A 72,089-nucleotide genomic window follows, 5' to 3' on the forward strand; every position below is an offset into this window, starting at 1 on the left:
GTTTGATATGCTTGCTAGTGCTTAAATTTTTTCTAAGATTGATCTTCGAAACAGTTATTATTAAATCCATATTAAACTAAAAGATGAATGCAAAACTACTTTCAAGACCCAAGAAGGTTTATATAAATAGGTAATTATACCATTTGAACTTTTAAATGCTTCGAGCACCATTATACGGGTAATGAATCAAATTTGAAGTCCTTATATTAGGAAGTTTATTATTATTTATTTTGATGATATTCTTATTTATAGTCACAACAAACTTGATTATATTAAATATTTGAGAACTATCCTATTAACATTGAAGACAGAAAAGCTATATGTAAATATTCTTCTCTAACCGATTGCATAAAGAACAAAGTGTTTCAATGATGAACAACAGTTTTTAATGACTAAAGGTGAAATTATCCGCTACTCCTTCTCTTATATTATCATATTTTTTAAAAAATATTTGAAGTTAATTGTAATGCCTCTTATATTGGTATCGGTGGAGTACCTAGTAAAGAAAGATATCCACTTACATTTTTTAATGAAAAGTTTAACAATACAATAAAGAACTATTTAACCTATGGTATTGAATTTTATGCTAATATTCAAGCATTATGATATTGGAGACCTTATTTGATCTAAAGAGAATTTATCTTAAATTATGATCATAAAGTTCTTAAACACATAAATTCTCAAACAAATCTCAATAGGTGACATGTAAGATGAGCGACATTTTTACGAGAGTATACTTTTGTCTTGAAGTATAAGGATAAAATATGTAATGTTGCACATGCACTCAATTGATGATTAGCACTTCTTAATACTATGGGAAGCCAACTAAAGGATTTGATAAAATAAAAAAATATTTACTTTAATGATAAAAAATTTGAAGAAATATAAAAGTTATGCACGAAGAGTCATCATGAAGTTTGTATTATTGAAGATTATTTTCTCTTTCGTGGAACTCCATTTTATATTTCTAAATATTCTGTAAGAGAGTAATTATCTAAGAACTTCACTTTGGTGGATTAGGAGGTTATTTTTAAAGAGACAAAATAGTACTTATTATCAAAGCAAAATATTTTTGGCAAACAATCTACTGAGATGTTATACATCATATGGAAATATGTAAAATATGCTAAATTTCAAAGTGGCGAACTCAAAATGCTAATGCTCCTTGGGATCATATTAGTAATGGATTTCATGATGGCGAACTCAAAATGCTAATGCTCCTTGCGAACTCAGAATTTAATAAATTCCAATCCTAATGCTCCTTGGGATCATATTAGTATGGATTTCATGATTGATCTACTAAAATCTCAAAGAGGTGTAGATTTTATTTTTGTTGTTGTTGATCAATTTTCTAAAATAGTACATTTTATTCCTTGCAAAAAGACCATGGATGCTTATTATATTACTAACTTTTATTTCAATGAAGTGATCAAACTTCATAGAATTCCTAAATCTATCGCATTAGATATAGTTATTAAATTTCTTAGTCAAAAGTTTATAGAAGAAATTTGATACAAACATATTATATAGTAGTGCTTATCATCCTTAGACAAATGGACAAATTGAGATTGTTAATAGAATCTTGGATAATCTACTACGATGCTCTGCTACAAAAAGACTAAAATAATAGGATATCATTTGCTTATAACTTTGTGGTTAAGCAAGAGTTCATTTCAGATTATTTATGATTGCATTTCACCTCATTATCTAGATATTGTTATTACCATGATAAAAATTCATGAAGTAAAGAAGAAGAAGCTTAAAGCTAGCAACCAAGTTTACAAAAAAAAGAGCCAAAAAGCAGCATCATGTGATGGATCTTTAAACTAAGAAAATTCATGAGATCTTGTTTGGGTATTTATGAAAAAAAGAGTTTTCCAGTATAAACTAAGAAAATTAACAATGCTTATAAGGTTGGACTTCCTCCTAATATTTATTTGTACTCACTCCACATTTAATATTCAAAATTTATCAGTTTATCATGACAATAATGATGATAACTTGCGGACAAATTTTCTATGAGAATAACAAAATGCATAACGAGTATTGAATATTCCTAAGTTTCAAGATAACAAATTTCAAAATAATAAATGCATACTATGCATCGTATCACTGAGTCGACTCTAATATTAATACTTTAATATCTAATAAAATAATTTATTTATTAGTTATATTAAATTTAAATTATCGATCTAAAATATTGAAGTTAAAGTCTTATAAATCAGTCTAAATTTTAGCTGTGTTTCCATGTGAAGGTAAATCGATGGTACAACGTCGAGGCTTAAAAAGCCCCCGTCTTCACTGCAATGTGTATTTAGTTCCTCGCGGAAGAAGCCACATTGCAGTGATTCAATAGCCAGTCAGTCCACCACCATTGTAGGTGGCAAGCTCTTCTTGCTCAGGATGTAGCAGCAGCTTTTCCCCTTCTCAACTAGCCTGAAGCCAGTCAGCACTTCTCCAAGCTTCTTCATGTGTCTAAATTACTCACACCACCGGCAGAATGGACCAACTCAAAGACCAGTAGTCAAAATTGACGTGGTCAAAATTATCTGCTGCATCATTCTCTTTTCAACATCCATCTTTAAAGAGACTTATCCTTTTATTGAATAGTTCATCATCACCATAACTTTTGTTGTCATGTGAAGTTTTGCACGACGTTTGATAATGCTAAATTTGTGAGGTTAAAGACCTGAGTGAAAAATGAGAAATTAAATACTCGACACAAGTAAAGACAAAGGAAAGTGAGTTAAGACAGTAAGATGGTTTTAGGTATTTATTTAAAGAAATAATGATATTTTGTGTTTGCAAGGCAAAATTGGGAGGAAAATATTAAGAAGTTAAGAATTGGGATAATTTGCATCATCTTAGTGTTACTTCCATTCATGCATAATGTTCAATATCATAAAGATCAGTGGCGGTCAGCATACATTTCTTTTGTCTCGTGTCTCAAGACACACAATTCAATTGTTTTAGGATCTTTAGGAAATCCAGGGATTGCCATCAAATAGAACAGTATGCATGAATGGAAATTCTACCATAATAAGAACAATACATCTCACTCAATAACAAAGAGAAAAAATAAAGAGAGAGAGAAAAAATATGCTACACTTGACAGTTCATTTTGAAGGGCTCTTCTTAGATTAAAATCATATCCATTATGAAACCCCTCCTCTGGGGATAATCTACTTTATTACTATGCAAAAACAAAAAAATTAATCAGCCAAAAACAATTTGATTTACAAATTTAATTAAATATAAAATAATCGTAAGAATTTTTATGTACTCAATAATTCAAATCTAAAATCATACAATAAATAATCAAAATCTTTACCACCTTAACTTCCCAACACCTTCGACTCAAGAAATACTTATCGGAATATATTGCTAACTATGAGAATTTAGTAAAATATTATTTCTATATATTTATTTTTATCTATATTATTTTTCTATTGCATTTAATTTTAAGTTGTGTGTGTGTGTTTATATATATATATATATATATATATATATATATATATATATATATATATATATATATATATATATATATAATTGCAGTGACAGAAACTGAAGACGAAAAATTGCAATCAGATTGAAATCAGAGGAAATAGATTAGAATCCAAATCTTTTCTTAGTGTCGAGATCAGATGGAGGAGACAGCAATGGGAGGGGCAAAGATTTGGTGTATATGTTTAAAGCTACCGTTGCTGTGCCAACTGTCTTCCCCGGGATTCCCGTTATCTAAGACTGAGACCGTTACTGGTTTCTCCCTCCTCCAACCAAAAGCTGCTCACCCCATCGGACAGTGAAGATAATAAAGGCGACATGGAAGCGGATCGATCGCGTTACAGCTCCCGGGGGTCGACGAATATGGACGCACCCGGCGCCGACTTGGTCCAGTCGCCGACCCCGCCGTCGCTGTACTCCTCACCCAGCCGCTTCACGCACCACACGTCCTCCGCGCACGACAGCCACCGCCAGCGCGGTATGCCCCGCAGTACCGGGTCTCCCGCCGCCACCTCTGCGGCCAACACAGTCGCCGACCCCCGCGCCACGTTGTGCGCCTCCCTCCACGCCGCCGCTGCCATCTCCGCCGCGCCGGGCCCCTCCCCTCCCACCCCGTACAGGAACCACGCCACGAACGGTCGGAACAGATCCGGCACCGCCGGGATCCGCAGCCACGGCATCGCCCGGTCCGCCGCCCGCGTCGCTGCCGCCGCCCCCCGCCGCAGCCGCGACGCCCCCCGCACCTCCATCCGGAGCACCCCGCCGCAGTCCCACGCGCTTGCCACCGCCCACGATCCCGGTGGAGCCGCCAGGAACGCCTCCGCCCCTGGCCACTGCCGCGCGGTGTTGCAACCCGCCGGGACCGCGAGGAAGGTCGCGACGGTGAGTGGGTTGCGGAGCACCGCGTCGATGTCGCGGGGGAAGAACTCGGTGGTGGCGAAGCAGCGGCGATAGATGGCCTCTGCGTCAGCGTGGTCGAGCCGGAGGACGGTGACGGAGCGGGGAACCGGGAGACGGTGCGCGAACACCGGGTGGACCAGGATGGTCGGAGCTCGGAACTTAGTGTAGTCGCATCGCTCTGTGAAGAGACGCATCGATGCCTCGTTGTCATTTCCCGTGGCCATGTAAGCGTACTCCGCCCCCTTCTCCCTGAACCATCCCTCCATTTGCCTCACCAGCCTCAACCCTATTCCCTTCCTCCTGTCATTGTTATCATCAATACAAGAGAGAGAGAGAGAGAGAGAGAGAGAGAGAGAGAGAGAGAGAGAGAGAGAGCAGTAACTGGTAGAGATGATATAAGGAGTTTACCGATGAGAAGGAGACACTCGAAGACCAAGGAGATAGCCAACCTTGGTGTAAGTGGGAGTCGCCACCTGACAAGTGTTCTTAGTGCTCCCTCCTTGTCGTGGGAGCTTCTTGCCGCATGTGACCACCTTCACGCAGCCGCGCACCAGCCCGACGATCTCTTTCACTCCACCACACGTCTCCGCCACCTGAGCCGACCACTCATCACCCGAAGCTCGACGACGGAAACAAGAAACAAGGAACGTGAAACAAGACGAAGAAGAAGAAAGAGTACGAGCATGAGATAGGTGGGAGAGTGGCGGATGCGGGAAGCGGGGTCGCCGAGGAGGTCAGTGTGGAGCGACATCTTGCCGCTCGAACCGAGCTCGCACGTCCGTTCGACCTCCTCCGCCTCTGCCCGATCGTTCGCCGCATTGTACTCTCTAACCACGACGACGGACGCCTCCCTCTCCATTCCCTTCTACCAGAGTATTATATTACCTTGGCAGAATACGTTGCGCTGTTCGGCACTGCTACTGTAATGATGTAAAAGAGAAAAAGGAAGAGTACTTCTAAAGGGGAGAATGTGACAAAAATCACAGCCTTTTCATTCGTAACCTGTTTGGATTATTACTGATCTCCTACCCTATCATCACTCCACTTGAAATCTCCTGAATCATGTGTGAGGCAAGCAGTAAAGCATGAGGGAGAGGAAAGGAGCAGTAGTGAAAGAGAAATGAAACAGATCTCCCTTCCTTTCTTGTGATCCTCCTATGTGTGAAGTTGGTAGGAGGTGAGTTTATGAGTGAGCTTCAATTGTGTGAAGGGAAGGGGGTGTGTGTGTGTGTGTTTGTGTCTATATATATATATATATATATATATATATATATATATATATATATGTTTTATTCTTTGTATTGTTCTCTCTCTAGAATCTATCATGTCCTCCCTAATTACAAATCAAATCTCATTGTTGGGAAAAGCCAAATAGTGACCTTAAATCGGAAGAGATTGGTGTTGGGATTAGGTTGAGTAGGATCACGACAACTGCATGGGTCTGAGTTGAGGATGGGGATTGGGTAGAGAACCTAATATGTACCAATTAGATGAGTCTTAATAGCATGCAATTCCGACGAGTTCAGTTGTGTCTTGCAGCTTGATGGATGTGTTCTGAGGATCAAATTGGAAACATGGAGGGAGAACCATGAAAGCATGTTTTCGAGTTTGAACTATTGCAAGGAAACTCTTCATCTTTTAAGAAAATTATAGATTATATTTGACACTAAGCCACAGAAAAGGTGACCTAATCTTATTGAACCTCCTAAATTAATTCAACTTCTCATCTTAGTATTCAAACACTAAACCAATCTTCTCTAATCCATAAACTAAACAAAGTTGTGTTTATTATTTCCCCATGGACCAAAAAGGAGAGGCTGAGCAGAAGCCAGGCTTCATCCCTTACCAACCAAGACACATAGTGATTAATGGAGATAGAGAATGATGCTGCCACAATTCTGGCCAGGCTTGTTACAACAAAGACCATATAATAATCATGGTGTTTAATCAGGGTGGACCGAGGAAGGAAGTTAGCTTGGCTGGGAGGAGTTGACCCTAACATTTAAGAGGGAAGGTTGAGTCCTCCATCCTCCTTAATTCCCCACCTATTAATTGTACTTGTTCTTGGGCAAAATAAGTTCCAGCTAACCATGGCCGACTAAAGTTCTTCCTGTGGAAGTTCTGAGCATTGAGATTTCATTAACAATGAGTTTCTCAAGCCTTTCTTGCTTCCTTACATGTTCATGTGCATTCATCTTTGTCTGGTTCTCCTCCATGCAAGAAAGAACTGCCTGTCAAGTTCACAGGATAACAAAACACTTGTTCACCGGATGACACAAGAAGAAGAAACATTTTATGAGCAGTGAGGTATATGGTGGGAACATTGTTAACCACATCTTCCATGATGGAGACACCATATGGAATCCATGATTGGTGGTTGAAGAAATAACTATAGGCAAGAATGAAAAACATGATGAGGTTTGGCTAATAATTGGAGCAGCTGACAGCTCCATCATGCATGGACTATGCTTTGGCTCATTAAGTTGGATAGAGATCACACCTAATTTGTCCAAATAGAACCTTGACAGGCACATGGATTGATAAGGTGGATTGAGAATAATTAGCTTTAGCAATTCTAGGATGATCGACAAGGCATATGAGTTTGGTTCATCTGTTAAGAACCAATGCAATCGTTGTGAAGTCACACAGTCACCAATCTACATTACATCTGAGATTAATGGTCACTAGGTGTCTCGATATTAGACTTGTATCAACTGAAGAACCATCTCAAGGAATTGATATATAGGAAAATAGTCAATAGGAATTCCTTAAAATAAAAAAAATAAGTTAGAGAAATTGTATATGCATGAAAAAAATTTCACCAAAAGACATGTGAGGATGAACATTTATGGTATGAAGCCTTCCTCTTGTTTCTTGGTTTTCTTTTGATTTTCCATGACATTCATCTTACACAACCTTCATTTTTCAAAATGTCATCGATTTTTTTTTTTTTATCTTGAAGACAAAATATAGAAAAATACCACAGAATTCTCTCTCCCATGATGATACATAATCAATTGTGAACTCCTGCTTATCAATCTCATCAAATGATGGATGAACAAAAGAAGGAAAACAAAATAAAAATAAATAAATATACATCGAAAATGATACACATGACTAGTCATAAGTATATTAGCCAACATGCATGATTGTGCAAATTGTATGATACATAATTGCAAGTATCTCTTCCTATATTAATCCATCTTCTAAAAACCAGCTTAATCAATTGGCAAGATGCTATTCTTTCACTTGTCTAAACCTTGTGATGTCTCAACCATGCTAAATGTAGGCCATTGTATTCCCATCCCTCCTTGTAAAGTTGTGGGCAGATGCAATCAGTCTTCGTCTCATGGCTTTTAATTCAAGCCTGTCAACATCTGAACAGTCCTCCCTAATAATTGTGCAAACTTAAGACCTACTATAGACTTCTCTCAGTTAACTTGATCTGATTAAACTCGCTTTCCACTATTTTTGAGATCACCCACCCACTTCTCTCTTTCTCTAGATATATGTGGTAGCAATAACAAGATCCACATGAAGTGCCTGTGACAATGAACAAATAATAATTGTTATGGATTAGCAAAGAAATAAGATTGGGTGAGTACTTTGTGAAGTGGTGGTGGAGAGCTTGGAGGTGAGAGGGGACAAGAAATGCCATAATTGGAGGTCATTTGCTTCTTGCCTTGGCCAACTCTGCCTGCCATCTCCATTCACATTTCTTTAGTTCTAACTTAGATCATCTCTCACCTAGGGTTTTATATTTTTTCATTGCATGATTTGTGGTATCAAATCAATCACAAGATTAAATTGGAAAATGTAATAGTGTTTGGTGGCAATGCATATTAGTTGTGTGTCATTTGAAGTGTGTGTAACTCCTAAGCTAATAGTATGTGGATACTCCAACAATCTCTTAACATATTTGTACTATGCGCGTGACCTTTGCATTAAGAATTCGGCTACCCCTTAAGATGGAGATATATAGAATGAGAAACATGCTAATGTTAAGTTCCATTTCACGGGTATCATCTTTTTATCGATTTCTCGGAGGATGCTTGTCTTTTGGAGGTACTGTTTAATGCCCGGGGACAGTCCAAGAAGATGGGGCCAACTTGTGTCAATAGAATGAGATCACAACTGTGCATCTGAGAATGTAATTTTTGATGAATAGGGAGGGAGGGTTGTGCCATAATGATCCGATGAACATGATGAATAGAATCAAGCTTAGAGTTTCCACTCTATTCAAATCATGCAACAAAAAGCATAAATTTAGTTAAACCAAAATATTATTTATGCATTCAATTTATATGTTATGCTTTTTTCAATGAAAAAGAATGAGAGCAACATTAGCTAAAATAGATTAGATTGGAAAAAAAAAAATCCAAATTCCTCAAAAGATTTGTGTTCCATAAAGAAAAATGCGAGAAGATGGGTCGGCAATTAGTCTAAATTTAGAGATCTGCTTTTGAGAAATTATATAAATCAAATTCTAAGATCGAACTTTTTTTCGATCAAAACTCATAATCTGGTCTGTGATTTTTATTTCAAGTGCGGTTTGTGATGGGGGGGGGGGGGGAGGAGTCGCTGCAGAAGAGCACAAACTTGTTTTGTTCTCTCTTTGGTAATGGTAGCGACATGATGCACACACACACCGCCCCCACATGATCGATCTCTCGCATCGCTGTAATTGTACTCCGCCCCGTCATTTTACGGACGCCAAGAGCGACGACAAAACGGTGGAGTACAAAGGCATGCAAAAGTTGATTAGTCGGTGATGGATACGTAGAAAGATGCTCTCTCTCTTTCTCTCTCATCTCCTCTCGCAAGAAGTGGAATGATGATGCAGTAGAACTCAAAATTACTTTCACCATGTTTCATGTTTCATGTTTCGTGCACAGATGTCAGATCCAGGAATGCACCGTGTTTGTCTTTCTCGCCATCCTTGGACCTTTGCAGCCACGGAGGATCCATCATCATCCTTTGAGAGGAGATAAATGAGAGAAATTAAAGATGGCACAAGAGGTACAAGGTGTCGTACCAAGACGACAATGGCTGTAGGTTAGCGTCACGGCCACAATAATTGCGCCCATTTCATGCGACACAAGGCAGACCACCCACTCAACTCAACTCGACTCGACTCGGAGCGGGCATGGAGGAGGACAAGTACGAGGCCGCAGCAGCGATCCACATGTACACTGTGTACTCGCTAATCTTGAGAGAGAGAGAGAGAGAGCAAACAAATGGCTGCTTCCCTTCTTCTTGGCCTCCCCATGTGGTCACAAGAGAGGGGTGGGCTCGAGGTCGTCCTGGGTGAAGGTGGAGAGACCCCATGGTCTTTGGCTCCTTGGTTTCAATGCGGTAGACCCACACCAAGGACTCTTTTGTTCGTAGCAGGACAGAATCCAACATGATGAAGCTGCTCAATGTGGTTGATGACATGGTAAAACATTAGTTGTTTTCTTTTTGGGATCCTCCTTACACATGAGATGAGATATATATATATATATATATATATATATATATATATATATATATATATATATATCCTCTCCCACCTTAATGCGAGTTATAAAAGGGGTCACCCATATACAAACTTACAGACGAAAAGATGGTTGAAGGATTGGATTAGCGGTCGCGTTTAGAAAGGGTATCTATCGGGACGCGATTGACATGAAAGGATGCCTTAAACGTTTTGAGGACGTGATGGCATGTTAGACATGTCATGCTGAGATCGACAGCTTAATGAGTTTTATTTGATTTTGGAAAGTGCATTTAGTATGCTACATAATAGGTGTTGATCGTGTCCTTCTGTAGCATAGGCTTGACCGGTGCCATCTTTTTCTTCATTGCTACATCTCATAATTCCTCTTACAGCTGTTATCAGGCCCAAATTTAGATCATTTTGAGTCACATTGATGACTTGATGGAACATACCATTGTTAGCACAATTATTAAAAGTCATTTTTACATGTTCTAAATCACCACACACTCACCAACTCGACTCAACATCAACACATTTATCGCAATCAAAATGTCAGGCCCAAATTTACATCATTTTGGATCACATTACATGATCTGAGGGGGCACGTGATGATTAGCACAATTTTAAAAGCAATTAGAATTGAGTCCATTCTAAGCAATCATTGATCGTTGATTGCCATAGCAACACATTTATCGTTAATATCAATCACTGATTCTGATCACACACATTTATCGTTTACTGCAGTATCAATCAGTTATGCTGAGAATGGGCGGGCACACACACCATTTCAACTCAATATCAACCCATTTATCGTTCATTGCATTCATTGATTCTGATCGTTGCAAACCAATTCATAGCAATATTTTCGCCTATGCAGTCACATGAACCCCAAATCATTCTACACACCAAAGAGTTAACCTATAGCTGCAAGTGTTCCATAGGACAACGATCTAGAGAGAGGTCAAAATTTCCTCGTGCCCATATAATCCTTGCTGATATTTAATGCCATAAGAATGGTTCAATTTTGTCCAGACCAGTTGAGGCATCAATTTCTTTAGGCAGCAGTAGGGACTGCAATTACACAATGATCTCTAATGAATTAGGCACACTTACCAGACACCAACTACTCCAGTACAAACTAGTGCTTGCATCTTGCCAGCAGTCGACAATAGAGATCTCATAATGAAAATGTGCTAAACAGTTGATCATGAGTTGGAAAGGAAGACCTTAAAAAAATACTCTACTTAAGTATATGGGTCAAACAAAATCACAAGATTTAATACGTGAAAAATGTTAAAAGCAAAGCATAGAGGTCCGACTACACGATAAGTAAAAAGCCTTCTGGTGCGTGGTAGTTCATTCAGCAGTCTGCCTCGGGTGAACCCAATATTTTCAACGATACTGCAAAAACAGTATGAATACTAATGAAATAAAGGTCCACATCCTTAACAAAAATACACAAAATTAAGAAACAAATATAGAGATTAGCAATTTGCATCACAAGCATATCTTATTGTATTAAGTTCCCTTAGAACAAAAAAATATAATCATATAAACTCCAGTGCTTATTTAATTTGATAGAACTTCAGTTTCCAAACACAGTGCCAATAAAAACAACATTTCTTTAGAACAATGCTCCATTTTGCAGTGAAATCACACTTCTAGAATTTAATTTCCCTTGTGAATGTAAGATTAGACTTTTTTTAAAAAAAAGCAAATCTGAAATAAATAATTAAATATTTCTTCATTCCACTGGACATAAGGCTTCTACTTTTGTTTATACCATCCGAAGGGCCCTTAAACTTAGATTGGATGACATGGGAACCAAGTACTTGACCAATTTTAACAAAATTAAAATAGCCTCTGGAAGTTTTAGACAGCCATGATATCAGCAGCACAAGAAAAACATGAATTACAGACAGCCATTAAAAGGCTGAACAGGAACGGAAGCTTGCATCCTTGATGTATCACTTATGTTATGCAAGTCAAATGGCATTGCCTAAAATTGTCTTTCACATAGAAGGTAAGCACATAGAACCACATGTTCAATCAGGATCCTATGATACTACAATAAATACACTAACATGTGGCAAACAAACAAATGGAACGAGACAGTAAGTCATCCTTGATATATACAATGACTGACCTACTATTATTTGTGGAGACATATATATTTTAATTGTTCAATGGATACTACAACATATAGAACAAGGATGGAAGGCAGATTTTGAACGTGGAAACCTAGACCCAACTAGGACCAGGGACCAGTCAAAATGCCTCACCATGTCCAAGGCCAAATATTGATGGATTTAATTCAATCAATTAAAACTAATTGTATTATTGTTTCTTATGTCAACACATAATTGACACACAAAACAGTTAACTATAAAAAACAGACGAATTAACACAAACCCAAAATTGTACATCTTACAATAGAAAACAACTCAATTAACACAAAATCCAACATCTTAAGGGATCATCATAAAAATGCTCATCTTAATATTCAGTAAGCTGCTTTTATATAACTTTATTGAACCAGTGGATAAGAAAAGTATTCCAAAACCTTTTGGGTGTCATTAAAGTTATATACATTCAAGAAAGCCCCAGAGCAGAGTGTGCCATAGATAAAAAATGATCTCAGATCAAGATGAGTACAAAAAAAAAAGTACTCAAGAAAAACACAAGATGAATATGTAGGTAAAAAGCAACATGAAGGTAAGATTTAAAAAAAATGTTCCTCCCATAGATTGTTAAGGGGTTACAGCCCAAACCAGGGATTTTCATCTGCAGTTAGCGGAAGGTAACAATGGAGAGTGGAACTTACATGCTTATGTAAGTGCATGCAGGTAAGTTTATTGCAAAGATCAGGAATGGATGATGGTGATGGTAGTGGGGAAAACCATAGAAAAAGGTCCTAAAATCTCTAAATATTTCACATCCAAGGCCTCTTAGAGCAAAAGAGTAAAAAGCTTGACAATAAATTTGGCTGTAATCCTCTTCCATCATAGCCAAGAATGAATGAAAATGTTGGGATCAAACATAGAAGCTTCTATAATTACATATCCATGATGGACTCAATACGACAGCAACATCTTAATTTACGACTGATAATCATGACTGATTCTCTAGTAAACCATCATATGTTCCAAGAAGACAGACATCATCCAAACAAACTTCTTCGTTAAAGAAAGCTAGAATCCACAAGATATTATCAGAATGGAAAAAAAACTGTACATGTACCTTAATAAAGCCAATTTCCTTAGCATTGCTGCGGAAGCACTGTCTGCAACACATTAGACCATACTTCCTAATTAGTCCATGGGGGTTCCCACACACCCGGCTGCAACAAAAAAAAACAATAAAACAACATCAGAGATGATACAAGTCTTGGATAAGAATATACAACACACTAGAACACCCTTGTTGACGATCCTTTACTCCGATAGCATCTAGGGTTCCTTGACCAATGTGATATCTCACACCGGGTAAATCCTTGAACCTTCCTCCTCTTACTAATACTACAGAATGTTCTTGTAAATTATGGTCAATACCAAGTAAATAAGCAATGATTTCAAATCCAGAGGTTAATCATACTTTGACACTTTTCCGTATGCAGAGTTTGATTTTTGGGGGGTGATAGTGGAAAAGTTGACAGATAAGTCACTCTTACAGTCACTCTACGGAACCATGAGATTTTAAGCTAATACAGATCCTCGTTCAATTCTTTTGAAGTAATTGGATCCTTTTCTTCGTTTGAGAATCTCCTCCCTTATTCCACTCCGTCCCAAGAGTAACTAAGACAAATCAAATGACGTTTTCATGTTCCAATTAAACACTTGCCATTTATGATCAAAGGGAAAGATTATTCTTTTTATCAAAAATATTAGGATCAAATCATGATCTTATAATAAAAATAAGAAATCTTTCTCGATCAATCCCTTGACCCACTGTAGAAACAAAAAAAGTTTCAATACATGAAATAACAATACAATGAAGACGTTAAAACACGCCTATCGCGTGAAGAGTTCCCTTGAAACCTCTATGAATCAAAACGTTTTTCATCGCATATCCGGATTTTGATATTAATTAATCTAGCAGATGACATATCGATAAATAACCCGAATGGTCCACAATGAATTTGCCACGGAACGATTGAAAAGTCTTTATCTCTAAATTGAAAACGTTCAAAAGAAGGAGCCGTATCTAGTTTGAGCAACAACAAAAGATTCATGCATTTCAACCAACAAAAGTATCAGATTTGGAGATGATACGAGACGGTCAATCTGAAATCGCTTACCAAACCCGAGATCCAGGGCCATAGTTCTTCGGATGCGAGTTCCAGACGTTAGAGTGCCCCATCTCTCTCCCTTCGCTAGAATCGCAGTCCCCGACGAACCCTAACTCCAAACACCTATGTAACGACGGCTAACGAGGAAGACGGGAACATAGCCAAGCGAGGGGGTCTTTTATAGCAGAGGAACAAACCCTAGTTATGACGTGCACTTAATACTTTTGGTGCCCGTTAAACAGTACGCCCACCGCCCTACCCGCTATCTGGACGGAATAGACTCTCAGGGCCCACCAAGGGCCCCAAGATGCGGGTCCTCCACCGTCTCCAATCGGCAACATTTCGATCCCCACCGTTTGCTTTCATCGTGTTTAGGATCAAACGCTTGTGATCTACCTCAATAAAGTTTAAATCATAAAAATAATATTTTGTGTGTGATCCATATCCTCAGTAGCTGTAGTAGTAAGTATTGAATTATTTATTCATGTGAGGTGAGTTCTTTTTAATGTAGATTTTATCATACCTACGAGGCCTTTATATGGAATTTTTCTGCAAATCTTAAAGATCCCACGTCAAATTAGATATATATAATTCAGTATCCACAAAATTAATTATATATATATATATATATATATATATATATATATACATAATTTTTTAGAAAAAACTCATGGGGTGTTCGTCTACGTCGTCTATTTGGTATCTTTTGATTTCTCACCCAATCTCCATAACTATTTGCTATCAAATAGTCATATATAATTTAGTTATGATTTTCTCATTCTACCGATACACTGATTTCACTATGTTAAGTACTCTCAAACCTGGTATCAAATAGTCATGTAAGGTTTATCTTGTTGCAGATCCATCAAAATAACTTTCTAACAGTAACTAGCATTCAAAATTTTTAATGATCATGCAACCAGTTCTAAGCTATTATCTTAACCCATTTCATACTAAGTTTTAGATATTTCATATACTAATTCCTTTTATTTGTATTCATGTTCAGTGAATTATCAATTCTAATATCTTTTTTGCTTTATATAGTAATTAATCATGTCATCAAGCGATTATTATACTGCAAGAATGTTGATTTAAGCATATCTATATTTTTGTTTATATTCTTTTATAATTTGTTTGGCTTAAATTATCATTGATAATTTTTTAATTTCATCTTTGTAGTTTCGTATGTTAGTAAACCTAAATTAACTAGGGTCATGTAGTTAGTAAAATAGTATCCAAGCATATTGCAGACCTTGTGCACCAACTATACAAATATTTGGTCTACTAACCTTATATGTAGCCCTTATCAAATGAGGAGTCATACGAAGAAGAAAAAGAAGGGGAGTTGCTGTGAAAAGGAGACGATGAAGCATACATCTAAAGGTGTGAACACTTGTTAAAAAAAAGAAATTAAAGGACAGGGACAAGGAGACGGAGTGGAATATTATTTCTCGATATAGGCATGGGGATAAAGCAAAGACAAAGATTAATTGTGAGAAGGAAATGATTCACATTTGATGCACCTTAGCAGCAGGGTTGCGTCCTGCTCAATCAATAAACAACTAATAAAAATTTTGTAAGATTATAATAAACCTCATCTAATCGTCTCTATCCGATAAAAAAAAGTGACTAGGACTTATATTTATACATTTGAGCTTTCTAATCGTCGCCCCCTTTTTATTGGGCTAGTCGACTAGAGTTGAGGCCAAAAGGGGTAGCTCACTTAGGAAGCAGCCCTAGGGCTAGGGTTTGAAGCCCTATATATGCATGTAGCCTCCATCTCTTTGATAATAATATTTATTCACAATTGCAACCATTTGACCAACTATTAGGAGGGTGAAACCCCTATATTGTTCTAACAGTCGATCCCCCTCAAAGATCAATCTGCATAGAATTTTTATAGGGTTCTATCATATAGTATTAGAGCAACGATCTCATTGCTTTTTTTGCCACCCCTGCCGCTCACCACCAGCCAATCAATTTCCACAATTGCTCTTGACGTCGCCATCTCCACCGTCATCTTCTACCGTAGATCAAATCAATCTACTACCGTCACCTCCAATTGCATCATAGATATGGTATTCTCTTATCACTAGTACCTTTTGCTACTATAATTTTTCATTCAAATACCAAGAAGAAGTCTTTTTATCTATCCTATGCTGCGAATTCTTTTCGTCGTAAAAGTTATCATCTTTGTGAATGAAGGATTGTTGTAGAAAATTTCAGCCACATATTGTTGCCTTTAACCGATCTATTTGTATTTTTTAAACAAAATTTCTTATTTGCTTCATAGATCATCTTGGCTTCCATCTAATATTGATCTATTGAGGAATTCATCTCTAAAAACATTCTTGTGTTATTGTAAATTTTCATTGTAAACCGTTGGAATTTTTTGACGAGAATTCTGCTACCACAACTTGTACCGATTTCCTTGCTATTATACTGCTGAAATATTCTTAATCAAAATTTTCATCATTGCTCATATATAAACCAAGATTTTGTTGTTAAATTTCCTCCTCAAATCTCTCAATTTTTGCTGAAATTTTCATCGTGAAACCGTTGTTTCTTCAATAACAATTCTGCTCTTACATAAACCAATCTACCAACCCTTTCGGCCACCACTTCTCTCAACTGATATATGCCTTTAATTCGATAACAAAAGAGAGATTTTAACATTATAAATTTAGAGGCATATACTATGACATATGAGGAGATAATCAATGCTAAATTTGAAGCCTTCGAGACACGAATAAAGGATAAGATTCAGACTCTCTTTCCTAACCTCAGTTTGGGGCGACCACCGAGCCCAAAGAAATCACATCAAGGAGAGAGCTCTGACCGAAGAGATGACTTCCAAGAGAGGGGAGGCTCTATGACTGATCCCTACTATCCACGTATGAGGGTGGACTTCCCTATATGGGAAGAAAGAGACCCGATTGGTTGGATCTCACGCGCAGAGCGATATTTTTGGTACCGCAAAACTAGGGATACATCTATGGTGGAAATTACGGCTATACATCTTGAAGGGGATGCCACACCGTGGTTTGACTGGTTTGAATACACTCATGGAGTCCTCTCATGGTGATAATTCAAAGAAGGACCACTAATCCACTTCGGACCAACCGATTACGAGAACATTGATAGACAACTAGCAAAGATCCGACAAACCTCCACCATTCAGGAGTACCAAACTAGGTTTGAAATATTATCTAATCAAACTTGTGATTGGTCTGAAAAATAGCTATTGGGGACCTTTTGTTGAATCTCAGATTTTGATGATAAAATCAATTGGTGATTTGTTTGACTTAATCTATGTATTGAGATAATTATGTAGGATTAACTACGATAGTAGTAAGGCATAAAGCATATGATGGGCCGAAGTTAAAGATTCGAATGATGTACCAGAAGTGTGTCGGGAGCTCGTTGAAAGTTCGTCGAAAGTTCGCCAGAGGCTCATTGGAAGATCGTCGAGAGCTCGTCGGAAGATCACCAAGAGTTCATCGGAAGATCGCCGAGAGTTTGTCGGGAGTTCGTCAGAAGCTCGTTGGAAGTTTCACCGAAAGCTCATCGGAAGTTTTGCCGAAAGAAAATTTGACATATTGGACTAATTGCTTACCTTAATCATAGTTAGAACATTAGTTGAGTTAGGATCGGGAGGTAATCTCATTAACTCAGTTAGGGGCCAACTAGGCCCTTAACAAGGCTAAATTGGGCCAGATTGAATAGCCCATTCAGCACCTGAAATCACGGTCGACGGTGGCACCGCTTTGTCACGGACAAACTTTTAAACAGGATGTTTGATGTAATGCTTATGTATGTCCATCGGAAGTTTTGCCGAAAGAAAATTTGACATATTGGACTAATTGCTTACCTTAATCATAGTTAGAACATTAGTTGAGTTAGGATCGGGAGGTAATCTCATTAACTCAGTTAGGGGCCAACTAGGCCCTTAACAAGGCTAAATTGGGCCAGATTGAATAGCCCATTCAGCACCTGAAATCACGGTCGACGGTGGCACCGCTTTGTCACGGACAAACTTTTAAACAGGATGTTTGATGTAATGCTTATGTATGTCCATGTCTTTTGATATGTTCATGCTTTGTACAGCATGTAGAGGGATGACCGAAGGCTTAATAGTCCCATTTTAGTTGGGTCGGTGGCCGCTTTAGGCTTGTAAATAAAGGTTGTGTCATGTGGACACGTGTGAGAGATTTTCTATCTATAATGGATCATTTTACCCTTTGTTATGCAACTGTTCAGAGCTTGTAAAGTCTGTTTGTAATTTGCATTATCTATGAAGTGTTTTCGGAGATGTTTGCTTGTGGATCCCGAATGAGGCGTTTTCTCTAACCCGTTCTCTCTTTTGTGGGTCCTATGGGAGGTTTCGGGGAGGCTGACCTTTGCGGACGGACATGCATGGGTGCCGCACGACTTAGGCAAAACTAGCTAAGTCCGTGACAGATGGTATCAGAGCGGGACAAGCACTCATAGAAACACTTAACATGCAAATGTGGGGGACCTAGCAGGGCTGCGTTGAGGACTGTCAGCACACACGTGACCGTTTGGGGGAAAACGGGCATGGAGATGTAGGGAAAAGGAGTCGCTCGAAGGAGCGGGCATCTGAGATTGACATTCAGAGGAATGGCCAACCCTTCACGCAAGAGGCACTACGAGAACAGACAAGCTTGGAAGAATGCGGAGTGCACAAAGGTTGGGATGGCTGAGTTTGAGCTACGGCTCAACGTTGACAACCATACTTGATGGAGCTCAAGGCAAGCGAGGCTCTTGGTAAAGGATGAAACCATACAAGGTGGAATGAGTTGCTCAACGACCAAAAGAGTTATGCAAAGCTCATAGAGGTGAGGGGAATTGCTAGCTCGAAGAATTTGGTACTCATACATGGGCTTATATGCGGACGATGGAATGTTCGTGGCCATCCCAAGGCGACCGAAACTCGGCGCCATGGAGCATTGAAACTTTCTCTTCGGCATATGAAGGATACGTCCGTAGGAGGCTGAAGTGTGCAATGAGTTTAGCATGTTACTAGGCCTTAAGTGGTGCGGCGGGGGCTGTATTAATGTGGAGTCACAATCTAGCAAGTGCGTTTGCAGGAGGCAGAACAATGCACAGTGTGTTCAGCAGATCGGAGTAGTCCAAGGGGATGGTAGTCTCCGAAATGAAGAGAGATGTTGCTCCAACGGGACAGTTATCCAGGAGGGATAAGTCCCAGCTCTCCAGAGGGAGAATCATGTGGGACGAACCTCATAAGTTGAGGAGGAGTACCTCAATAAACAATAACTCCACGAAGCTCAATGGATTGAGCAAGCGGCGAGGAGTCGTCGCATGATCTTGCTCGAGAGAATGCATTGGTGGATGCATTGCGAGATCAAGTGGGGGAGCGACCTAAAGCAACACAAATGAAGGCACACTTGGAGTCGATATGGAGATCGGACTCAAGGGAGGGCTGACTCGTGGAATGGTGGGCGCGAGGGCCACCATCAACTCAATGCAAAAACGAGGAGCGGAGCAACTTGGGTGTAACTTGGCGAAGTACCCAAGCCGCATGAAGGGAGCCAGCATAGAAGATAGAACATGGAGCGGAGACATAGTGCTTTCCTTGTACAAAGGTCAAGGACAAGAACTCTTGCAGAGGCAAGAGCAGGATCATGTTGTTTCATGGGTCATTCATTCTGATGGAGCGGACTCATCTTGTATGGTGCCAAAGATGAAGGGAGCTTCTGGGCACATGCACCTTATCTCGGAGGAGTATTTGATGAAGGAACTAAGGCGACTCAATTTGCGGAGGCGAAGTTGCTAGTCATATGTGCCCAGCAAGCCAATCACGTGAGTGATGGCACGTGTGACTTGATACAAAATCTTTTTGCTTATTATATTTTGGCGTATATCACTTTATAACTATTGCATAAATGCATATATATATATATATATATATATATATATATATATATATATATATATATATATATATATATATATATATATATATATATATATTGTGATGTCCTTGGATTTGTGCAATGGGAATCGGATCGTGATGAGATCACGATAATGAGATCGATTCACCTTTAAACACATATCCTAAATAATCCCGGTCATAGGTTACTCGAGAGGGATATCGTGATAACCGGACAGACTGGTGTGCTGTATACCCGTCCATATGATGGATGTAGTTGGTCTCATAGCTGCTCGTGTAGGGACACTAGGGATACAGTACAGGTGCTCATTGGAGAATGAGTTCACTGATTGATCCGCTTACGGAATGCTGGATGGTTGATGATGCCTTATTGTCAGACAGCGATTCCGTAGTCCTAGTGGTGTATCTGGTCCTTAGACTTGAGACACCAAGGATGTCCTGTATAAGTGCTCCACTCTTTGATACCAGACTTATAGGTTTGGCTGTCCCAGATCTAGTACAACTGGTCATTGGGAGTGGTAGTCGACCTTACGAGGGCTATTGAGTGTCGATAGAGGATCATCCACTCTCGGCGTCATGAGAGGAATATCCCATGTGTTCTTACTCAAACAAATCCCTAGCCAGGGTCATTCGGGTTGAGAGAGAAAGAGTTCTCCGGGAGAATCCGATTAGAGCGAGACTCGAGTGGAAACCGTATGGGTCTGACAACACCATGCTCGATATACGGTCTCTGGGATATTAGATGGATGAGGGACTATAGGTACACGGTAACTGAGGACAGACAGGTCCAATGGATTGGATTCCCCTGTATCGTTTGGGGACTACGACGTTGTGGCCTAGTACGTCCGTAGTCGATGAGTCAAGTGAATTATTACAAAGATAATAATTCACTGAGTTAGAAGGAGTTCTGACGGGTATGACTCACGGCCAGCTCGATATTGGGCCTAGAGGTTCACACACATATGGTAGGCATTGCGATGAGTAGAGGTTCGGATATGAGATATCCGACGGAGCCCTTGTCTTATTGGATGCAGATCCAATACCCGCTAGGGGAGGACTCATTAGGGTTTGATATGGGACCTCTATAAATAGGAGGGATTCAGAGCCTCATAGGCTAGAGTCTTTGCTTGCCTTTCCTATTCTCCTCTCCCTCTCCACCTCAGAGCAGGCCTGGAGTTTTGAGGAGCGTTGTCGCAACCCTGGTGTGTGGATCACCGCTAGAGAGGAGGACGCTTGACCTCCTTCACCCTCTCCTAAGGATCTGCAAGGAAATAGAGATATACGATCTCCCTAGGTAACACAATCTACTCTATACGCAGTTTTAAGTTTCGCGGATTTTGCGCACCAATCTTCGCACGAGGACGAACATCTCTTTGGGAATCGGGGATTTTGTTTTCTTGTTCTTCCACTGTGCATATGATGTCGCCCCGAAGATTTCCCAACAGAAGTTGGGTTCAGAAGGCTTTAGCACGGGGCAAGAGGACGCAGAGGCGGGTACTCTTGAAGAATATGCCATAGTGTTGCCATTCAAGTTGCCATGAAGGAAGTGGAGCAAAACCGAGATTGTGCTGGTAGGGGCAGAGGCCCTACTAGGCGACGGACTATCCTAGAGCGGTGCTTCACCTAGGTGTGACCCAAGAGTGGGTGGATGAAGGTCGATTGCCAAAGGAGCGAACAAAATCGAAGGTGGAAGAGACCCTGCGATGTATTGGCAGAGACCACACATGGAGGGTTCACAATTCGAGTTCATCCCACAAGGATCAAAATGCAATAGAGATATCACCAGGAGGCGACATGGTGCAGCGGATCGTGGTGGAACAGTTCATGGCAATGCGATACACACAATATAGTCTCGTGAGGGACTAGATCATATGGAGGTATGATCGGGAGCTCCTGAAAGCTCCACTTCGGTGAACAACACGACGGCAAGAAGGGCTATGGATTCAAGGAGTGAAGGCCATGGTACCGTAGAGGCGGGTCTTCCGTGCGTGCATCGAATTTTGCATCGGATAAAAACCTTGGTCATCAGCATATGGGGGCTGGGTTCCACCAAGGGAAAAGTTTAAATGCAAGTACCAGTGAGTCCTATGGGAGGGACTTGATCATGCAGAGGTATGATCGAAGCAGTTGGAGAGTTGGATTGCTCCAGAGCCCATATTCGCTTAAGGGTGCCCGACAAGTCAGAGGACAAGGTCGAGTAAGCGAACGTTGCTACTAAGGAAGCTAAGGAGAACAGAATCGGTGCAAACCCTATAATGCGATGGCAGAGGCCATACATGGGAGTTGCAGTCTGTCTTTCCATCGACTAAAGGGAGCTGCTTGAAGAACACAAAGATGTTGAAGCAAGGGGTCGAAAGGCGCGAGGAAGCGACGACGAGTCCAGAGGGACTTAGCTACCCAAAATCAAGCATCAGTTAGAATGGAGGTGGACTCAGAGGAGTGCCACGGAGACATATCTACTGATCGTGAAGAAAAGGGATGCAGATGCAAGACGATGGATAGTAGGGCCATGGGCATGGCAGCGCCATGGTATCGCAGAGGCGAGACTTCCGTGAAAGTCATTGATCCCTTGCTCTCATGGAGGGAGAGCGCTTGGTCGTGAAAGGGGCCGAGAAGGTGGAGCATGCAGAGGCAATCTCCAAGTACCGAGACAAGGCTGAAGGGCAGAGGCCAAGGAACTTCGTAAGCCCGGTGTCAATGAGCTTCTCATCAAGATACCCGAAAGTGAAGGACTTCAGGTCATGCAAGAGTGCATAACCAAGGAACGAAGCAGGCAGTACGTGGTGCTGTACCTTTGCTACTCAGTGGAGAAGGCAGCAGGGTTGATGGAGAAGACGGTACAATCCCAGAGGCGACCAAACCTATGAGAGAATTACTCCAAGTTGGGGTGAAAACTTCCTGCATTCCAGAAGTTCGATGGCATTGAGAAGGTGAATCACAGTAACTAACTCAACGCAAGGAGTGCAAACACTTCAAGTGCTTCAGAAGTGTGAGCAAAGAGCAGGCGAAGGCTAGTAACCAGCTCGATGCATGAAGTACAACCTCGAGGAGGCGGGCAAAGTCAAGTAACCTTTGCCTTCTCAACCCTTAAGAGAATGGGCAAAACCGAGTATCCCAATTCTCTTATCTATCCAACAGAGGAGCTTTGCACAAGTTCAAAGACCCTTCGAAGATAATGGAAGATAATAGTTGTCAAATCCTCACCAACGGTGATCACTACTATTGAGAGTAGATTGTCCGTTTTATTTCCCAACGAAATGCCAATCGAAAGTGGAAGTGATGCGAACCTACTTGGATGTGACAACTAAGTGAAAGAAGAGTCAATGAGCAAATTTTGTGGAGGAAGGACCCAAAATTTTAGAAGTTTGCGAGATGATGCTCGTTAAAGCTCCAACAAGCATCCACCTAGTTCAAGCAGCATGAGGCATTTGAGAGACTGGCGCAGTAAGGATGGTCTTTTCCTTCATTTGAAGGATCCACAGGAATCAACAAGGATCAACACAACTCAGCCAACCCCACACCAGAGTCAGAGTCATTGGTGAGTTGTAGCAGCATGGTCGATCAAATGTTCGACTACTCAAAAACAGCAGCGGAGAGCAGTTGGGAGCCAAGAGGCGCATTGTAGCTGGAGCAGAAGATTGAAGACTCAGCAAAGGTGAGGAGTTGCAGTGTCGGCAAAGGCTTCAACGAGGACATCGAAGGAATAAGTGGGGGAGAATGTCACGGACAAACTTCGAAATAGGATGTTTAATGTAATGCTTATGTATGTCTGTGTCTTTTGGTATGTTCATGCTTTGCACAACATGTAAAGGGACGACCGAATGCTTAATAGTCCCATTTTAGTTGGGTTGGTGGCCGCTTTAGGCTTGTAAATAAAGGTTGTGTCATGTGGACACTTGTGAGAGATTTTTGGTCTGTAATGGACTATTTTGACCCTTTATTGTGCAACTATTCAGAGCTTGTAAAGTTTGTTTGTAATTTGCATTGTCTATGAAGTGTTTCTTGGAATGTTTGCTTGTGGATCCCGAGTGAGGTATTCTCTCTAACCCATTTTCTCTTTTGTGGGTCCTAAGAGACTAAGGGAGGCTTCGGGGAGGCTGACCTTTACGGACGGACACGTAAGGGTGCCGCACGACTTAGGCAAAACCAGCTAAGTCCGTGATAAACTGATTATGAGAACATTGATAGACAACTAGCAAAGATCCGATAAACCTCCACCATTCAGGAGTACCAAGTCAGGTTTGAAAGGTTATCTAATCAAACTCATGATTAGTATGAAAAATAGCTATTGGGGACCTTTTGTTGAATCTCGGATTTTGATGATGAAATCAATTGGTGAATTGTTTGACATAATCTATGTGTTAAGATAAGTGTGCAGGATTAACTATGATAGTAGTAAGGCATAAAGCATATGATAGGCCGGAGTCGAAGATTCAGATGATGCACCAGAAGTGTGTCGGGAGCTCGTCGAGAGTTCGTCGAAAGTTCGCCCGAGGCTCATTGGAAGATCGTCAAGAGCTTATCAGAAGATCGCCGAGAGTTCGTCGGAAGATCACGGAGAGTTCGTCGGGAGTTCCCTAGAAGCTCGCTGGAAGTTTCGCTGAGAAGTTCGCCAAAAGAAAATTTGACATATTGGACTAATTGCTTGCCTTAATCGTAGTTAGAACATTAGTTGAGTTAGGATTGGGATGTAATCCCACTAACTTAGTTAGGGGCCAACTGGGCCCTTAATAGGGCTGAATTGGGCCGGATTAAACATCCCATTCAGCACTTGAAATCACGATCGACGGTGGCACCGCCTGGCAGACCCAGTCTCCCAAGTGTTCTAGGCGGTGGTACCGTCAACAATTAATGCTGCCAGCAGTGGTACCGCCCCTGTCAAGTGATGGTACTGCTAGAGCTCGATCTCCGAGTTCTGTCAGGCGGTGGTACCGCCTAGTGTTAGGTGTTAGGAGGTGGTACCACCAGTACTTCGAAAAATCGGGATGAGATACTTTTTGGCTCCAATTTTGAAGCCATTGGGACCTATAAATACCCTACCCTTTTATGCATGAAAGGGTATGAAGTGTTGGCATAATCTTGAATCTTTGAAGTGTTAAAGTATTGTAAAAGTGCTAGAGTCCTCCTCCTCCCTTTATAAGTGTTGAGATCATTCAAAAGAGGTGTGAGACCTGTAAGAGTTATCTCCTAAACCCGTGAAAAGAAGAAAGCGGTGGTTGGTCTTCCCCTATTGAAGGAAGACCATTAGTGGATGCTGGTGACCTCAATAAAGGAGGAATCAGAAGTGGATGTAGGTCACAACGACCGAACCACTCTAAATTCTGGTTTGCTTTTCTATTTGTGCAATTTACATTACTGTAAACTTCCTTAACCTTCTCTTTGCATTCTTACAAAAGCTTTCAAGTTCAATTTCTTTCCGAAAGGGATTGAATCGAAATGAATATTTTTTGGAATCAATGTTTTTTTTGCTGCACTAATTCACCCCCCCACACCCTGCCCCCCGCCGCCCTCCCCCCCCCCTCCCCCTCCTCCCTCTTAGTGCTGCTCTTGATCATAATAATTGGTATCAGAGCTCGGTCACTCTCGTTTGGTTTAAAACCTAAGAGAGATGACATTTACCGGCAACCAAGAGGGTCACTCAATTACACGTCCGCCCATATTCAATGGAACAAATTACACATATTGGAAGACTAGAATGAGGATTTTTCTGATTTCTATGGATTTTGAGTTATGGAACATTGTCAAAAATGGTTTTCAAAAGTCTTCTCTTTCAATGAACGATTGGAATGAGTTGGAGAAGAAGACTTTCGCTTTAAACGCCAAGGCTATGAATGCCCTGTTTTATGCTTTAAATAAAAACGAGTTCAATCAAGTGTCTATTTATGAAACAACTTTTGATATTTGACATACACTCAAAGTTGCTCACGAAGGCACTAGTAGAGTAAAGGAGTTAAAAATTAATCTTTTAGTCCATATTTATGAGTTATTTCAGATGAAACCGAGTTAGACTATTGGAAAGTTTCTTTCGTATAATTATGGTTTGAGTTGATGAAATTGGAAACTAGACAAGTGGAAGTGGGTTGGCTATGAAATCTTAGAATAGTCGATGAGAAAATAAGAAATTGGGTACTTAAAAATTGGGAGGAGCAGGTATGATTGATGGTATAGGCTGAGCCAATCCCAAGAGGATCAAGTTAGGTGGGTTTGATATGTTAAGTCATCAAGATTTAAACCGGAAGGTCCTATGAAATTTCTTTGAGATATCTCATAAGGTCGTCTTTCTAACGCCAATTTGTTAGTGCATATTCTAGTTGTCTAAGTTGGAATTAGCTTCAGTTCCAACCAAGGTCCTTCCCATGTAGTCTTAGTCTAAGTCACTACATTGAAGAGCCAAATCTACAACTCTCTTGAGGAAAATTTTAGTGTATGAGAACATACATGGAGAGCCTCTTTTATAAGTGAATTTGAGAATCATTATTCTTAAAATTATTGATGAGTGTGGGGGTGATTACGCATCATTCTTGGACCGAATCATGATAGTGGCATTATGTATGTCGAATACGAAGCATTCTTGGAGACACATGGCATTAGCCATATGAGATTGTCATGACTTTGAGCAGTTGACGTATCGACCATACATAGCCATGTGGTACTAATGAGCTGTTCAGATCGTCTATCGCCTATTGACCATGTGTGGCCAATGTGGCCTTAGGAGGTTAGTGCGTTGGTCACGCGTAGCCACATGATAGTGAAGTATTGACTATGTCATTTGTCATATATCAATTAGTCTTATCATTTCTAAATAATACTAAGTTTTTAGTACCTAAATAAATTTTTAACCTATTATTTATTTTTATCTTTAAAAGAAATAAAAAATTATTAAATTAAAAATATATATAATATTTTTGAAGGATATTTATTATATCAATAAAGTTTCAAATATATATATATATATATATATATATATATATATATATATATATATATATATATATATATATATATATATATATATATATATACCCTTGTCATTCCTTTTCACCAAATAGTCCAACTCATCCAGAAACTTCTGTTCCCAATAATTTTAGTATAAAAAGGGAAGCTAACCTAAACCTTACTCACTGCAATCGCATCGACGGGATCGAGTTGAATCACATCATAAGCGGTCCGCTAGGGCGGTGAGTTCTCTATCTTTTCTGTCTTGATCGTCCTTCGTTTCGCTCATGTAACGCGGGAATCGCCGGAGTTGCTTGTTATGGAAGGCTGAATACACTCGGGTAACGCTTACGGGAGTTCTGGTTTCTTTAATTTGGTTTCGTACCTTTCTATGCTTCGTTGAGTGAAGTCATTTGTCGAACAATAGAGAGGCATCGGACCGCAAAGCAATAGGAACCAGTGTTGTTACTTTGCGGAGATGCTCCTTGCTTCTTCGTCGTCCATCTCCCATCTACGATCCGACTGACAACACTGCAGTGTTGTCGACAAATTATAACTGCCATCTAATTCGATCATGTCAGTTGCTTCCTCAATTATGTGAGTACTAACTCTGTTTATCCGGAGGCTTTATGCAACATGTAGGCATTATATGTGTTAAAGTGATCTTTAAGTGTTTGTAGATATTTTGCAGTGTGATAATGACATGAAAATTTTCCACTCACTTGGGTTTCCTTAATTACTTCTTTTCAAATTTCTAGCTTGTTAAAAAACAATGAATTCCATGCAACCTGGAAGAAAGCAGACGAGATGTACATATGACCAAGCAAAATAGTTAATTTTAGAATTCAGATGCTTACTTGTTGAAGTTCTTTAACAGACGTACATGAATCGTTGCAAAAGGCTTATCATTCCTGTTTCAAGTTTTTTATGATAACTAATAGTAATTTAGAGTTTAAATGCAATTCTGTCCAAAGTTAACCTAATTTCTTCATTCTGTAGTAATAGTTACTTATAACATATCTGCCAATGTAGAAGTCGGTTTTTAGGCACTTGGTAGCTAAGCTTCCATGCCTGTGGCCTAAAACTAAAGCTTCCTAAATTGCCAGACATCTGAGCGTTTGGGCTAACCTCGTGCTGCTTAGGTGCTCAGGAAAACACAACAAATGCATCAAATTAAGTCTGCATGAATTTTGACCATCTAATGCAATTTATCTATCTCCTTAAGATTCCTACAACTATATGTAATAATAAGATTTACGCAAGATATTTCAGAAATAAAATATCTTTGTTTCTAGTTTGAATAAATTTGATTAGTTTAAGAGGTATTTTGTAAATATCATAAGTTGCCACTTGGCAACATCTAGTTTCTAGATTATCCAAAAAGAACAAAAAAGAAGACAATGAAGAAAAAGAGAATCAGAACTTGGTTCGATTGAAAGTTATAGAAGATTGAAGTTTCATTATACTAAAGAGATGGAAATCTATCAATTAAATATATCATAAAGAAGGAGAAACATTTTACAAATCAGATATAGAAATCTATTTTATTCGAAGAAGGAAGAGTATATAATTGATTCACTTTGATGTAATTGTGATCCTTTCTTATTTTTGTATTTCATGTTTTTCTTGTACTTGGAGTCTTTAAAAAAGAGAGAAAAAGTTTGTAGTATAAGATCAAATAATGAAGGAACTGAAGTCCTTTTTCACATCATATGTGAATAATGTAAGGTCACATTTTAATTTTCGAATACTGCAATTCCATCGTTCATGTGTGAAACATGCTGAGTTACAAAGCCTTCATCCCTAGAATTACTTGCTTGATATTTCTTGAGAAGGGTATATAGATAAATCTTGGAATCCAAATATTTAGGAAGAGGAACATTAGTTGCTTGGTATCTCTTGAGAAGGATATATTGATAAAACTCCTAAAAGATATGGAATCAAGCCAACTGAAATCCAGGTGAATCACCTAGCATAAGAAAGATAAATTGAATCTTGGGCAGCATTCTGGAATCCAAATATTTAGGAACAGGAACATCAATTGCTTGGTATTTCTTCAGAAGAATATATTGATAAAATTCATAAAAGATATGGAATCAATTGAAGTCCAGACCAGTTACCTAGTATAAGAAAGAAAAATTAAATCTTGGCCAGCATCCTGGAGAGGAACTTGAAAGAGTAGAGACGAGTAACCTTATGCTTCTGTTATTGTTAGCCTCATTTATTCAGTGACATGCCCTTGTTCAACTATGCATTTGGGGTATGTGGTCAGCATCATAAGCCTGATGCAAGTAGGTGGAGAGGAGTTAAGAAGGTTCTTCAATATTTAAAGTGGACAAAGATTAAAATTGTTTTATTTAGTGGAATCTCTACCTGTGCTTGGTGTATTCTGCTTCTGACTCCGAAGGTTGTGAAGATACCCTTTAGTGAACCATGGAACTGGGACATATTTCCACAATGGCTGAAGGCACAATTTCATGGTGAAGCATGATATTGACAAGTACATCATTTGTCCACAATAGAGGATGAATATTACTCTTATTTTGAGGCTGGAAAACATGCTGTATTGATCTCTGGATTATTGATAATTTTGGTAAGCCACTAAAGATATTATGGGACAGTAATGCAGTCATATCCATCTTGAAAGTAGCCCTGACCACCGTTCGGTTCAAACCGTAACTAATCCAGGTTGGAAATGAAATCAAATCGGCTTGGCGGTTCATTGGTTCCAAGCCAAATCGGAACGAGACAAGAGCGGTGATTCGAACCAACGGTTCATGATTAAAAGAAATATATGAGTTGTTCTTATTTTAAATTATGATTTATCCTATTTTAATTTTTTTTATTAAAAAAAATCGGCGTTTCAAACTGAAACCGGTGCTGCAGGTTCCGAAACCAGGGTCAAGTCTACATGAAGGATGCGATGTGCCATTCTAAAATAGAGCATATCGATGATTGATGAAAAATTTAGAAGGACCATTTTGTTGCATTCAGATTCTCCTCTATTTTCATTTGTGCTGATCCTTCTTCCGTGGAGTTTAATTAAAGTCTTCATGCATGTAATTTAACTATAAGACCTTCAGATGAATGTGTTTTGCTTTGTAGGAGCATGTTTCCTGTTTCAAACTTAAAATGTAATCCTTCTGTATCAATTTAATCAATGTGGTAGGAGGATTTTTTTTGTGCTTTCAATCAATGTAGTAAAAAACGCTAGGCGCTCACTCAAGCAAAGCGGGACACTCCCAAATATTTTAATTTAAAAATTATATATCATGATTAATAAAAATAAGCTAAAACTAAAATATCACATCAAAATAGCACTAAACACTATAGCAATAGCAACAATAATGGTCATTTTACTACTTATTCACTATAGCAAAAAGGTAGTTGCTATTCACTATAGCAGGCATCTATTATTCTCATAAACATAGACAAACAGCAAAGAGGGAAGAAGGCAGTGGTGCACGGGGAACGGGGAAGAAGGCAGCGGTGAATGATGAAGAGGGAGGAAGAGGGAAGAGTGATTAGGGAAAGGGGGCTATGATGAGGCTGTGGTGGGAGACAGGGGGTTGTGGTGAACAGGGCAGAGGTAGGAGGGAGGAGGGAAAAGAGAGATATAACGGGAGGGAGGGGAAGAAGTTGCTGCTGGAGGAAGACACTGCCGCTATTGTCGGATGAAGATGTCGTCGCTGTCGTCATCGTTGGAGGAAGACATCGTCGGGGAAGAAGGCTGCTGTCGTCATTCGTCGATGGGAGGAACTTCGTCGTTGTGCATAAACACAGTGGGAAAGAGGGACTTTGCATTAGGGTTCTTCCTCGTGCATGGTTTTTGGCTTTTTGCAATAGATAACTGGTTCAATCGAACCAGTTGTCTTGTGTATGGTTTGACTTAGGCTCAATGGATAATTGGTTCAATCAACTAGATAGGATTGTTTGGTTTGATTCAAGCATGACCTGGCCTGATTGGAACCAAGCGAGCACCCGACCCGCCCAGCGCTTGGGCCCAAGCAAGCGCCTCGGTCGCGCTTGAGTGAAAATGCATGCCTAGCCCAATATGCGAGCACTTAGGCCTTGCCTTACCTTTTTCGGGCACCTAGGTGAGCGCCTAGGTGCCAAGTGACTTCATTGCTTTCAATATCTTTTATGTGATTGTATCGTTTAATTTTTTTTGTTAAATATGCTGTCAAACCAATTAATCTACCAATTTAATAATGACACAGTGACCCAAGGCCTGATCTGCTCATTGCCTAGCCCTGTTCTAATAATTATGTTATTGAGTCGATAGAGAGAATATTTTGACCCTACATCACTAACTAGTAAACTGTAGATGACAAACATGTATATACATGCAACTTACGGAGATGTGAGAATATATAAAAAGGCAGGATCTCCTTTTGTTGTAATTGTTCTCTAAATGTTTTGCTCCATTGTGGTTAGTGACTTGATCATGGGTGGATCTGGGATTAGCTAAAGTAGGGATTGAAGGAAGATTCCAATAGTTTCAGGGATATTATATTGTACAGTTATGTTTCTTGTCCTGCTTTGTCAGAATATCCTCATATATAGTTTAGTTTATTTAGATTATTAATGGAATCTTTATGATCAAAATTATTATGGTATTTAGTGTTATCAAAATTCAAAGCTAACACTATGCCATAGAGAAATTGCTTACATTGAATTTCATTCTATTTGACTGTCCTACTCTTCAATCTATCCTGACAGTGACCATCTAAATTTTGCACAGTGTGTGGTCTCTCTGCTAACATAACTTCATATCTTGATCTGCAACGTACTCGATCTTACCATCATCATCAGTGCTGCATTACTATCATTTTTTGGACCTAGCGCTAAAAAATGCTTAGTACAAATCAGAGATATCATTTGGTGTATAATAATTAAATTTGTAACGATCTTAGGACTACCAGTTCTATCCTTGCAACCCAGCCATGACACTCCCAAGCTTGTACAAGATTACTCGTATGTAATAAGATCCAAGAATAGTTGATCCAACGAACAATCTCTACACTTGAGGACATAAGATTTGTCTGTGTTGTCTGTTTGTCTAGCAACAAGGCGATTAAAGTAACTAAAATGACCCTCACAGGTTCGGGTTTTAAAATTGTTTTGCAGGTTATTGACAAAGTAGCATCAAATTAAGGATCATGGCTAAGCACCATCCCGATCTTATTATGTGCCGGAAGCAGCCAGGAATTGCCATTGGCCACCTGTGCGAGAAGTGTGATGGCAAGTGTGTCATCTGCGATTCATATGTGCGACCATGCACACTTGTACGTGTCTGCGATGAGTGCAATTATGGTTCTTTCCAGAGCAGGTGTGTCATCTGTGGGGGTGTTGGCATATCCGATGCATACTACTGCAAGGAGTGCACTCAGCAAGAGAAGGATCGCGATGGCTGCCCCAAGATAGTTAATCTAGGCAGTGCCAAGACGGATCTCTTCTACGAGCGGAAAAAGTATGGCTTCAAAAAAAGATGAAGAGAACAAAGTTTTCATGCCTGATCCTCTTAAGAACATCTTGTATCCTAATTATGCTTTTGAGATCTAAGATTTTACATTGTTCATGCTTTCCGTTAGGCCATAGTAACATGAAACACATTATTAGATTTGGTGAAGCAAACTGTCTGTAGGCATCCAAACGAATGTAATTTGGTTGTAGTGTTGCATGGCTCCAAACGGTGGTAGTCACATCCGCTAGTTTTAGCATGATCCTAAGCATTTGTTTTTATTAGGATGTGAACTGACCCTTGAATTTTAGAAGCAACCAGTCGGTCTATGTTCTCCTTGCTGCATGATTGATGATTTTGGATTTGGTGTAAAAGTTGTCAAAGTTATCAAATGCTGAGAGTCAACGCACTATTTTTCCTCTTCTTGTTTGTTATTGACTGTATATGATACGTTTCAATGGGAGCGTGTACTGCTACATTCTTGAGCTATAAAATAGTGTCTAAAATGGGAACACTTGATACTGGAGATAGCATTTAGCTAGTATTTGGATTTTGGAGAACAAATCGGGTCACTTGAGTTGGAATTCAATCGGCGCAATCGACAGCAGCAGATCGACGAGGATTCTGCTGGTTTGAATTCTCGTTCGACTGCGATGCCACTGTTGTTGGAGTATCTATCTTTTATTCATTTGATATTTATTGGGTTCATTGGCTCAGCATTAGCATTATTCTTTCTTTTGATATTTATTGGGTTCATTGGCTCAGCATTAGCATTATTCTTTCTCTCAAACTTGAGAGGAATTGTTGGTGGTGGATTTGGATATGAAACACTTAAGTTTCATATCGGAAAGATTAAATTTAGCTTATAAGAAGTCTGACGTATTATTATTATTAATTTTAGCTTAATCATTTTGTTCGATGGTTACATTAGTGACAAAACAAGGATTAACATATGAAATATGCTGAAGCTAATATATGTAAGGCAATTGCAAGGTATCTGCAACCTGAAAATATGTACATTTAGTGGTTGCTGTGACATGATCCCAAGCGATGGCATTCAGCAGAAGATTTGCTGCTGCATCGTGCCCGTGCTAAACAGAAAATCTCAGGATCAGTGAGTTGGATAAAATATATCATCACCGGAAGATATTTCAATGGGTTTTGAAAGCTTCTGCAACAATATGCTTTGGAATCGTGAAAGGAATGTGTTAATATGGTCTTCTACTCTGGCAGCTAAAAACTGAATTCAGATGTAATGATCGTTGATTGGGGAGTCTGAATAGGTTTCTTAAAACGAAAATGTTAGCATATCACGCAAATTGATAGAACCAAATTTCAACAGATCACCAGACAAATGCTTAGGAATGCCAAGTCACATAAGAGGGCAGGCATTGACTCGACACCAAGTGCAGAATCCAACTCGTGAAAACGAATTTTATTAAATATTTTTAATTTACATCATCGAATTCTTTCATTGCTGAAGAACACATATTTATCACATATTCATTGAAGAACACATATTTATCACATACTCAGCAAGTAAATAGGGAAAAAAAAATGTAAAATGACTGTTAATCTATGTACACTCTGTATACTCCAGGGGGAAAATTTAGAACATTTCGAAATCTCCACTTTATGGAACAAGGTAGAGAACATCGACAGTTTCCATCCAGGCCAGAAGAGGTGTTTCTCCTTCATACTGTATCGAGAACGAAAATTGCATCAAGGTTGTGCAGCTCACAGAAATCTTGTTATCAAGCAAGGGTAAAAATTAGGTGGAACCAAGTGGGAGGAGAACAAGCAAAGATCAGATCATCTCCAACTCTCACCCCTGCAAGACGAATGGAAAAGGCCAATTTTAGTTATGAGAATTAAATCTTACATAAATACTGACATACAGAGAAAAATCATCACCAAGTTGATGTGCACTGTATGTATAATCCATGAACATGATGAACAATCCAATATAAAGGGGACTCAACTTGACATGCCAAATGAAGGCTTCTATATCAATGGAAAACCCTTGGTGAATTGACTAACATAGCTATTAGTGATTATTTTAACATATTAAGTTGGTGAATGCACAGGAAAAAGAGCTTACACCTTCTCCATGAACAAATCGGGATAACATATCCTTTTTCTATCAAAGATATAAGCGAATGGAAATGTATTTTTCTTGTGCAGAAAGTATCATATTTACATAATACAACCTGGTGAGGCTAATAAAGCCCCCTAAGCATGTTCTAATCAGTCCAACAGTTGATCAGTACATGAACCAAGCAATTTTTCCTAGTCTGATCTAAAACCACCTGGTGCCTAGTAAGCTAACAGTACACAGTGATACAAGGCAGTACCACCCCTTTCTTTTTCTTTTTCCTTCTCTTCAGTTTCTCTACCTCTTCTTCTGCCTTTTTCTTCTCCCTGACATCATTTTCTCCTCCCCATCACTACCACTGCTCCTCCTCCTCCTCCTCCTCCTCCTCCTCCACTTTACCCCCCACATCCTCTCTCTCCTCTCGCCACTAATCCAACTGATATCAACCAGTAATATATCAGTTCTTTCCATGCTCAATATCAATATTGAACAAAGTTTTTAATCCATGACCCTAAGCTTCATCAGAAACATCAAGGTGAAACAATACTGTTTATTTTAGAAGACATATCTAGATCAGTACGATAAAGAGAAGGTTAATCCTTTGGAACGTTATTTAACTTCATAAACTATGTGTTTCAAAGAACAAGCACCTAGATGTAATTGTGCAGTTGTTTTGACATGCAAAACTGGAGAGAAGCCTTTCCACTCAAGCCAGAGCATAAAACATTTTCTCATTGGCACAACAATATTCTTCTCTGATGTCGTGGATCCATATATCAATGATAGGCATAGTACTCTAAACACTCTAATTCGAGTATTTGAACTAGAAATCCTCAGTTTTATGACGATGTATTGTTAAAATGCATACGTCAAATCCTACTGTATTGGGTTGAAACATAATCATGCATTTTTAGCTTGGTTTTATTCCGTCATAAAATTTTTTAGAGTTCAACTTTTTGCAAGACATCACTGCAAGTTTTTAAGATTTAAACTTACGATTTTGCTGATTATGTGTCTCTTATTATATCTTGTTGCACAACTAGATAGAAAAAATACAGAAATGCTGATGCTAAAAGTACAGAGACATTTATCAAATTACAGATGGTGTGTTATTTGTTTCATCTGAAAGATTTCTTCACACTCATTCCTTTGTAATTTATCAAATAATATACTTTTTTGGGTTTCAATCACATTTTCAGATAGACTTGAAAAATTACACTGTAGCATAAATGATTTATAAAAATGCTTAGGCTCCATGTATCCTAGCCGAAAATTTGCAGGGCTTTTTCTATTTTGATAGATAACTCTGCACATTCAGTATGCAGATGAATATGGAGTACATACTAGAGGTCTAAACTATTCAAAATGGTGCATTTAATTAAATATGAAATGCTACATGGGATGTGATTTATATTTGCTAATTTTGTTTTATAACACCGGATGAAATAGGTGGAGGGTTACGTTAGGTCACTGATAGCTAATGTAAACTTACGTAAGATCTCATGGACATGGATTTTAACCGATTTTAGTATAGGTCTAGGTCATCATCCGAAAGCGACGCGAGACACCTTCGCCACTTAAGGGTCCCGAGATCTTATAATTGAAAGTATTCACTTTAAAGGGAGAGATAAATATTTGATTACTTATAAGAATGGTCACTAGACGAACTATTTTCTCACTAGAAAGGTAGATAAAATTATATGTAAGAATTATAAAGTTACATTTGACGTAAGTTTGATGAATAAACATAGGTTAATGGTATTAGATATTTGTTATTGAAAATGAAAAAAAAAAGATAGTAGAACATTTACTAAGACTATATGGTGAAATTTTAAGATGATGTAAGGATTTCTAAAAATAGGATGGAAAAAGAAGACGACTTGGAAATTAGACGAAGATAATATTAATATTTATTTGGACTATAAGGGTTAATAAGATTAGGAGTTTAACAAAGGAGATCCTTGGTGAAGCTAAAGATAGAGATGTAGCCTTAAGAGAAAGTTGATTATTGTGTGAGGAAGTTCAGAAAGCAATTATTACTAAAAGATTATGTTTTAAAGATTGACAAAATTATAAAAATGAGGATAAATTTAAAAGATATAAAAAATCTAAAAAAGACGTTAAAAGACATGTTCATATGGCAAGATGTAAAGCTTATGATAATTTTCATAACAAATTAGGCACTAAAGATAGAGAAAAAGATATATATTGAATTGCTAAAGTTAAGAAAAAAAAGGTATAAGGATTTAAGCAATATTAGATGCATTAGAGATAAAGATCAAAGAATCCTTATTAATGATAATGAAATTAAGGAAAGATAGAGAAATTATTCTTATAAATTATTTAATGAACATTCCACACATGACTTAGCCTTAACGATAGATAGTAGTGGTAGATTTAATAATCATGGATTTGTTAGTAAAATTAGAACTAACGAAGTAAAAGACATCTTAAAAAAGATAGAAAATAGTCAAGAGTGTGAGACCTGATGATATCTCTATTGAGATTTGAAAAAGCTTAAAAGACCAAGAAGTAGCTTGGTTAACTAACTTATTTAACAAAATTATAAGATTTAGAAAGATGCTTGATGAATGGAGAAATAGTTTTTTAATACCAATTTACAAGAATAAGAGTGACATATATAACTGTTATATTTCTAGTACTAATTCCAATAGAATTAAAATCATGTCATACTATGAAACTTTGGGAAAGAGTTATCGAAAGTAGGATAAGACTTAAAACAAATATTTATCAATTTGGTTTTATGCTTGGAAGATCAACAATAGAATCTATTTATTTATTAAGATAATTACTGAATAAGTGTATAGAGATAAAAAAAGATTTGCATATGACTTTTATTGATTTAAAGAAAGCCTATAATATAATTTCCAAAGATTTATTATGGTGGATTTCAGAAAACAAAAGTATATCCACTAATTATATTTATGTTATTAAGGGCATATATATACGATAATGTAGCTACTAGTATTAGACATGTAACGGGTATGTCTAGTGAGTTTCTCCTATGTATAGGGTTACATTAAGGATCCGCATTAAGTCTCTACCTTTTTACATTGATAATGGATGAACTTACTAGCTATTTACAAGATAGACCTCCCTTGTGTATGTAATTTGCTAATGATAGTCTTAGTTGATGAGAGTCTAAATAGAATCAACTTTAAACTCGAGTTATGGAGGCAATATTTAGAAACTAAAGTTTTTACATTAAGTATGATTAGAACTGAATATATGAGATGTAATTTTAGCAATACTAAGAATAGATAAGAGGATATAATTAAGTTTGATGGATAAGAAGTTCCTTTCAGTAAAAGGTTTAGATAATTTGGGTCAATTATTTAAAAAACTAGAATGATTGATGAATATATTATTCATATGATAAAAATAGGATGGTTAAAATGACAAAGAGTGTCAAGAGTTTGTATGATCATCGGATACCTTTGAGATTAAAAAAAATATATAAGATAATTATTAGACTAACAATTTTTTTATGGATCTGAGTGTTGATTAGTTAAGAAATAACATATACAAAAAGATTGTATTGTTAAGATAAAATATTCAGGTGAATATATGGAGTTATTAGAAAAGATAAAATAATAATAATTTTATTTGTGAACAATTATGTATCTCTTCGATAGAGGATAAAATGAGAAAGAATTATTTAAGAGGTGATACTTAGGAGAGGCGCTCAAAAGATCTGAATGTGATAGTTAGAAGAGGTGAAATGATTACTGCTAGTGGTATAAGGAGAGATAGAGGAAGACCTAAAATATATTTTAATAGAAACTATAAATAAAGATTTAAGTACTCTTAGCTTAACTAACATATGATTTTTTACTGATTTCATTGGCAACTAATCTCAATGGTGGGAAAAGATAAATGTAACAGACCCCAAATAGTTGAGGCTTACAACCTTTTGTTGTTGTTGATTTTGTTCTACAACACAAAAAGTAATGGTTGTAGAAAGATAACACTAGGGAGAAAATATAAACCATAATTAGTAATCACATATTTATGCAAATTCAGACATATGCAACTGCATGTTTTTACATGGCTATATATGTAATCGCATAACACGACTACCAGGGATGCATAAGTGGCCAACCAGATTTATGTCATTGCATATGCAGTCATGCTACATATTGAGGCAGCAAAGGCCCTATGAAATGCAATCAGATGACCTTGTATGCAACAGCTGCTTAGACTGTATTTTATTACCATGGGTTGGATGAGATGCGCTACACTGTTCAGCACCTACACTGTTCTAATTCTCAACCTATTGTGCTCATTTAATATAACTGGTAGGATGATAAAAATCATGGATATGTATGTTCTATAAGGTTTAACATGCAAGAACTGGACCTGATGATTGCAGTTCTAGTATACCCTAAAACAGTGACTAAGCAGATATTTTATGCCTGCAAGATATTAAGGTTTTAAACATCTAAATGACTAGGTTGGTAGTTCTGAAATATCAGTACCTTCTGCACTTCTAGTTTGATAGTTCTAAGATATTAGTAACTGCTTTCAGCAAAGGCTATACCTATTGCTCAGTGTAGAAAATGAAATGCCAATTGTTAATTAAGACTTTACTGTTATGATCTCATTTGCAGATGAAGGCCAAATTGTCTTCATTATATACCATCGGTCCACCCCTACAGTACTTACATTTTTAAGCTCTTGATTTTACCAAGATTTTGATCTTTCTAACACAACAATATGCAGATGAAAATTGAGCCAATTGCAGTATATGGTTAGAGAAGTCAATAGAGCATAGCTTGAGAGATCTCCCAATTGTATCCTATGAGTCCAATGGAGAATCTTGCTTCATTCTACAGTCTCAAGATTCTAAAAAGTTCAATTCTGTAAAGTTGCTTTGATCACATTTCCTACTAGGGAAAACACATTAAAGTGGGTAACAGAATACAGTCTAGTTAAATCAATTTTATCAATTGTAGTTCCTTTGGTCAGAAGTGATATTGACTGGAATCCTCTTCCTTAGGTCATTAGTTGGCAGGTTAGGCTGCGGAACTAAATATTTCTTTCACATATACTAGAAATTCACAAATTTTGCAACATGCTATGGTCTATGGCATTATGATCATTTTCAGCCTTCCTCAGCTACAATCTAAGGGTAAGATTCATGGTAAATTAGTGTTCAAGGTCAAAGGACTGGACATGACAATATCCAGCAACATTAATGAGTCAATGAAGTACATGCAAGGAAGGTTAATATAATCATGGTTTCTGATAAGAACAGATTCATTTGATTGGTTGTTCTGAGGCTCATCGATAATTGTACAAGTACAAGAGAAGATTGAAGCTCAGCTAACTCACAAACCTAAACCTAATTGAGTAGTTAGCATAAGAATTAACAAAAGATGATGGCAAAAACATATTTATTTTCAGACTCTTACATTATATTAAAGTGTCAGAGAAATTTATTGAATTAAAGCTTTGCTTTCAAGAATTCATTAATACTTCATGTGTTGAGACACCTATAAGCCTTACATTATAAGGTATATTCAGATTTTTTTTTTTTTGGTGTCAAGTTAATCAATTCAAAAACCTACAAAAATCTTAAACTCAAGATCCAACATTCCAACCACTGATGTGATTTTAAATTCTATGAAGTATAATACTATATGTCTATGGCCATGGAGAATAAAATTAGGACTAAAATATCAACATAAACTTAATAAAATCTAAAGCTGAGTCCTACTTTTCTAGTGAGGGTGTCAAAAGGCTCAGAATTACTTAGAGACCACCCATGCTTGGATTTGCATGGATTATTATATTCATTAAGTGGTCATATTACTAATTCCTATTAATTAATATTAAGTAGGATTTGGATGCTTGATCCACAATGAGTAACTACATACCGATCATTTACAAGAAGGTTTCAATGCTAGATCAAAATTATCCTAGCAGGTTCTCAGCTTTAAGAGTCACTTAAAAAAGTTAATCAGCTTTAATATGATTCCATGATAAGGAGATTCAGGACCTTCAAATTTGTTGCGCTTGCTGTTTATCTGCGGTTAAATATGATTGATGATTAATTTAGGTGAGAAAACTCACCATAAAATGATAATTTGACTATCAAATTCTCTTAGGTTCAAAACTAAAAAGACCTACAAAGTGCTCTCTTTTGTTTGTAACTGACTTAGTTTTCAATTATGATTATATATATATATACATGTATATATGTATATATACATATATATGTATATATATATATATGAAGCTGATATCCTAAGATTACTGATGCCTAGTCACCTAACATCCATCCTGTTAGCTTTTATTCTCTAGAAGGTCTGGTATCTAATTCTGTAAGAGTACCTCCCACATGGAGTGTCATTTAATAGTCAACATTTCAGATTTTCCAATAAATTACATTTTAAAACAAAATAATAGTTGGCACCAAGGTCTGCCATACCGAAGTGTACCGCCCGGTACAGGTGGTATGTACCGGTCCGATAGGTTACCGGTATGCGGACCGCCTGGTAACGCTACAGTGTTACAGTATTATACTGTAGCACTACTACAGTATGAAAAAGTATAAAATTGTTCAGTACACCAGGGTGTATCGCTCGATACGCCCTGATGTACCGCCCGGTACATCGGTACTGTACCGTACCAAGCCTGGGTCGAAACGCCGGTATAGTATGGTACGACAAGCCTTGGTTGGCACTATCTGGATCATCTTGCAAATTTGCATTTGCATCATCTCAGGGACAATATGAAGCCATTTTTAACAATCATAAAGCATGCAAAGGTAAATGACGAAATAAGCTTGTAGACATTTTCTGCTTGATCATTGACAAGGTTTGTATGTATTTAATTGTTCATTAGTTAATTAAATGAACTCAAGGAAGTTTATACAATGTAACATATTAGCAAAATCTTTTCAGTATTCTAAGCACTTGCAGACATAAAAAGAAAATGGTTGATATAAAGCAGCAATAAGATGAGTTGGAGGTGCTTACTTTTCAAAACCACCTCTATATTCTATCAGACAGTGCCTGATGCTGAAGCCGATGAATACATGTACCAACTTCCTATCATATGCATATCCTCAACATTTAACTTCATTATCGATTCTTTTTTGTGGCTGTTTGAAAAACCGAGTGACTTCCCTGTAAAGCTGTTCCCCTTCAAAAGGCTTTGACACATAGCCATCCATTCCACACCTTAGACACTCCTCATGTGTTGCCTGGATTACATCTGCTGTCATGGCTAATATAGGAACATGCCAGTGCAAGACGTTCTCAAAAGTCTCAACTGGAACTTCCCTACACTCTATTTGCTTATTTATATCGGCCTCCATCTCACGTATCCTTTTAGTAGCTTCAAATCTAAAGAAAAAAAGACACTTTAATTAAATAGGATCAAAACTGTAAACTGATAAACTGTTTTTAAAAGTGTACGGAAATGTGAACAGAAAATTCACATCTGATGCAAATTTCATTACAAGGAAATTTCCTAGTATATGAGAAGACAGAAAATTCATATGCATGAAGAATTCATTCTAAAGGATCATAAAAGAAGATTAATGACAAAGAAAGTAAAAGAAACGTACCCATCCATTTCAGGCATCTGAATATCCATAAAACAAGCATCAAATTTATGTGGAGGCTTGAGCATGCCTATGGCCTTCTTTCCGCTCTCTGCACAAGTTACTTCAGCCCCATATTTTTTCAAAGCACCAAATGCCACTCTAAGATTCACAATATTGTCATCAACAACAAGAATCTGCTTCTCATGAAGAAGGCCACGCAATGACAACTGGGGAAGCCGGCCATTTCGGGAATGTTCCCCATCTCCACAACCCATAGCTCGCCGTAAAGATACTTGAAGCATGCTTGCTCTGAGTGGCTTTGTGATTATAGTCGAGATATATTCCATTGAACTAGAAGCGTTATTCTTAACAGAACTTGTAGGATTTGCTAAAAGGAGAATTTTTGGTATATCCAACTGATTACCCTTTAATTTGCTAATAATAAAAGGCCAAATACTAGAATCTTTCGACCATGTTTCCTTTTCCACTAGCACCATATTTATTGTCGATGTTCCACTAGTTAATCTAGAAAGAACTCGATTTGGATCAATTTCCAGTATAGCATTTACTCCCAACCTCTGAAGATGGTATTTTGTGACCTTTGCTCGGGCTGGTCTATGGTCAACTACTAGTGCAATCATCCCATGAAATTCTGATGACTTGTACTCATTTGAATTAGTGCAAGCCCTTGTGAGGACCACTGTGAAGGTAAAAGTGGAACCAATCTGAGGTTGACTCACAAAACCAATTTCTCCCTTCATGAGACCAACTAAACACTTACTAATGCTGAGTCCAATACCAGTTCCCCCATGAATGCGAGAAATTGAAGGTCCCACCTGCATGAAAGGAGTGAACACACGGGATTGGGCTTCTAGAGGAATCCCCACCCCGGTGTCTTCAACAGATATGATCAGATTTATATGATTGGAAGAGGTTGACAGAAGAGATGGATCAGATGCAGGAAGTTCCAGCTTGAAATTCTTAAAGCTTTCCCAGCTACGCCTTCTATTTGCCACTGGAAAGCCACACAAGGTATCTGTGGAATGGACTTCTACTTCCTTGTCCAATGAATTCAACACCTCCTCAAAAATATGGACAGTCAAATATATATGTCCTCTCTCTGTGAACTGCAAAATGAGGACTTTTCTAAATACATGTAGCAGTAGTATCCATATTTGCAGCTGATACAAAGATAAATACTTACTTTTATTGAATTTCCTATCAGATTTGTGATGATCTGGCGTATTCTTCCATGGTCACCAACAAGGACATCAGGAACTTGATCAGAGACATACACTGCCAACTACCAAGTTAATTTGAACAGCAACCAAGAAAATTAGTTGATGAAACATCAAAATATTATATTTAGAAGATTATGGAAACTCACAGATACCTCTAGTCCTTTCTCTTGAGCCTTTCCATAGAAAAGTGACAAAATATCATCCAATACTGCCCGTAAGTCAAATGGGACAGCTTCAAGCTCAAGTTTACCCGATTCAATCTTTGCTTGATCGAGAACCTCATTTATAAGTGACACCAGAGCTTTTCCGCTGGCTTGGGCAGTTCTAACATAGTCTTCTTGTGTTATGTCTAGATCAGTATCCATAAGCATTTGAAGCATCCCTGAAAAGTAAGAAATATATTGATGTCTGATATTACTTGATATTTATAACAGAACATCGGTTATGGTAATCTTGTACTCACCCAATACACCATTCATTGGAGTTCTGATTTCATGAGAAACAGTCGCCAAGAACTGAAGAGACAAGACAAAATAAGTGATATCATGGTTGTAAACTAAGCACATCTGGATCAGAGACATCAGCGAAAAGAAGGCCAATCTGCAGCTCCTAGCAAACATAAAACATGTACCTGAGATTTCGCAACATCCGCTGTTTCAGCCCGCCCTTTAAGTTCCATCATTTGTCGATAATCATCTTCTACTTTGGCAATTCGGCTGACAGTAGCATGGAATATGTATCCAACCAGTAAAGCGATAACAAGGGTTCCAATTGATGTTGTTATTGCAAGCCATGGCAATGGAGATTTTTGTTTGAACCTGTTGCGAAAATGTAAAATTTGTCTATATTATATTACTTCTGTTTCACATCCTGATCAATATATAGCTTTCTTCTAAATCAGAACTTGCTAGCAGTGTCATGTAAATTACCTACAGTGCATCTCATGCTTTCTTATTGGATCACCAAAATTAAGGGTACTAATATGGTATAGACCAACATTGGTCATGTTTGAACCATACATAATAATTGGTTCATCAGGATTGGTTTTATCGTAAACATTGACCATCATGGAGTGCTTGCATGCAAGTTGGTGAAGTAACTTATCCACGAGAGCCTCTACATCGAAGATTCCACCTAGATACCTGCACATGCCAGATTGATGCATTATATAGTTGAATTGTGGAGGATAGACATTCTTGATAAGTATGTTTATTTCTGATTTAGGAGCTATTAATACATAATTAACAGCTAATTTACCCTATGGCTGCTTGGATGCGTTCAGCTGGTGTCGCTTTTGAAGTGAGTTCTGATTTGTAAACTGCATATGTCAGAATAACACCAAGTCTTCTTGATTTTAAGAGCCGAAAAGGAGCAGTTAAAACACCCTTCCCGGATTCCCTAGCTCGTAGGATGTTTTCCCTATCTTCCTGCATAAGGAACTATCTTTCAGTTGCTGGAATACTAGGAACAAGACACAGGTTTCAGGTGTATTCCCAAAAACAATTAGTTCACTGAGGATGTTTCAATGATACAAGTCATAGTTCTAGACATTAATAGATTTGATAGAAACATGCAAGCATAATCATGTATTTTAAAAGTTTCACATACTGACACTATTGTTCAAGCAATGCATCTGACCACCAAAACCTTCCCTATAAATTGAAGAAATATTAATTACTCACATTAGAATAACCTATTTTCTATAAGCATTAACATCATATTAGAGTTAGATATTGAGAATGTCATAAGCAAATTAGTGACTAATAGTTATAAAGAAACCCCAATAAGCTTTCCATACTGCACAAAATTTGTTGAGTCACACCCAAATAAATATTTATTTCTAGCAAATTAATAGTTTGCATAGTCTAACACAAAGTGATAACATTTATAACATTAATAATATATATATTAGCTAAATGATGATTAACAAAGACTTCATATTACAATGACACCATTCATATTACAATGACACCATCGACAATTTTTAGTTAATCACTAAAAAAATTTGAAAACACTAGAATAAATTTAAAGACATCAACGCATCAATTAATAGCTCATATGTGATATATAAATGTGTCTAATTGGAGACAGTAAAAATGACCAATAAACTGTACTAAATATTAGAATTCAATAAAACAAATAAGTTTAGACCTACATAAAATAAGAAACTGCACATAACGTAGTCAATAAAACAAATAAGTTTAAACAAATACGACAGAAGAAACTGCATATAATCTATTTTTTTATCCTACCATAGCCAGCACAATCTGACTTCTGAGGCATTTGTGATTATAGTTCATAGATGACAGAAAAAGGGACAGACTGAAAAGCATATCTAATGTCTTACCTTTCCAGTTAACATGTCAAATGAAATTACATGCTTATAAGTGTCCTGGGCAAAAATAACTGGAGCATATTCATCCCGGTTCTCAAGATCTGCATCTTCTTCCCGAGCTGGAGGCTGCTCTGTTGAATCCATTCTCTTAATTTTCCAACCTTGTTGCTTCTCAAACTGTTCCCTTTCTGAACGCAACACCTTCACAGCATATGCCACACCACTCGTCAGTGGTCTCTCAAAAGCAGTCCTTTCAGCATATCGAGCAAAGGTTATCTGCAAACAAAGGGATCATCTTCCACATTGTTGATCTTTGATAAGGGCAGAAGGTTGCATTGTAGTAATGCATGTCTGCTTTTTTGAGGAATCAGAATTAAACGCATAACTATTGAAATCAAATCAGAGAATGAATAATTTGGACTAGACAAAAGATACACATTGATGTATATTCAATTGAAGGTAGGAATATTTCAGGTAGAAAGCAGTACCTGGTCAATGGCAGATGGATCCTTAGCATGGTGAAAGGTCGAGATCAGGATAGCTAGGGCCTGAAGATGGTTCATGCTGACATTAAACTGGTCCTGAAGCATCCTAGCACGCTCATCACACATGCTTGCTAGCATCTCTCGCCTCTTCTCCACTGCTTGGGAGTTCATAAACCAGAAGATCCATAGAGAACCAAGGAACCATCCAATTATCCATAAGAGCAGCAGCTTCCTCCACCAGGTCCCTCTGACCTTCTTTGATCCAAATAAGCGGTTGCAAAGGTTATTCTTCCAATCCTTTATTGAGAACTTCTTCAACAACTCCAACCACAGATTGCTCTTATCACTAAGATAACCAGTCTTCTGCTCCATTATTTGGGCATCAATGAACCAATTCATGGGTATCTCATAAAAAAGCCACTGACATACCATCAAAACCAGGGGTAAGAAGACCAAATCCAGATCCAAATATAGGCAAAGAACTCATTCAAAGCAGCAAGTACTTCTCTTATTTAATCTGTGAACTGTAAACATAAGCCAGTTAATAAATGTCTTGCAATTTAGACAAACATAAAAAAGGGAACAATTGTTTGCCTTGAATGCAAAAACGTAAAACATTAATCCAATGAGGCTTCTCAATAGTCTTATTTAGTATCATGTACCCCCAATACATTGGTTACTCAATAATTACATTCTGGAATATGAGATAACCAAGTGGAAAAGCCAATTTAGCCTTTGTTAGAGAACTTATCCCGTTGAGGTACTCAATACTTCAAGATTACACAGTTAACTAATGCTGTCTATCAGATGCTAAAGTGTTGGTTGTGTATCATTTCCTATTGAACATAATCTTAAAATAGCTCTCGTGGTTCTAGTTTCCAATTATATAAGATAAAAATGTTAAGACAACATAGAAGAACAATGCAAAGAAGACAGACCTTTCTTTTCTCTTCACATTTAGTGTTAAAATCACCATCAATAACTCAGTATTACTGCTGATACAACCTGCAAAATAGTTTGTTTGGGTATCATCAATATTTCTGAGTTAAAATTGTAATTCATAAAGAGTAGCTAAGAGAACACTATAGAAAGTTGTGCAATAAAGGCAGTATCTCAAAATATTGCACCCATCATAGATGAATTATCAAACAACATAAAATAGTGATACCAATTAGGAAACTGAAATTATGCAAACTCAGTCTACTAATATGAAGTAACTTGTCATTAATTATCACCACATAAGTCCAAGTTCTTTACACAAATCTTTTTAAGTGATACAATTTGTTCTCAAATAACTTTCAGCACTTTTTCTATACTATAATAGTATAATTTGTTTGTAGCGAAATGGAACATCATAGACAATACTTCTTGCGAAGCCAGGTACCATTCATATATCCAAACAATATACAGCTTGATCTTGCAGTATTTCTTCTATGTAAATTATATTACTGATTTAGATGAATGAATGGTAAAAGGGCTAGAAACGGTCATGTTTAAGTCTCAAGAACCTCAGCAGTTCACTTTCTAATTTCAAATAACAGCTTGAGAAATATTTGTTCAGCATGTAGAAAATACAACATTAAAGAATATACAAATATATAGAATTAGAAATCCAACAGGATGCCCATAGTCCTACCAGTGAATTCCCACGACTATTAAACATAATAGTGAGAATACTATTGAATGGTCTCAAAACCAAGGGGATTGCGTTATCGATGCATACTGCCCAGTACAGGTGGTACATACCGATCCGAGAGCTTCTCGGCACACGGACCGCCCGCTACCGGGTGATACCAATGTTTTGATCCCGTATCAAGCGATATAGGACTATATTGGATGGTAACGGTCGAAATCCAATCGTTATCGGCCTATATCGGGTTTCAAACAGTCAATTTGACCATTGGAGGCAACCTAAAGAGTTTTTAAGCCTTTCCTCCCCTTTCTTTCAATTTATTTCACTCTCACAATCTCTTAAACTCTCTCAAACTCTTTTTCACTCACATCTCTATCTTATTCTCACATTTTCACTCTTCTAAACTCAACAAACACAAATTTATAGATTAGATTAAATTTAGAAGGTTAATTTAGGAGGATTAAAAGGAAGAACTTTTTAATCAAGATGTATGTATTCTCTTTCTAGATTTTTATTGATTTATGAGATGATTAAGCCTATTCTATGTGATGTATGACTTAATGTCTAATATGTTGTTTTATATGCTTTTGATGGTAGAATAGTATTAGTTATGAGTAATTAAGATCTTTAATGTTATGATTAGTGTGTTTAATATTTATTTATTCGAAATTAGACACTTAATAGGTCAAATGTTTATATTTCATGCATATTAAGGATTGGATCATATGTTGGTGATGATATAATAGATTTAATTAGGTTTTAATTAAGTTTTTTAATGCTACGATTAGTGGTTTTAATGATGATTTAATCAAAATTTGATCGATATTGGGTCAATTCAATATCTTTAATACCTATTAAGATGTTTTGACATATTTATAGTGATGAAAGAAAAATAATTAGTAGGTAATTAAACTATGTTAATAGTGTGATTAGTGTATCTAATGATGATTTCATCGTAATTTAACTTATATTAGATCAAAATTATGTATTTAATATTTTTATATTTAACATATTTATAGTAGTAAAATAAAGTTAATTAGGTTTTAGTTAAGTTTTTTAATGTTGCAATTAGTGGTTTTAATGATGAGTTAATCAAAATTTGATCGATATTGGGTCAATTCAATGTCTATAATACCTATTAAAGTGTTTAATATGTTTATAGTGATAAAAGAGAACCAATTACGAATTACTTAACTATGTTAATATTGTGATTAGTATATTTAATTACGATGATATCTAAATTTAACCCATATTAGGTCAATTAAATGTCTTTAATGACTACTAGAGTGTTTGACAAGTTTATAGTGTTGAAAGAGAAATAATTAATGGATAATTAACGATGTTAATAATGTGACTAGTGTATCTAATGATGATTTCATCGTAATTTGATGTATATTAGATCAAAATAAAGTATTTAATGCTTCTTTTATTTGTTTAACATATTTATGATAGTATAATAAAGTTAATTAGATTTTAATTAATTTTTTAATACTACGATTAGTAATTTTAATAATAATGAATTAATCAAAATTTAATCAACATTAGGTCAATTCAATGTCTTTAATACCTATCAGGGTGCTTGACATGTTTATAGATTATTTGATTTAAATTTGATAGGAATATGACATCAAAAGAATAGGTACATGATGACGCTTGAAATCATACCGAAAGATGGATAGGAACTGTCATCATTGGCAATGCATTTATTGTGACTATATCGGCAAAGATGGAGGAATTACCCGAGTGAAGAGGCATTTGGCCGATGGGTATCCCGATATTGCAAAATGCAAGAAGGTTTCAATGGAGATCCGTAAATCATTTCGAAACAAGTTACAACAAGCAAGAGAAAATACAATAAAAAAGATGGCAAGAGCTAAGGAAGAATATTGTAGAACTATGCAGGAACCAATTTATGATGACTTTGAGGGTCGTGGCGATGAAATCGACCCAAATCTGACAGTTGGTATTTGTGCATCACTGGAACATCAATATATATACGAGAAAGCAATGAGACATCGACGACCTGACTCACGATGGGAGCATGGTAGTGGCAGTGGATTTGTTCCACAAGGAATCTAGAGGTCGACCAACATGACGTAGCCAACTACCCCTCCCCAGCCGAACTAGTAGCATGTGGCAGGGTGGACTCTGTAGTTTTATGAGAGGACCTGGCAAGAGGTCCGCACTAGATATTATTAATATGATCCGCAAGCTTATCCTCCACAAACAATGAAACAAACACAGATTGACGATGCATATACAAAAGAAAAGAAGCGGGGTATCGAGAAGGCAATTGCAAAATGGTTCAACTTCCATACGATTCTAAGAAACACAACCCAATGTCCATATTATCAAAGCATGGTTTCCTTTATTCAAAAGTCTAGCACGAGGATCCAACCTCTAACACCGAGGGAGATCTACGGCGTGTATTTAGATGAGAATGTGGTAGAACTGAAGGATTGGATCAAACCATTCAAAAGGCAATGGGACGAATATCGGGTGACACTAATGTGTGATAGTTGGACAAGACCAACAAGAATGAGTATCATCAATTTTCTTGTTTATTGCAACAAACAAATGATGTTTCATAAGTTAGTTAATGCTTCTAACAAGATTCAAGATGCAAACTATATTGAAAACTTAATGAACACCGTAGTAGAGGAGATCAGACCACAATATATTGTCCAAATAGTCTGACAATGGAACAAATTTCAAGAGGGTCAGTTTACAATTGTTGGAAAAAAAACATTGTTTTGGACTCCATAAGCAGCTCATTGCATGAATCTAATGCTAAAGGATATTAGCAAGCTACCATCAATCAGCAAGTGTATAGTTCGAGCACAGTCAATTACAAAGTTTATATATAATCATCATTGGGTTCACTCTTTAATGCAAAAGTATGAAAATTGTGAGATACTCAAACCTGGAGTCACTCGGTTTGCTACAAATTTCATTGCCTTAAAGTCAATACAACAAAAGAGACAAGGCCTTAAGGCAATGGTCACCTCACAGGAATGGTCCGAATCCAGGTATTCGAGATCGAGCGAAGGAAAGAAGATGGAAAAGACCATTCTTTCTTCTAGGTTTTGGGAGACCATAAATAAAATCATAAAAGGTGTGAAACTACTTTATGTTATCCTTTGTAAAGTTGATACGGACAAGCATCCACAAATGCCTTATCTTAGATATATACTGATTACAATAAGAGAAGAGGTCAAGAAAGCATTCAAATATGATTTTAAGATCGATCAATACTTACAGATCATTGATCGTAGAACTAAAGTTCATATGGACCAAGATATCCATAATGTAAGTAAATTTATATTCAGTGTAATTTAATTCATAATTTTTTATTATATAACAATAAAAAATTCTTACTAACAAAATTATGGTATTATCTAAAGCCGGTAATTCAATTTCAGTATAGTTTTGGAACCCAATCAAATATACTATCGACATTAAGAAATCTTATATATTGACTCTTGTCAAACATTGCTAATGCAGCCGATGTTATTATGGAGGGTTGATTATTCTAAGAAACAATTGGTTCATTCTCCAACGTTGTAGTTGTATCATGTCGTTATAATATGGATCCTGGTAAGGAAAAAGTTACACACATATTGATTATAAACTATATTTGATATTAATTATTTGTTATGCTAATAAAATCTTATTTATATCTTTTTTCAATCGAGTGATGACTATAATTTGGAGGGGACACACCAAATTTAAGGAAGGTTACCATTCGTGTACTTTCACAAACGACGACATCTAGTGGTTGCGAACGTAATTAGCCAATGTTCGCATTGATTCACATGAAGGTCCACAACAAATTATCATATAGACGGTTGAAGAAACTAGTATATGTCCAGTAATAACATGCAGCTAAAGTTGTAGTGTGTCAAGCGAGACAAGGAGCTAAAGGAACCAGAGATTGATCCCAATGACCTCTAATTCTACAACGAAGATTTAGAGCTGATGTTAGAGTGGGCCAAAGCGACGGAGAACCAAGAGGATCCTCTACTTAATGAGGCAGGAGATTCTTAATGTCCTTTGCGTTTTATCACTGAGGCAATAGAAGAAGAGGAAGCACATCCCCAGCAAGAGAAAAATCCCCCTTGGTGAGAATGTGGCGAAAGGAGCCAAACAAGATCGAGTCAAACTGCTCTAGAAACTAGAGACACCCAACCATCACAGTCGTCCGTCCATCATACAAAGGTAAAGGCAAAGTCAAAGGCAAAGGCAAAGAGGAAAGCAGTAGCATCAGCTGCACTATTGAAAAGAATAGAGTCAGGTAACAAGACACCTTCGCAATTACATTCGACAACCCACTCGATCCAGAGACTTGGTAGCGATGTGGACAACAGTGCCTCGACCAATGATAGCAACGACGCCAAGGGCGACGTGGACAACAGTGCCTCGACCGATGATGGTAACGATGCCGGGGAATCATGGTCCCATCTACACAATTTGAAGATGGTGCATGGACCGGAGAGCAATATTTTACGCATGCCACCCAAGATTCAGATCATGAAGCTCGATAAGGTACTGGTCAAGTTTATGCACGGAAGGGAAAGAGGAAGCCAATGGATGATTTTCAGTAAATGCGATAGAGCCTACACGATGTAAACACTATGCGAAGCTCATCGTATTCACAATCATCGTATTATAGAGAATTTTACGGCCAACAACAGTACGGTGATAGTTGGTCAAACTTCTTAGAGCAACAGTACGATACGAAGCAATAGATAAGTAGCAAAAATAGAAGTTCTGACATTCACTATGCTTCGCACCAATACATGCCACATTCATCATTGCCTCAAGAGTCGCCTCGAACACGTGATTCATGACAATCAACCTACAACACCATCACCACATTAATACACTAATGGCATACAGTGTATCAATACATTGTCGTGGGATCAATTTCAAGATTGGGTCCGATAAACATATTATATTGATATATAGATACATACGATCGAGGACCCCGATCCACCATCCATGGAGTCTCGTTGTTCGTTTTGGTGGTAGAATCAAGTATATCCATAAATTGATTACTTAATTTGAATCTTAAAGTTTAAATTGTATAAAAAATAATCTAACAATTTAAATAATTTTTTTATAAATAATTCAATATTAACAGAAGGACGATCCGAAATGGACCGAAATTGCGAACTTTACACAAGGCTACTCCTCAAAGCTCAAAAAAGATATGTAGCACTATTCTTACCTAATTTACATTATTTTTACTAAAACTATACTAAATGTATATTTATTTCTAACTTAAAAACCCTATCCTAACTTTTTTTTATATTTTTAGGTATTTTTGGAGGGTTTTCAGCCCATTTTAGGCGTATTGATGGTACGTACCATACTGAGCAAAGCTCAATATGCCGATACGGACCGAAATTGCGAACCTTGATCAAAACATTCTAGAACACAGTTTGCATATTGTTATCTGTATAGAGGGCAAGATAACTGTACTAGATTAGATGTTTTTGACATAGGACCAAATATCTTGGAACATACCATCAAATGATAATGAATATTAGTTCTTTTCTATGCTAATCTTAATTACTATCATTCTCACATACTCCGGCAAATTCTCTCATACCTGATGCCAACATGCATTATGGAATATGTTAAGTGAATATAGAAATAAAAGAGTACAAAATGCTATATATTTACTAACCACCATAGTAGGAGAAAATTGATCCCCACAATAAAGGAAGACCAAAAGATCTGATAAGGTGTTGATTGTTGCTCATGACTTCAGACATGCAAAAGAAATATATGTGTGTGTGTGTGTGTGTGTGTCTAAAATTCCTTGTCACTAGAGCTAAGTTTGCATCAAAATCCATGGGAATTTGGAAAATCATACACCTACTGACCTTTAAAACAAGTATAAGAAATCATTTTGTTTCAGATAAAGGTTTTTAGAGCAAAACTACAGCTCCCTACAGGGTGCTCACCTTCAAGCTTCAGAATTCTAGATCTCTTTTCTTTATTCATATATACAAACAAAATATCTACTGACTACTTAATCTACCCTGGTATCTTTATCTCGCCAAATTGTAAAAGTCTTCCATAATCAGAAACTACTTGTTCCCATATTAAAGGGCTTGGTTCAAAGAATTCAGGCACCAAGGAAAATAATTGTTGTTTTGCCATTTTAGGCATTGAAAATGGAAAATACCACCTAAAGTTGAGAATATTCTTCTGGTCGGTTCATAGGTATGCTTTGCATACCAAGGGCATGCAACTGTCCTTGATGTTTTTTGTGCATGAAATGTCAAAAGATCAATGAGTAACTCCCCAACAGCAAGGATGGCTGGTTTATAGTCCACAAATTTGTTGGAATATCCCGATTTAATCCCATATTGGAAGTGGGAGAAGACTTAAATGAATTTATAAGAGCTAGATAGGTCTCCTATCAATGGGGCAAGTGGTTTAGGTTTAACAAGGTAATGGGTAAGTTATTCTTAGATTGGGTCATGACAAATGATGTTAGAATTGACCTAATATTGGGCATGGTGAGGAGCCCAAGTAGGAAAAGACATAGAGCCACATCTTGTTTCAACCTACAATACCAACTCATCCATCTTTAATGTGTTGTCTTTTGGGTTTGGGGTCCTTTTTCAATTTTCTCTTTGGGACTAGGCATCTATTTTGTTCTTAAATTGTGAAATGAAATGGGGACTTTAGGTTTTTCCTCCAAAAGAAATTAAAATAAAATAAAAAGGAGAAGACGCCCTAAACTTCTGAAGATCTCACTTCTTTTTATTTACCCTCTAAGTGAGATCATTAGAAAGGCCAACAGCTTTATTTGCTTCTTTAAGGAATGAAATCACAGTTAAGAAGTTGTGATTGAACGTCATTTCCATTCAGCATGCACAAAAAACTCTGTATATAAATCCCACTAGAATTTTGAACACCATAAAAATCCTACATATTGTTCACTTTCTTATGGCAAATAAGACATCCGAGAAAGCCAAGCACAGGAAGGTGCATGGCGTACCTCTTCTCTGGTTTTCCCATAGTATAAGTTTTCCAATTCTTCCAAATCTTGCAGAATACTGGTGCTTAAACTCACTCAATTGCTTATTCTTAACTTTACACATATCAGAATGAGTAGTCTGAATAATAGTGTTCATTGAAGCTGAGTTCTCTCTCTGCTTAGAATGAGGAAAGATCTTCAGAAAGTTAACCATTGGTAAGCTTTTTCACCGTGTACTATTGCAAATTGTTTGTAGCCGGAGGAGATAGGTATTCTAATTATATGATGAACATGGAATCGAGGAGGTTATCAAACTCGATCACATTAGTCAGACACCTGGAGGTGGTGGAGCGAGGCAGTCCCCGAAAGGGAAATCCAAGGGAACAAGGATGGAAAAGCAGTCTGCCAAACAGAGCAGATGCCGGTCTGGCAAACCATCTTTCTCAGAGGATGAGAGAGAGAGAGAGAGAGAGAGAGAGAGAGCTCACCAAGGGAAGGATGAGGAGTGCCGGCAGACGTACGGCCATGATGCTGGCAACGACAAACGATGGCTGATCCCGAAGAACGACCGAGATGGTTGGTGTTCCGATGCTCGCCGGGGAAGAGGGCTGCTGGACCTGGTGTCCGGAGACGGCGACAGCGATGGACGGTGGCGAATCAAGAAAAAGAATGACGGAAATGGTGGAGCTATCGAGAAGCCACAAGAGGCATCATCACTCAGCACTTCCTGGACCGTGACCACCTGGAATCAACGAAGGGGCGGACCGGACGGCAGCAAGATCAAATCTTTATCAGCTCCAAACAAGAATCAGAGCCAAAATACCCAGCAGACACCACCAAAAGCTCAGAAGAAGAAGTCGGCAAAGACAGAAGACCTACTTCCTACGAGTCCAAGCTGGTGGCTTTGACCCAGTAGAAAGGAAAGCAGGCAAGAACGGGATTGGAGCTGACGATGTTGGTTATGGTGGATAGGATGGGGTGATGAAGGGAAAGCAGCAATCTTGATTCAGGGATTCTTGAGAAAGGAGAGATTCCTGAGAGAGAATGATGGGGAATAAGGCTAGGGTGAGAGGAGGCCTGTGGATTGCAAAAGCCATTATCCCTACCACCAACAACAACAACACCAACAACAAAAAACGAGTTTTTAAGAGGGAAGAAAAAAACAGAATGATCCAGAATAAACAAATGGCATCCAGCCCCCCCCACCCAGCACAAAACACTCACCTTTCTGCGATCCCATCCCAATCAGAGAGGGGATATGGGGCGAAGGAGGGACGAAGAGAGCGCAGTGGAAAAGCCCTGCACGCAAGTGCTCTGCTGCCCTCTCCCTCTCTCTCTCTCTCTGCTTGTGGGGGCAGCGCTATTCCTATTTTTTTCCAGGACCAAAAGTATGGTGGATGGGAAGAGAGAAAAAGAAAAAGACATCTTAACTCTCTTGTCCAACATTATTTACTGACTGTGACATCTACCTCCTTTATTATTCGACCAATCGTCCGGGCCCCATTGGAGCCGGCGTGGAGACCAGTAACAAAGCAGGTGAATGAGGTCGGTCGATAGCCTGAAGTGAGTTTTAGATCACTTTAAAGAAGGGGGAAATGACATGATCGCCTGGACAAGAGAGTTAAGATGTCTTTTTCTTTTTCTCTCTTCCCATCCACCATACTTTTCGGCTGATGAATCTGTCCTGTTCGTCTCACTTTTCAGCTGGATTTTTTTTTTTTTTTTTTTTTAATAATCTTTGACAAGGGAGGGAGAGTTTTCATCCCACTGATTGATATTAGCTTTATTTTTTCTTCTTTTTCTTCTGTTGCTTCCCATTGGGCTTTCGGTCAGTGTGTTCACCCCCACCCCACCCACAAAGGGAGGGACACCTACTCGAGACGGCTCAGGGTTTGGTGATACTTAGCTAACAAGGATCCTCACTTTTATTTATTTAATTATTTATTTAATGAATTCTTGAAGAACCATTGAAATCAATGGAGGGAACTCCAACTTTTAGAAAGCCTAGAATGCGCCTCAGTTACAACATTTCAATCATTGAAATCAACAAAGAGTCGTCGTTTTCTTCTTTGAGGTGTCCTCTTCCTCCTCCTCCTCATCAACATAGTCAATAACATTAACCATACAAACTCTCTCTCTCGTGGGATCCAACATTTATTTAGCATAAGAGTTTTATATATATACATCATAAATACAGTAGATAATATCATCAAATCATACGAAATACATGGTGTGAAAAGTAACAAATATCGAATATCTATAAAATATTAATATATGTGAATTTTATCACTATAGCATTAGACTTTTAACCTTCACACCAACTCATCACTTATAAAGATAACATTGTTTTGAACATACTCCAAGAATATAGGATGAGACGCATCTTAGACGCTCGATTCATGTGACAGAATCTCTCATGTCATAATATTATCCCATCGCATGGCTTAATAGGAGGCTTATTATCTATCTTTTTTCTATTAAAAATTTACTCTAATTCAGATCAAGATGTCTGCTACAGTAAAAAAAAACATTTTAGCATCACATATTATGTCTGGAATATATCCATGTTAGACATATGCAATACTTTATTTTATGTTAAGAGATGTCCCTCACTTGAAAACAAACCAGGATTGAAAGAGACGAGACAGAAGAAGCATCAATGAAACAACAAGAATAATTTAATACATAAAATAATTTCATTAAAAGACACTTGATCACTACCTTTAACCAATACTCTCTGGCTTATATGCTGCTCCTCTCTCAATCTAGCTTATGCACTCATAGGGAGAGCATCTTAACAGTTTAGACTCCTATAATTCTTTATAGTTTAGACTCATGACATTTAAATATATTCTTATCTAGATTATATGTAACATAGATTAATCAAATTCTAATCTTAACATCTCCTAAATCAATAAAACTTTTATTACCATTATCTTAATACTCTCCTATAATTGTAATATATATAATTATAAGTTTGTAATATATATAAAATCTCTAATAGCATTTGCGATAGATCGAGTTTACGGAGTGATAATTGTAGGCTTATCAAGAGAATTTCTTTGTCCAAAACGATTGCTTGAGTGTTTAGTGGATCTATCAATACATATTTTTGAAATATATGAATTCTTTATCCTTCATCTTTTTGAATCAAGTCTTGCTTCTCTCAAAATTTATAACTTGGAGCAAACTTATATCTTTAACAAGTTTCAACCGAAGATCATACCTTTCTTGTTATAGCTTCTTTTGAGGAACCGAGTAAAGTTTCTCAGAAACAGTAAGATATGACACTGAATTCGTAGAACATATATTATTTTTATTTAAATCTAACTCAACCTTGGCGTTAGATTTTAACTAAACATTAATTCTACGAGGTTCAAATACTGATTAATAACTACATCATACAACTCATCATCATCCAGTGCTATAATATTATCGTCTTTATCAATATAAGTAAGACTAATGTCAACTTCTGAGCTGAATTTGGAAAGATAAAAAATCATCTTTCTCGATCTAATCATCTGTCTCTACAAGCATCGAACAATTTAAAATATCACCATACTTCAACTTGATCACAAAATCCAATTTGTCGGATGCATCATTAATAGATTAATGTAAAATAAAATAAAATTTCAGATTTATCATCTACCCCTACAAAATTAGATTGCCGATGCTATCTTTTTAAATAATAAAATCTTTTAATGTGACCATACTTTTTGTAATAACAATACTGAATATTTCTCTTATAAATCCTTTAGTGTCTTTTATATTCTGCTCATTGAATTCATAGTACTTTTGATTATCTGATAACTCTCTTGCACCACAGCCACAACACCATTTTTTATAATTAAAATTTTGTCTACTTCTACGTCATCATTTACGTTTTCTCCCTTGTTGAAAATATTTAATTTACTTTACAAGGTATATTTAATATTAGTATTTCAAGATCCATTCAATCTATTCTAATGTAAAGAACTAACCAATTCACTAACATGTAACTTTGATAGATTTTTTTTTTATTCGATAGAAACAACTATATGATTATACTTGTCTAAGGTTTCTTAAAATTTTTAGTAATTTTTTAATCAAAAATTAATTCACTGTATCTTTTCATTTGATCGATTGTTTCCATAACTCTTGAAAAGTATAGTTATATTTTTTTTTTTTCACCTTTTATTCATAAATAATTCTTCAAGGTGTTTGGAGTCTAACAGTCAATACCTTGGAGTTGACATGATATTCTTGTTCTGAAATCTCTCATACCTCCATAGAATTTATTGTAGTAAAAATTCAGAAAAAAATAATCTCATCAACTGCTTGTGGAAGGGAATAAAGGGCATGCAAATCCTTTTATTTGATCTTCTTTAATGGCTTTAGCTACTTCATAACCTTCTTCAATATTCTTAAAAGATCTTTTCATCTAAACCAAGTTTTTATCTTCATACTTCACGTCAAAAATTATCTTTTTTAAAATTTAGGATCGATAATGACGAAGATCTAACTACAACACATGTACTATTGCTCGACATCATAAATAAAAGAATATCATGGCTCTCTCTGATATGACTCGTCGAGAATTAGGATTGAAAAGAGAAGAGACAAAGAAACAAGTATCAATGAAACAACCAAAAATAATTCAAAACATAAAAAAAAAATCATTGAAAAATCTGATTAGAGCACTCAAATAATACTCTGTAGTTCATATATTGCTCCCCTCTTAATATAATGTGTGGTGGATTCATAAGAGGATACCACACCCCTTTTTATACTATAGACTTATGACACTTAGACATATTAAATAAAACTCATCATAATTTTATCTAGATTATGGAATATAAATAAATTAAAATTTTTTATCTTAATATCTTCTAAATTAATAAAATTTTTATTAGCATCATTTAATATCCTCAACTTAACAAGGGATAATGATGGCAAGAGCAAAACCTAGAAAAAAAGGAAGAAAGGAAGAGAGAGACCCGCTCTTCTCTTAAAGCAGGAAGAGATCCTATGTTCCCCCAAAGACACCAAGAAAGTGAGTGATAAAATACTCTAATTGAGAATCATTTTTTTCCTCTACTTAAGGTACTCTTGCATGATAAAAACATTTTCTAATTTGGCAGTGAAAGCAGTCATTGTTATTGGTCTCCCTTTTTTATTTTGTATGTTTTACATAAGGAACTTTGGTGCTCGAATGGACTTATTCTCTGTACTCTTGAGTGCCATAAATCCCCAGTTCAATATAATATAATATAATATAATATTATATATATATATATATATATAGTAGATAATATTATTGATCATATATAATACATATATAAAATAATATATTTCACCATCATAAATTTTATATATTATAATTGCTAAATGATATACTATTTTCTAACAAAAGGTGTTAACTAATTTAGTCGGTAAAGATCTTGATAATTTAGTCCAAAGTTATGGGCTTAAATCCTATCTTCATCACTTACTTTTTGTATATAAAAAAAATTTCTTTTGATAAATTAATTAAAACTAAGATTAATTTTATATAATTTTAAATAAACTAGTTAAGTCAAATCTGGGTTGGGCTAATGAGAAAACTATTAATTTTAAACAAATTTGTTTGATTCCTCAAGATTTTTCATCCATTCCTTGAACACAATCACACTTGTAGTTTCTCTCCCTTAGTAGTCAGTCCAATCTTATCATATGTTTATTTATTTTATTTAATTTTTGTATATTTATGGTGATATGATATTATTATTAGTCAGGAATTAAATTGATTTGCTTAAGTCATGTGATAACAATTCAACCTTGTGTTTCGCTGAGAAAAGAATATTAGTTGATCACACAAAGCAAACTATTGCAATCGAAGTTATATTGTCACTTTGGGCACCTGACAAGTTTTGAATGGTTTGACATGAAGGATGCTTAATATATGATTTTTGTCTTTGAGTTACAATTCAAAAACACTGTCTCGTTAGAAAACTTAATTAAATTGGTGGTGATTTTTATATGGAAAAATATGTTGGGTTGAAAGCCCATATTCAATCCAAGGTACGTTTTATCAACCCATAACTCATCCCATCTTAACATAATCTTAATTTATATTAAGGGGAGTGTGATGGCTCTAAAAAAAGACAGAAAGAGGTATAAATAGGACAACAACGAGGGTAGAAGAGGAGATCCTCGTAGCAGCAAAAAGGAGGAGAAAAAAATAAAAATCCAAGGAAAAAGAAATAGAAGAAAACAAGGACAACACAGAGAGACTGTTCTCAATCATCCAACAGTTTCTATCTCAAGTTAGATCAAATATATAGTAAATTCTTATTGTGATTACTTATGGAGAATTATAGAAGATTTAGATATTGAGCACAATGACGTGATCCTTGTATCCCAGTTATTCTCTTGTGATTGTTGCTAGGGTTTTGGGCAAGAGATTAAGATTTGTATATTCATTATTATTATAGTAGATTATCTTTAGTTTGCCCCGTCATTTTTACCCTTCACATCGAAGGGGTTTTCCACGTATATCTTGGTGTTCTATTTGATTGTGGTTTCATTTAATTCCGCTATGTGTTATGACCTACTAGTATTTGTTCATATACAAAAGTTATTTCTCTTTATATCCCATCAATTGGTATTAGAGCAAGATTGTAGTGATTTAATTTTATATTTGAATATGGAGGCCAGTAATGTTTCTCACATGATTAGTTTAAATGGAAAAAATTGGATGATATGAAAACGAAGATCTCTTGTATTGCAAAGATTTTTATGGACCTTTGCAGAGGGATAGTGTAAAACCCACAACTATGACAGATGATGAGTGAAAGAGGTTAGATCGAAAAATAGTTGGGTTTATTCGACAGTGGCTTGATAATAGTATATTTCACCATGTTTCTACTGAAAGATCTATATATTCTCTTTGGAAAAAATTAGAATATCTCTATGAAAGAAAAACAGCTGGTAACAAAGCTTTTTTTATCAGAAAACTTGTGAACCTAAAATATAGAGAGGGTGCTTCTATTGTTGAGCATTTGAATGAAATGCAAAGTATTACTAACCAGTTATTTTCTATGAAAATGTCTCTTGATGATGAGTTACAAGCATTGTAACTTCTCAGTTCATTACCAAAAAGTTGATAGACATTGGTGGTTTCCCTCAGTAATTCTGCGCCAGATGGTGTTGTCACCATTAGTCAAGTAACAAGTGATTTGTTGAATGGGGAGTTGAGAAGAAAGAATTCAACAACATCTCAAAATGATTCACAGGCACTTATCTTAGAGAACAAAGGAAGGTTAAAGTCTAGAACAATTCACGCATAGGTAGGAGCAAATCAAGATCAAGAAAAGATATTGTTTGTTATAACTATGGTAAGAAAGGATATTATAAGAATCAATGTAAGCAACCTAAGAAAAGTAAGAAAAATGAAAAATAAGTGGAGTTTGTAGAGTCAAAGGATAATACTACAGCTACAATGTAGGGTGGTGATTATTTGATTTTGTCTCCTTCTGATGATATCTTTTTTCTTGTGTGTTTCAGGATCTTGAGTGGGTGATTGACATAGAAACTTCTTATCATGCTACACCACGAAAGGAGTTTTTTGCTACATATAGCTCTGGAAATTTTGGTGTTGTCAAGATGGGCAACTATGGCATAGTAGACATCAATGGCATGGGTGACATCCATTTAAAGACCAACCTTGGCTTTAAGTTGGTACTTAAAGATGTGACATGTGATTGACTTGAGACTGAATTTAATTTTAGTTGGAAGATTAGATAATGAAGACTATGATAGCAGATTTCACAAAGGGCAATGGAAGCTCAGTAAGGGTTCTCTTGTTATAACTAGTGGAAAGAAATGTCACACCTTATATATGTTACAGGCCAAAGCTTGTGGTGAACAGTTAAATACTACAAAGAAAGACTTCAGCATGGAGTTGTGGTATAGGTGACTGGGACACATAAGTGAGAAGGGGCTGCAAGCTCTTTCCAAGAGAGAGGTATTGCTAGACCTCAGAGGTACGTATCTGAACCCTTGTATTGATTGTTTGACTGGTAAACAACATAGAGTTTCATTTGTTAGTCCTGCTTTGTCTAGAAAAATGCTTACCTTAGACCGTGTTTATACAGATGTATGTGATCCTTTAAGTACAAAACTCCTGGTGGATCTATTGATGTTCCTGGTATAAGTGGTGTACTTTATTTTGTCATTTTTATATATGATTTTTTCAGGAAAGTTTGGGCTTATGCTTTGAAGACCAAAGATCGGATGATTAATATCTTTAAAGAGTTTCATGCTAGGGTTGAAAGGGAGACAGAAAGGCAATTGAAATGCATAAGATCAGATAATGGTGGTGACTACACAGGATTATTTGATGATTATTACAGGTTATATGGGATCCAATATGAGAGGACAGTTCCTGGTACATCTCAACATAATGCAATTGCAGAGAGGATGAACCGCACCATTATGGAAAAGATCAGATGTATACTTTCACAGGCCAAGCAACTCAAAAGGTTTTGAGATGAGGCTTGGAGGACTATAGTTGATGTGACCAGTTTATCACCATGTACAATCCTAGATGGTGATGTTGCATGTATGGTTAGGGAAAGATATTTCGTACAAGAATTTAAGAGTATTTGGTTGTCGTGCATTTACACATGTTCCAGACAATGAGAAGTCTAAGTTGGATGGTAAGACTAAAGAATGTATTTTTCTTAGTTACTCACATGATTAGTTTAGTTACAAGCTTTGGAATCCAAAAAAGCAGAAGATGTTCAGAAGCAGAGATGTAGTCTTCTTTGAGGATCAAACTTTTGAAGATTTAAAAAATAAGACACCGGCCAAGACTTCTGCAGAAGGATTAGTAGATTGTGACCCAATTACTCCTCTAGTATATCAGGGTGATGGGAGAGATGTGCAGGAAGATGATGTAGAGCCTGATGTTGATATACCTGCAGGACATGTTGAGCAAGAAAAAGTTGGAGAGCAACTTCCCGCAGAACCTCAGTTGAGAAGATTTTCTAGACAACGTCAACCTTCCAGAAGATACTCTACAAATGAGTATGTGATGCTTACTGATGCAGGTGAACCAGAGAGTTACCAGGAAACAGTTGAAAGTGAGCAGAACACGAAGTGGTTAGTTGCTATGCAGAAAGAGATGGATACTCTTCAGAAAAACCACACTTATGATTTGGTACTACTACCAAATAGAATGAAGAACTTACCAAAATAAAGACAGGAGATATGCCGATAGTTAGTCGGTATGACTTTACATTGAGGAGTAATGAGGTAGCCTCCCTTATGGGCTGAAGGGGGAGGTTGTTGGGCTAATAACCTATATTCAGCCCAAGGTGGGCTTTATCAGCCCACAGCTCATCCCCTCTTAACCTAACCTTAATTTATATTAGGGAGGGTGTGGTGGCTATAAAAAGAGACAGAAAGATGCATAAATAGGGCAGCAGAGGAGATTCTTGTAGTAGCAAAAAGGAGGTGAAAAAGACAGAAATCGAAGGAGAAAGAAATGGAAGAAGACAAGGACAATGCAGAGAGTCTGTTCTCAATCATCCAGTAGTGTTATCATCTCAAGTTAGATCAAATTTATAGTAGATTCTTACTGTGATTACTTGGGAAGAATTAGGGAGGATTTATATATTGAGTACAGTGACGTGATCCTTATATCTCAGTTATTCTCTTATGATTGTTGCTAGGGTTTTGGGCAAGAGATTGAGATTTGTATATTCATTATTATTTTAGTGGATTATCTTTAGTTTGCTCCATGGTTTTTACCCTTCACATTGAAGGGGTTTTCCATGTATATCTTGGTGTTATATTTGATTGTGGTTCCATTTAATTTCGCTATGTGTTATGGCCTGCTAGTATTTGTTCATATACAAAAGTTATTTTTATTTATATCTCATCAACTAGTATTAGAGCAAGGTTGTAGTGATTTAATTTTTGTATTTGAACTTGGAGGCTAGTAATGTTTCTCACATGATTAGTTTAAATGGAAATAATTGGATGATATGGAAACCAAGAATGGAAGATCTCTTGTATTGCAAAGATTTGTATAGACCTTTGTAGGGGGATAGTGCAAAACCTACAACTATAACAGATGATGAGTGGAAGAGGTTAGATCAAAAAACAAATGGGTTTATTCGATAGTGGCTTGATGATAGTGTCTTTCACTATGTTTCAACTGAAAGTTCTTCATATTCTCTTTAGAAAAAATTGTAAGGTCTATATGAAAGAAAAACAACCGGTAATAAAGTTTTTTTGATCAGAAAACTTATAAACCTAAAATATAGAGAATGTGCTTCTATTGCTGAGTATTTGAATGAAATACAAAGTATTACTAACCAGTTATCCTCTATGAAAATATCTCTTGATGATGAGTTACAGGGATTATTACTTCTCAATTCATTACTAGAAAGTTGGGAGACATTAGTGGTTTCCCTCGGTAATTCTGCACCAGAGGATGTTGTCACTATGAATCAAGTAATAAGCAGTTTTGAATGAGGAGTTGAAAAAAAGAATTTGGTAACATCTCAGAATGATTCACAAGTACTTATCTCAGAGAACAAAGGAAGGTCAAAGTCTAGAAGTAGTTCACGCATGGGTAGGAACAAGTCAAGATCAAGAAAAGATATTATTTGCTATAACTGTGGTGAGAAAGGACATTACAAGAACCAATGTAAGCAACATAAGAAGAGCAAGAAAAAGGAAAAAGAAGTGGAGTCTACAGAGTCAAAGGATAATACAGCTACAGTGCATGGTGGTGATTATTTGATTTTATCTCCTTCTCATGATATTTTTTGTTGTGTGTATCAATATCTTGAGTGGGTGATTGACAAGTGCTTCTTATCATGCTATATCACGAAGGGAGTTTTTTACTACCTATAGGTTTGAAAATTTTGGTATTGTCAAGATGAGCAACTATGACACAATAGACATCATTGGCATAGGTGATATCCATTTAAAGACCAATCTTGGCTACAAGTTGGTGCTTAAGGATGTGAGACATGTGGTTGACTTGAGGCTGAATTTAATTTCAGTCGGAAGGCTAGATGACGAAGACTATGATAGTAGATTTCACAATAGGCAATGGAAGCTCAGTAAGGGTTCTCTTATTGTGACTAGTAAAAAAAAATGTCATACTTTGTACAGGTTGCAGGTCAAAGCTTATGGTGAATAGTTAAATGCTACAGAGAAAGACTTTAGCATGGAGTTATGGTATAGGCGAGTGAGACACATGAGCGAGAAGGGGTTGCAAGCTCTTTCCAAAAGAGAGGTATTGCCAGACCTTAAGGTACACATTTGAACCCTTGTATTGATTGTTTGGCTGGTAAATAACATAGAGTTTCATTTACTAGTCCTACTATGTCTAGAAAAATGCATGTCTTAGACCGTGTTTATACAGATGTATGTGGTCATTTGAGGACAAAAACTCATGGTGGATCCATTGATGTTCTTGGTATAAGTGGTGCACTTTATTTTGTCACTTTTATAGATGATTTTTCCAAGAAAGTTTGAGCCTATGTTTTGAAGACCAAATATCAAGTGATTAATGTCTTCAAAGAGTTTTATACCAGGGTTGAAAGGGAGACATAAAGGCAATTGAAATGTATAAGATCAGACAATGGTGGTGAATACACAGGATTATTACATGATTATTATATGTCACATGGGATCCAACATAAGATAACAGTTCCTGGTACACCTCAGCATAATGCAATTGCAGAGAGGATGAACCACACCATCATGAAAAAGATCAGATGTATGCTTTCACAAGCCAAGCTACCCAAAAGGTTTTGGGATGAGACTTTTGAGGACTGTGTTAATGTGATCAACTTATCACCATGTACATCCTTAGATGGCATGTATGGTCAGGGAAAGATGTTTCCTTCAAGCATTTGAGAGTGTTTGGTTATCGTGTTGGCAGCCAGGAGATTCTACAAAAAAAGAGGAGAACAAGGCAAAAACGGAAGAGAAAGAAAGGGAAGAAAACAAGGACAACACAGAGCGACTGTTCTCAATCATCTAGTAGTGCTTTCATCTCTGGTTAGATCAGATCTATAGTAGATTCTTACTGTGATTACTTGAAAAGAATTAGGGAGCATTTAGATATTGTGTATAGTGATGTGATCATTGTATCCCAGTTATTCTCTTGTGATTGTTGCTAGGGTTTTAGGCAAGAGATTGAGATTTGTATATTCATTATTATTATAGTGGATTATCTCTAGTTTACCCCATGATTTTTACCCTTCACATTGAAGGGGTTTTCCACGTATATCTTAATGTTCTATTTGATTGTAACTCCATTTAATTCTGCTGTGTGTTATGATCTGCTAGTATTTGTTCATATAAAAAAAATTATTTATCTTTATATCCCATTATTTGATTATTCATTGATCTTCTTTCAATCTTTTTTTTCTCACTTATAAATATTTTCCTAAAACTTTACTTTGAATTACCCACCATCCCACGGAAGAGGAGCTGATGGATGGCACCTTAAGAACCTCACGATGATCTGTTGGAGATGTAATTTAGAGTTCGATTAGAGTTGGAGTAGAAGTTTATGTTCGATCAGAGTAGGAAACTATTGATTTAGACTTATAAATAGGATCTTGTGATAGTGAATTAAGCAGACATCAAGAGAAGAAAGATGTGCTGCCGAGCACGTGGTCAATAATAGTTCCTAGTACTAATTGATTTGATTTGTTCTTCATCTTATCCCGACCGACCATTATCTATATGGCGGCATAATGTCGTCGAATGTGTTTATGGTAGAAAGAAATATATTTTCATAATCATGCAAGGAGAGAGACACACACACTACGACCAATCTTTTAATCTCGTGGCTGCGGCATGTGCTCAATTTTGACCCCTTCTTGACCACACCATTCAATCATGTCCACTTCTCTCGGTTCAGAGTACGTTGGAATCTCCAACACAAACTCATCATCGTCCTTTGTTCTGAGATGAAGCGAAACTTAAATGATTTTGATTTTCGAGGAATGTGATGGTAGATTATTATATCATCATATTTAATTAATTAGATTAAATATATATATATATATATATATATTATAAATATAATTAAATTTTAACTATTATCATTAGTTAGTCAATTAAAAATATATATAATTATAATAGAATTCTTTAAAGATGATATTTTTGGGAGGAAACTTTTTTAATCATCGTGTTCTATAAACTCTACCACCACTTACAAGAAGACGAGAGAGGAGGAAACATCAATTATTAAAATTATAATTCTATTCTTAATTTTTTTTAGTCCCTAATCCATTAATTCTCTAAAAGATAAAAAGAGAAATAAAAATCTTTCTAAATAGTATCGAAAGATACACAACATAAATCTTGATCAATCATGATTTGATTTCGATCCTGATAATAAAATTTTTCACATAATAATAATTTTTATACTTACATGTGATTCTAATCCTACATGCTACAAATAATCAACAGAATATAACTGATAATTTAACCTCATTATGTTTTTCCTTGCAAAATTTAGTTGTTAGAAGTAAAAAAAAAATGGCTCATTTGGATTCACCTATTAGGAAACTTGGATGAAGTAATAAGTAAAAAAAATTTAGTTCTACAGTTTTGTGGTTTGTCCCTATTAGAGAATTTTAAGATACCAATACATGTTTAATGGACTAAATGTAAGTATCATTAGTGGAAAGGGTTAAAGTCCCTCGAGTTAGGATTGCATGTTTTTCTCATACGATCATAATACATAAAAATCGCCACCAATTTAATTAAGTTTTATGATGGTACAGTGTTTTTGAACTGTAACTCAAAGACAAAAATCATATATTAAGCATCCTTCATGCCAAACAATTCAAAACTTGTATGGTGCCCAAAGTGACAATATAACTTCGATTGCAACGGTTTGCATTGTGTGATCAACTAATATTCTTTTGTCAGCAAAACATAAGGTTGAATTGTTATCACATGGCTTAAGCAAATCAACTTAATTCCTGACTAATAATAATCATCAAATTATTTTTATTTAAATTAATCATGCGAGTAACATTACTGACCTCCATGTTCAAATACAAAAATTAAATCACCATAATCTTGCTTTGATACCAATAGGATATAAAGAGAAATAACTTTTATATATAAATAAATACTAGCAGGTCATAACACACAGCGAAATTAAATGGAACCACAATCAAATATAACATCAAGATATACGTGGAAAACTCCTTTAATGTGAAGGGTAAAAACTACGAGGCAAACTAGAGATAATCTACTATAATAATAATGAATATATAAATCTCAATCTCTTGTCCAAAACCCTAGCAACAATCACAAAAGAATAACTGAGATACAAGGATCATGTCACTGTGCACAATATCTAAATCCTCCCTAATTATCCCTAAGTAATCACAGTAAGAATCTACTATAGATCTGATCTAACCTGAGATGAAAACACTGCTAGATGATTGAGAACAGTCTCTCTATGTTGTCCTTGTCTTCTTCCCTTTCTTTCTCTTTCATTTCTGTTTTATTCTCTTTCTTTTATTTAGAATCCCGTGGCTATCAAAAACTATCTCCTTACTGTCTTTTTTTTATAGCCATCACACCCCCCTAATATAAATTATAATTAGATTAAGAGAGAATGGACTATGGATTGATAAAACTCACGATATGGGCTCTCAGCCCAACATCCAACAAAGGTAATAATCAATCGGATCAACTAACATATATTATTATCTTTGATCTATAATAACTTATGTTTTTGAGTTATATTATTAGTAATCGATCCTATGTAGTATTTCATCCAGATTTATTATATACTAAGATGGCATTGAAACCGAGATTAAAATAATCTTAATAATTAAAATAATCTAACATATAGTAGATCTCTTGATAAGAATTAAAATAATCTGACAACTCGCATCTCTCCTTCTCTCCATCATTTCATTTATGGCTTCTTCAAATGCTTCTCTCTCTCTATCCGTGTTCCATGCTCCATGCTCCATGCTCCTAACAAACACACATCACATGGAGTTGTGCAGACAAGTGAGACTCGGCACTTCCTCTCTCTTTTTTGCCTCCCATTGGGAGGAATCCCTTCGCAGTTTCTCTGACCTCTTTTTCCAACCACGACCAAGTGTCTCACAAATGTTCTCTCAAGCGATGCTCCCTCCCATGGTGGCTACCACTTGTCGTCTTGATTCCCCTTCTGCACCTGCTTTCCTAGCTAATAAACTACTCGAGAAATGCCACTTCCTTCTCTCGACATCTATTCCCGTGGCCAAGTGTTGTCGATGGTATGCTTAACCGAATCAGATCGAGCCTAATGATCTAATTAATATAGAAAACCGATTTTAATTATTGGATCAGATGTGTTAACAACTCGATTTTGAGTTTCATAAAAACGAACTAGTTTTGTAATATGATAACATTACTTAAATATCCTTAAGTTCTTTTTTTTTATCATTTATTTAAGAGGATATTTATGTCAATCATAAAGTAATTAGGATTGAGGTTGAGAAATCAATTAAAATCGATACAATGTTGATTGATTGATAATTATTTTTTATTTATTTTTATATAAAATTTTAATATATATATATATATATATACTTTTAAACTATTATTATTATTTTTAATTAAACATACTGATCTTACTAATTGACCCATCGGTTCCACAAGTGATCAAAGGATTCGATTACGATAATATAGCTATCATAATTTCATTTCTCCATTACCTTTATATATTTTTTTAATCAAAAAATCAAGAAATTAATTATGAATACAAATATTTTTTTAAAATCTTAATAATATTATATTCCCTTTTTCAAATTGATTACGAGAGTATTGCAACTCTCGCACATTGTCCATTATTTACGTGGAAAAACACTGCCTCTTCAAAACAAAAGAACAAGGCATTTGTACTTAACATCACAAACCCCCACATACAAATCCAAAATTAGGGTTTTTTAACACAACCCTAAAAAAGGAATTGCCGGAGATGAGATGACGGGGCTTTGGTTAGGGGCAACAAATATGGGAATACACACAGAGTCGGAAGGTGGCAGGCACAGTCAACCCGGAATCCCACCACGCTCCTCTTATGCGATCCATGTTTGCAATGCACTAACGACAACCACAGCCGTCCCTCCCTCCAATCGGCAACAAAAGGTGGCCCTCCGTTCATCATTTACACACGCATATATCGGATATATCCTTCCAAGTGACTGCTTTATGGTCGTCCCCCATCCATGCATTGGTGGCCAAAATAAAAAGTTGGACACACACAAAGCAAAGTTGTAGGACTACAGCTGTCTATATATATATGTATATGTTTATTGCTGTAAGTACTGATAAGTATATATAGCTTCTAATACTTGGTAGATGTGTCGTGGTTTCTGATCTCAGTCCTCTTGGGCTATAAGAAACATGGGAAGTCAATGCCTAAAGTGTCTTGGCATTTGAAGAACACTAACGGGTTGGGGTCATATACGTGAGGCATGTAGGCGTGAAGGAAGGCGTGAAGTGGTGCTAGTGAGAGAAAGTGCAAATGCTTGTCTAGTGTTTCATCTACACGCAACATTATTCATTTTTTCAGCTTCAAGCGAGTTATATAGAATACTACTTTAGAATTGTATAATAAAAGCTATTTGAATGAGCGAGGTGGCAAACTTGACTTCAGTTCAAGATATGAGCTCCTATAACACTCACTACATGATGACATGAGGAAGGGCAAAAACAAAAACAAAAAAGTACGTAGGATTTGATAAAAATCAAGCTTCATATAAGTTGAATGGAGCTTCAATGGTGCTAGCTGTGTTGAATGATTACGTATATATATTTCATGCAGTACCATTCATTTTTAGCTTCAATGGAGCTATGTTGAATGATTACAATCGTAAGGCAAGGTGCAAAGCTACTTTATATGACTGAGGTGGCAAGCTTCGATGGAGATACGGACTCTCGTAACTCTACATGTCATGAAGAGTTACATGCATGTAGGATCTGACAAAAATGAAGCTTCGTGCAAGTTTTTACAAATGTTTCATGTCTTGTACATGCAACAACATTCATTCGTTTTCAGGTTTTGAGGAGCTATGTCGAATAATTACTTTAGTTTGTAAGGTAAAGATGTACTTGCATGACTGAGGTGGCAAGGTTGGCTTTTAAGTTGATCGTCATGGACTCTTATAATTCTACATGTCATAAGGAAGGCCCCACCCAC

The 72,089-nt window shown here is 36.8% G+C and overlaps 4 protein-coding genes across 10 annotated transcripts; 1 reads left to right on the forward strand and 3 right to left on the reverse strand.

Annotated features, from left to right (window-relative positions):
• Positions 1-3,589: 3,589 nt before the first annotated feature.
• Positions 3,590-5,626, reverse strand: LOC135587454 (probable N-acetyltransferase HLS1). Its single transcript, XM_065078885.1, has 3 exons — positions 5,087-5,626; positions 4,816-5,000; positions 3,590-4,707 (listed from the first exon to the last, which is right to left on the reverse strand). Exons 1-3 carry the CDS (start codon positions 5,264-5,266, stop codon positions 3,846-3,848), a joined length of 1,227 nt encoding a protein of 408 aa, XP_064934957.1. The 5' UTR covers positions 5,267-5,626; the 3' UTR covers positions 3,590-3,845.
• A 5,405-nt stretch (positions 5,627-11,031) lies between these two features.
• LOC135677191 (small ribosomal subunit protein uS14) lies at positions 11,032-14,343 on the reverse strand. The gene is made up of 3 exons (XM_065189223.1): positions 14,184-14,343; positions 13,127-13,226; positions 11,032-11,287 (listed from the first exon to the last, which is right to left on the reverse strand). The coding sequence occupies exons 1-3, from the start codon at positions 14,243-14,245 to the stop codon at positions 11,279-11,281; spliced, it is 171 nt and encodes a 56-aa protein (XP_065045295.1). The 5' UTR covers positions 14,246-14,343; the 3' UTR covers positions 11,032-11,278.
• A 12,820-nt stretch (positions 14,344-27,163) lies between these two features.
• LOC135585310 (PHD finger-like domain-containing protein 5A) lies at positions 27,164-32,854 on the forward strand. Of its 3 annotated transcripts, XM_065189249.1 has the most exons (3): positions 27,258-27,386; positions 27,473-27,642; positions 32,176-32,854. In XM_065189249.1, the coding sequence occupies exon 3, from the start codon at positions 32,208-32,210 to the stop codon at positions 32,538-32,540; it is 333 nt and encodes a 110-aa protein (XP_065045321.1). In that variant the 5' UTR covers positions 27,258-27,386; positions 27,473-27,642; positions 32,176-32,207; the 3' UTR covers positions 32,541-32,854. The 3 variants fall into 3 exon arrangements, with proteins under 3 accessions (XP_065045304.1, XP_065045311.1, XP_065045321.1); XM_065189232.1 differs by lacking the exon at positions 27,473-27,642 and having other exon boundaries at positions 27,164-27,287; XM_065189239.1 differs by lacking the exon at positions 27,473-27,642 and having other exon boundaries at positions 27,250-27,386.
• A 1,066-nt stretch (positions 32,855-33,920) lies between these two features.
• Positions 33,921-56,253, reverse strand: LOC103973612 (probable histidine kinase 3). Of its 5 annotated transcripts, none has more exons than XM_009388241.3 (14): positions 56,096-56,253; positions 55,360-55,973; positions 47,180-47,246; positions 46,245-46,765; positions 45,769-46,032; positions 44,679-44,848; positions 44,351-44,563; positions 44,053-44,239; positions 43,885-43,936; positions 43,574-43,803; positions 43,385-43,483; positions 42,202-43,307; positions 41,609-41,977; positions 33,921-34,340 (listed from the first exon to the last, which is right to left on the reverse strand). In XM_009388241.3, exons 4-13 carry the CDS (start codon positions 46,671-46,673, stop codon positions 41,698-41,700), a joined length of 3,030 nt encoding a protein of 1,009 aa, XP_009386516.2. In that variant the 5' UTR covers positions 46,674-46,765; positions 47,180-47,246; positions 55,360-55,973; positions 56,096-56,253; the 3' UTR covers positions 33,921-34,340; positions 41,609-41,697. The 5 variants fall into 5 exon arrangements, with proteins under 5 accessions (XP_009386516.2, XP_065045338.1, XP_065045336.1 ...); XM_065189266.1 differs by having other exon boundaries at positions 55,360-55,613; positions 56,096-56,245; XM_065189264.1 differs by lacking the exon at positions 56,096-56,253 and having other exon boundaries at positions 55,360-55,613; positions 55,751-56,089.
• Positions 56,254-72,089: the final 15,836 nt, after the last annotated feature.

Source organism: Musa acuminata, chromosome BXJ1-1, assembly GCF_036884655.1.
Source record: "Musa acuminata AAA Group cultivar baxijiao chromosome BXJ1-1, Cavendish_Baxijiao_AAA, whole genome shotgun sequence".
Taxonomy (NCBI): Eukaryota; Viridiplantae; Streptophyta; class Magnoliopsida; order Zingiberales; family Musaceae; genus Musa; species Musa acuminata.

Bases quoted from the DNA above. Each gene is read 5' to 3' on its own strand.
- LOC135587454 (XM_065078885.1), bottom strand. From the start codon at position 5,266: ATGGAGAGGGAGGCGTCCGTCGTCGTGGTTAGAGAGTACAATGCGGCG. The intron at 5,001-5,086 runs GTACTCTTTCTT...TGGTCGGCTCAG, and splicing joins CTCCCACCTATCTCATGCTC to GTGGCGGAGACGTGTGGTGG. The intron at 4,708-4,815 runs GTAAACTCCTTA...TAACAATGACAG, and splicing joins CGAGTGTCTCCTTCTCATCG to GAGGAAGGGAATAGGGTTGA.
- LOC135677191 (XM_065189223.1), bottom strand. From the start codon at position 14,245: ATGGGGCACTCTAACGTCTGGAACTCGCATCCGAAGAACTATGGCCCT. The intron at 13,227-14,183 runs GTAAGCGATTTC...TTTTTGTTGCAG, and splicing joins GGCCCTGGATCTCGGGTTTG to CCGGGTGTGTGGGAACCCCC.
- LOC135585310 (XM_065189232.1), top strand. From the start codon at position 32,208: ATGGCTAAGCACCATCCCGATCTTATTATGTGCCGGAAGCAGCCAGGA.
- LOC103973612 (XM_009388241.3), bottom strand. From the start codon at position 46,673: ATGGTATGTCAGTGGCTTTTTTATGAGATACCCATGAATTGGTTCATT. The intron at 44,564-44,678 runs GTAAATTAGCTG...TGGCATGTGCAG, and splicing joins CGCATCCAAGCAGCCATAGG to GTATCTAGGTGGAATCTTCG. The intron at 43,937-44,052 runs GTACATGTTTTA...TTGTCTCTTCAG, and splicing joins CGGATGTTGCGAAATCTCAG to TTCTTGGCGACTGTTTCTCA.